This window comes from Miscanthus floridulus, chromosome 5 (genome assembly GCF_019320115.1).
Source record: "Miscanthus floridulus cultivar M001 chromosome 5, ASM1932011v1, whole genome shotgun sequence".
Classification (NCBI taxonomy): domain Eukaryota; kingdom Viridiplantae; phylum Streptophyta; class Magnoliopsida; order Poales; family Poaceae; genus Miscanthus; species Miscanthus floridulus.
Window position 1 is genome coordinate 117,641,209 of NC_089584.1, and position 70,230 is coordinate 117,711,438.

Below are 70,230 nucleotides of genomic sequence, written 5' to 3' on the forward strand. Positions count from 1 at the left end.
AGGTAAAAAAATAACTAATTACACAGTTTGGTTGTACTTTGCGAGACGAACATTTTAAGCCTAATTAGTCAACCATTGGACAATTATTACCAAATATAAACGAAATACTACAGTACCACTACAGTGCACAATGCTTTTTGGATGTGTAAAGTTTGGGCAACTAAACGCGCCCCTAGCAAACCGTGCTGGAAATGGCACTGTGCCAGGCGGGCACAGGTCGACGGCATGGCTTAGTGAGGATCACCTCCAAATTCCAAGTTTTTTCACCCTCTTTCCATCACATCAATTTTTAGACACATGCATGGAGCATTAAATGTAGGTAAAAAAAATAACTAATTGTACAGTTTGGTTGTAAATCACGAGACGAATCTTTTGAGGCTAGTTAGTCCATAATCGGACAAAGTTTGTCAAATACAAACGAAACGTGCTACAGTGTTCAGATTGTAAAAATTTGCAATCTAAACGCGGCCTGAGTTTTAATTGCACCACCACATGGTGCCCAACTGCCCATCCGCTGAAGATCACCTCACTTCGACTTCAATCACCGCGCTCGGCAGCGGTCACATCACATGACAGGATTAGTTTATCAACAGTACCAGTAACATGCATGGACCATGGACCCGAGAAGTTTTCCGCTGGCCTCCTAGCTAGCGATCACTTGTTTAACAATGCTACCGTCGCCGTTCGGCCTTGACGACGCGGCCGGGCGAGCCTAATCATTAGGGCCCGTTCGTTTCGGGCCCGTTCGTTTCGAGTGGAACGGAGTGCCGGAACCGATCCCGGCCAAAAGGCAGCTAAATTTTATACCCGTCAGCTATCACCCTCACCGGGAAGCGTTCCGACCGGAAATCGACGTAAACGAACGGGCAGCACCGTACCGGCAAGCAAGTCAACACTGTAATTGAAAGCGGCAAGTGAAGTGCATGCACCGCAACAAAAGATTGGGTTTAATTTACCGCAAGCTTTACGTTGCTGATTGGGTTTGTTTGACTAAGGGCCTGTTTAGCAAAAAATTTTGCGCAGTACCCATCACATCGAATCTTGCGGCACATGCATGTAGTACTAAATGTAGACGAAAAAAAAAACTAATTGCATAGTTGGATGAGAAATCGCGAGACGAAACTTTTGAACCTAATTAGTCCATAATTAGACACTCATTATCAAATATAAACGAAATGCTACAGTGAGCCAAAATCCAAAATTTTTTAGATCTAAACGGGGCCTAACGCGGCCACGCCATCACCGAGGACGAATCTGCTCTGGCCATGGGCGGTTTTCTCTGAATGAGTAGTGGCATGTGTCGCGTTTGTATAGTGACTACACATATCGTGATGGCAAGGTTTAAGGATTTAGCGTAGTTTTTCTCTAGGCTTCTTCACAGGGCCTGTTTGGCACAGAGACGTTGTGAACCGTTTTTTATCAAACACTTATTTCTTTCGTCTCCTCTCACAAAAAAAATATAAGTTTGGATAAAGCTAAAAATAATAGTTTATTCTGACTCTTTCTCTCATGAGCTGTTGGTGAAGTTATTTTGCTAAAATCATTTTCCAAAACAGCTCAGCTTCACTTAAGAAGATTCGGCGTCAACCTATCAATAAACGCAATCGGAAAAATGTCCTGAAGAAGTAAAATCTGTTTGCTTTTCACTAGTTTATTTAATAAGCAAATTTTGTAATATCAAGCACTGCCAGAATACGATTTCACATTTTTGCTGTTGCTGTGCTCCCATAACCCAGACCCCTAAACAGAGTAACGGTGATTAATAATTTTTTGGTAAAAGTTATGACAACTTTGGCTGACCTTATTTATGGCGGTAAAGCAGTCACGCTGCAAATTAGCAGTGGCGTGCACAATTATGTTTCTTTCTCTTTTCTCTTTTGTCTCTTTCGGCTTCTTTTGCAAAAGTTTTGCCTTTGTTTTGGAATATAACGGATTTCAAGTCTGTTTTAAGTTTAATTAGTAAAGTAGTCCGCGTAAATAGGTAGCTAGTTTTTTTTTCTCATGGTAATATTTGGGCCTTTTACTCAAAAAATAATGGAGCTGTTCGGCTGATGGTTTATGCGGCTGATAAGTCGACTGATACTGTTTTGTTGTGAGAGAAAAACACTTTTGCAAATAGTTTTTATTTACCTATTGTGTAGCTATTGTCTCCCCATGAGCCCCCTGTATGAAATCAGCTTAACTATCATCAACCAGTTCCTTAGTTTGAGTTTGAAGATCTTGTTGTTTTTTTTTTTTTGTGCACTCCTATTTGGTGACCGTGAGATTCCGATCCTGTCAAGGCCAAATCAAGGTTGTCTTCAGTATGAGCTCTGTTTCTGGATAAAATCACTTTCCAAGTTTCTCAAATATCTCATTCCTTGGCCCTCTTGTAAATTCAAATTTTCATGGTCCTATATGCCTTCTCTTGTGGATTCAAATGCCTTTTTTATCCTTAAACATCACCAAATTCATCACAAATGTCACTCATGTGTTGTGCATCCATTACTGCCTTAAGTAGCCACTGGCCGTACCATGCCAACACCCATTGTTACTTCAAGCCTTTTGAAACAAAGTATGGAACCATCTTTGACACTGGCGAGCTGTTGATCTCATGCCTATACTCATGCCACTATATCACACTACTATCGTCATCTGTGAGCACGTTAGTTTCTGCATCTGACCATCTTCTCTCGAAGAAAAAGTCGATGGGTGTCTGGTCATTGCTCGTGAGCTTTTCACACATGCACATCATAAGATATCGAAAGATGCTAGGATTCTATTATTTTGTTGTTATAATCTTGTACACCAAAAACTATTCACCGGTGCGGGCTCCTAATTCATTTTGAGAGGAGAGAGAAAAATATCTTCTCACCAAAGTGTATGAAGGAGCCAGAGCCAGAGCCAGAGCCAGAGCCACCTGGAATTCTACCAAGCAGGAGCCTACTTTTCTCAATTTTCTAATTCTGATTTTAGTGCTTGTTAAATCTAGACCGTGTTTAGCATGACCTCTTTGATTAGATCTAACTGTTATTATTATTATTAATCTCTTAAAATTTCTAAATCCTCATAGCAAATATGAAACTGTTAACACTTTGTATAGATACAATAGATTTTAATCATATTAATAGATAAGTGTTAACTGTTGCAACATGAATGAATAGGTCTATTTTTGCGAACCGAGTATAGTTTAGCTGGTTAGGTTTTATGTGATAGAATATGTCCACATGGGTCTAAGTCCTCTACTTGATGCAGTTGCTCACATTTTTCTGGAATTATTCTAGGATTTGGCGGTGTTGTTTTTAGAGTGGTACATACGGATCTAGGAAAAATCTAGGGGGGGGGGGGGGGGGGACACAATAGAGTCCTAGAGCTATAAAGTATGGATATGAATACACATATGGGTAACTTACTAATGTGTACGAGGATATGGTAATTTTTTTTCTAGAAGAATATGATGTATACATTTTAGTTTTATAATTAACAAATATTGATGCATATTAAACTATAAAGGCAGTATTATAATAGCAACAAAAATGAACATTTAAATTACTTTGTAATTGCAGTTTTGCTCATTTCCAAATTTCTAATTAGCTAGGTGTAGCAGCCAAGCCAAGTCTATCCATTCACCATTTCTTCAAGTCCACCAGAAAATAAAAGTATAAATCTATATGTGTGTGTCTTAAACTCTTAATATAGTGTAAAACTTGAGCACAAGTGGAGGATCCAGGCACATATCATCATCTTTCAGTTTTGGGAGATTAAACCATTCACATTTTGTTATTTGCAAAACTTACAACAGAAGTACACAGCTACAGAAGTAGAGATCGGTAACACTAATAGAATTGGAAGCTTCCATCTACCAGGGTCCAGGGGGGGCTTTGTGGTCTCGGCAGCGGTAGGGGGGCTCGATCCCCCCCCCCCCCCCCTCCCTTGCCCCACCGCTAGATCCGTCCCTGGATAAGCGAGACATTTGTGGTGACTTCGTCAATCTTCGGATCTGTCGGCTCATTCTCAGTCTTTCGGAGGTGCTCATATGTATAGGAGGTGTTTGCGTTCGTAAGGACGAGTATATGTAAAGGTGTCTATTCTATACTGTGATTCACAAAATATATGTATTTTAAAAATATATTTATAAAATATTGTATCTAATGATGCATATTTAATATCATAAATATATATTATCTTTTACAAATTTAAATAATTTGACTTGAAACAAACTCAAAATTCAGATGAGGCTTGTAAAACAAGAGGAATGAGGAGAGGTATCATGGTCCAACAAAAGCTATAGCTTCATTTCCCATGTCCCTAAGCTTAGTACATGTTTGAATGCATTTGGTTTATTGTTAGTCAGTTAATTTTTAGCCTTATAAACCGTCTAGAAAAGGTCTACTTTTTAACTAACTAGTTGTTAGCTAACTAGCTAATCAATCTTAACTAATTTAGATTAAGTTTTAACTCTTAGAGCAACTTCAAGAGTACCCAAAAGAGTCTTCCAATCTAAGATTTTTAGCAAGATTAGAAAAAATCCATCTCCAACTGTTTCTAATATAATCTCCTAATCTTTTGGCATTTGGAAAAACAGACCCCTCTGCGCGTAAAAGTTACGTGCAATTCTTCAGCTACGTACCTGCCTCGCGCCAGTTTTCCCGATGTTTTCTCCTTCGCGCCATAGGCCCTGTTCGCTTGTCTTATGAGCCGTACTATTTCAACGAACGAACAGTGTTTTTCTCTCGCAATAAATGAGCAAACAATATTTTCAGCCATGGCTTTTCAGCAAAGCGAACAGGGCCATAGACGACTAGGCCTGCGATCAAGGCCGAGACGACGCCGGCGAGGGAGCCACGTTCGTTGGCAGCCGCGAGTATCAGGTAGAGCGTGGTGCGCTGCCTGGCCAGCAGGTCGAGTCTCGATGCACGTCATGGAGTCTTCTCCCAGCCCGTCAACGCTGTCGCGCAGGTGGCCCACGGCACCAAGAAGTCTGGCTGGGAGTCCTTATGCTAGGTCCGACGCGGCGGCGGCGCCCCTGTGCATGTGGATCGGTCGCTCCGCGCTGCCTTGCTGCGAGCCTAAGAAGAAGAAGGGAGTGGGAAACGAAAAGGAGAAAAGACAGGGTTCCAGGTGAGAAAAACGCAAGAGCGAAAATTCAGGTTGGAGGAGGATTTAAACGGGTATAGAAACAAATTCAGGGTTTCTAATGCAAAACATGATAAATCTTTTAGAGTGAAATATTGAAAACTCTAGGAGATGACCTTCTTTATTTCTTCCAATACTTTTTTAGAGTAAAACTTCATGTCTGTGGGAGAAAAAATATTGAGTACTCTTACCTAATAACTAGCGCTAGCTGGTACAATTATCGTAATCGGACTGACAGGCGTATAGACAGACGCGGAGTTTGTTTCTCCCTAGACTGAAGGACGCGGGACGATTATTGTATCTATACTATACGGCGAAGTCGTTCAGTAGACTGGTTAGAAGTACCAAAACAGAACGGCACCATACGTAGAACTGAAGAACGGGACCATACTATACGGCGCGACCCCCTCGGGCGCCACGGCCCACGGGTGCGCGAGCGCGGCGAATCTGGCCGCGCACCCGTGCTCCATATGCCCCCACGGCAACCGCGGCCCCCGCCACACCACGCGATGCCAGGCCAGGCACGGCTGGCACCCGGATCAGGGGTGGATCACGGGTCGCGCGGGAGCTTAGGGAAGAAAAAAAAAACCGCAGGAAATCGCGCGGAGAGCCGGAGACCTGCGGCCATGCGGGCGCACGCAAAGGTCTCGGCCCCCCGGCACGGTGCTGCACTGCTGGGCTCGACTCGAGGCCCCCTTCCGTTCCACTCCGCGGCTCGCCGGCTCCGTTTGGTTTGCTGCTGCCAACTGGTCTATACTCTGTCCACCACCAAGTGGGCGGCGAAGCCTTCACGGTGACTCGACTCCACTCCGTTTTGCTAGTAGTTCCGCGAGACGCAGCAGCGAGACAAATTGCAGGCTCCTTGTGGTCTCAACTCGGTCATCTGAGCTGGACTGCTAACTGTGCAACGAATGGTCAGAGTGGCTGGCGCTGTAGCCGGAGCCGGGAGCCCATGTGGTGCACGTGGACCCGGCGCAGCTGTTGCCTCACTGCATGCAGGTGCAGCAGGCGGACTGACGGAGAAGAGACGATCCAAGCCTCCCACCTGCCGCCCTGCCTGCCGGAGAAGAGAACATCTCGGAAATATAGGACTGACAGACAGACGCAAGGTTTGTCAGAGCAAGTACAATAAGGCTTAGTCAGCAGGCTGCACCATGTTACACGTCATCAAAATCCTACGTGGAGCAGTGAGAAGATAAGAGAGAGAATGGAAGCGGGTGGTTCATGAAGCGCCCGGCTGAATCACGTGTTACGAGATAGAAACGCATGCTCTCAGCCCGGTGCCGGCGATAACTCGGCGCTTGCTTGACCCACGTCCCAACATCCTGATCCCGTGCGCCGATACTGCCCCCCAGCTCCCACGCCTGAAGGGCCACACGGGATACTAGACCGCACTAGATCGTGTATATACATGCACACATTAAATGCTCACTCTGTGTTGAACCAACCTAATAGCCGGTTAATGGTTCGCCTATTATATCAGTTAGCTACACTATTAGCTTTATATGACGTGGCAATGTCATACAGCCGACTGCCGGCTAAGTTATTAACAGTGGAGTAGTACCACGGTGGTGTTTAGTTCCTAAAATTTTGCAAAATTTTTCAAGATTCTTCGTCACATCGAATCTTTGGACGCATGCATGAAATATTAAATATAAATAAAAAATAAAACTAATTACACAGTTTAGACGAAATTCACGAGACGAATCTTTTAAGCCTAATTAGACTATGATTGGACACTAATTGTCAAATAACAACGAAAGTGCTACGGTACCATTTCCCAAAAAATTTCGCCAACTAAAGAAGGCTACGTGATGTCGAGATGTGATGAGCTTGTGTTGCAAGCGTTACTGGTAAACCGAATTTTGACCAGAAACAGTGGCCTTCTCCCCAGATTTTGCATGCACGCGCGGAAAATTACAAGGAGCCCGTATTTATGAGCGCTGTTCGGGACGCCGTAAACGATCGTGGATTATTTACTGCTGGCTGGTTTGGTGTGAGAGAAAAACACTGTTCCTGGCTGAAAATTTATGATCGTTTACGAGCAAGCGAACAGGCTGGCAGCCAACGGAATTGACATCACAGGGCAGATCGGCGAACCGGTCAGAATCAGCAAATGAGACGGCCGGCTAGACACACACGCTGCACATAATCTCAAGATTAAGCTTCATCATTAATTAATTATCTAATTCATCCATCCATCATTTCATTCCGGAGGCTCCCGCGAGCGATCAGGAATCGAGCGATCATCAGATCGCTCGCGTGTCGCCGCTCCGAAATGAAGAAAAAAAACTATCTTCTTCGTTCGTTTCAAGAAGGGAGCAAAAATTACAGCAGCAGCAGCGTCGATCAAGAAGAACAGCAAAGCAAGCACCTTACAAAACCAGAACGGAAGGGCAGTACGGCGGCGGTTGTAGTAGTACTGGCGGTGGTGGCTACGGTACGGTAGAGGCGCGCGCCCGCGACGAGATGAGAGGCGGGCCGGATCTTCACTCGGACGGCGCCGCCATCCGGGGCGAGGTGACGGGGAAGAGCGGGAGCAGGCGCGGGGGCTCGGCGCCGCCCCTCGGGGACGGGTGGAGGAAGAAGCCCCTCTCGGCGATGGCGGCGCGCTCGGCCTCCTCGGAGGACGACGACGTCGACGCCGGCGAGCGATTGAAGGGGTCGCCGGTGAGCGGCGTCACCGGGCTGCTGAGCCTCAGGGACGGGAAGTCCAGGACGCTCGGCGACAGGATCTCCGGCGTGGCCCTCGTCCGCGGCGACGGCGGCGGGCCCATCGCCAGCGGCGCGATCATCTTCAGGTTCTTCAGGCTGCTCCGCCGCTCGTACAGCTTGAAAGACGGCTTCTTGGGCCGGCACGGCCCGCCGCTAGCCGCTTGGCCTCCGCCGGTCCCGGCGCTGCCGCTGTTGGCAGCAGCTGCCCCTGTCGTCGTCGCGTCGTTCTTGGTGGGCTGCTCGGCGCCGGTGAGCATCTGGACGACCTGCTTGAACGAGGTGGTGTCGGCCTGGACGAAGGTGGTGGGGAACGGAGTGGTGTCGATGGTGCGCGAGATGGGCCTGGGGGACTGCGGGAGGTTGTAGGGCTGCGCACGGTGGTGGGGGTGAGATGGGGAGGTGGACGACGACGACGACGAAGAGGTGGAAGAGGAAGGGGAGTTGGGGTCCTGCTGATGAGGCATGGGGAGGAGTTGCTTGGTGGAAACCTCCATTGGAGTGTGTGGGTTTTGGCGTTGGTGGAGAAGAGAAGAGGGCCGGGGAGGAGAGGGGAAGAGGAGGAAGAGGATTTGAGTGGAGGAAGAGGGCGGGGACGTTAAGAAGAGAGAGAACGCAGAGGGAGGGGAGTTAGAGGCGCATTGCTTGTGGTGTGAGTGAGACTTGGTCTTGTTTAGATCACCTCTAAATTTCAAGTTTTTTCACTCTCTCTTCATCACATTAATTTTTGGACATATGCATGGAGCATTAAATGATAGGTAAAAAAATAACTAATTGCACAGTTTGGTTGTAAATCACGAGACGAATCTTTTGAGCCTAGTTAGTCCATGATCGGATAAAGTTGTCAAATAGAAACGAAACGTACTACAATATCCAAATTGTAAAAATTTGCAATCTAAACAAGGCCTTGCATGCATGCTCTTTGTTTCAAAAAAAAAAACTTTGGATGCATGCTCTCTCCGTCTTCCCTCTCTGTCGCCAAAGTCTGTTTCATTTAAATTAAAAAAAAGTCTGCTTCATTTCACGCGGGTTTCTTCTTTTCTTTTTCTCTACTTTTCTTTGTCATTTTCCTCTTATTTTCTTCAATTGTCTTGGGTAGTGTGGTGGTGGCCAGGTGGGGGAGTAGAAGAGGTAATCTTGGACAATACTAAGGACAGTCCCAATGAAAAAAACTAGTAGTTTCTATAACATAGGATATCGTACCAAAAAAGTATTGCTTTTCAACCCATGGTTTTTATGAGTAATAACTATTTTCTCTTTCTCTCTCCCAACTCTATCTTCTTCCTCCAATGGGAGTGTGACACGAGCTCCCTAGAAACCGGTGGTTTTTCCCCAATGGCGATTTCATGGTTTCTTGGTGCATTGGGTCAAGAGTAGACCTGATTTCTTCATGAAGAAACCATTTCTATGATTTTTGCTCTCTTTCTTCATTAATTACGTTGACATGTCAGCATTTTGCCTACGTGGCAAGTCATTTAATGAGGATAGAAACCATCATCAATGCACCATTGGAACTACCCTGAACCTCAAGGTTCCTCCTGCTTACAGCACCAGCCCTCAAAACTAAATTTTAGAGATTGAGGCAACAAACGAGGTCCAGTAGAGTCCTTACTAGAATCCTCAAATTTGAGGGTCCTTCAAATTCTTCGTCCTGCCCTCATTCCTAGGGGCTATGGAGGGAGCCCCTACTCAACGTTTTCTAGTGTTGGTATCGCACGTCATTTTGTATCCGCTCCTTCTCGACGCCCATCCTTGGCTCCTACCGATAGCACCCCGCGCGACCTCCTCCCTAGCGCCCCTCCTGGTGAGACCTCCTCCGGTCCTCCCCCAGCGCCCCTTCCCCAACAACACCTAGATCTGGGCTCTCCCCCGGTGGCGCAACCTCCTCCGGTCCTCCCCAATGCCTCTCCCTAGACCAACATCTTCATGGCGTGGCCTCCTCGCCTTCTAGCTTGCTGGCTGACATCACGGCTTCTCCTGGCTGCGTGTGACCTCCTCCTCGCGGCGGGTGGTCGCGGCTTCTCCCGAAGCCCCGCGCAGCCTCCTGGCAGCAGCGACCTCGTCCTCGTCGTGGATGCCTACTACGAGCCGATCCTGTCGGTCCCTTCTGACCTGTGGCGGCCCCTCCCGCCCGCGACTGGGGGCTGGACCCACCGCCCCAGTCTCCTCGTCCCTGGCAGACGCATGGGCGAGTTAGTCAATGGAGAAGATGGTAAGAAAGATGATGACAAGCGGGTCTCGCATGTCATTCTCTACTAGAATAGTTTTGAGGATCCTGTTTTGAGGGCCACTGCTGGAGCGCAGTAAAAAACATAGCCCTCAAAAGTAGGGGCTTTATTTTGAGAGCTTCTGCTGGAGTTGCTCTATCCATCTTCATGCAGTCACTCTTCAGGCTTCGCTCGTGGTATTAATATTATCAGGGTAAAAACATCTCGTAGGAATAACTTTTATTAGGATGGCTGGTTTTGTGAACGGGGTAAATTCTAATATTTGATGTTAAAAGGTCCTCAACTTCTATATTTTATTTGGTCCACCTTTTAGTGGTCAGATTATGTTAGTGGTTTCATGAGTTTTCTTTGATGAAATTTGGTTATAGTGGTTAGTGGTTTCATGAGTTTCATTTGATAAAATTTGGTTTCATGAATTTTTTTCATTGAGAAAATTTAACATCTTGAATAGTGGATGTAGTTAGTGAATAAAACTTCTTAAAAGTAAACAAGGATTCTTAGATATCTCTTAAGGTTAGTTTACTGTCCTCGCTCTCCTTAATCTCACTTCGAGCTGTGTTGCCCACACCGGCATGGTGGCGATTTAAATGACCATTTATGCCATCATAGCAATTTATAGTGCATTCTAGTGTCTAGTGCCTAATTTCTTTTTAGTAAAATATAAGAACTAGAGTTTTGAATAAAAGGTATAGTATACAGAAGAGCTCCAACTTAACATGCTGATAGAAAAAACTATAGTAACCGATAAAATCAAAATTTAGAAGTTAAAATCTAGATTCATCATGTCACGGCCTGTTAAGGGTACCATAACTTAAGCTTGGTTTTCAACTAAGTACATACAGAAGACGCATGGAACTGCCATGTAAATAAAGAGAGAAAAACTATGAATATAAATGGAAAAACATATAATGTGATCCTAAATTCATCACAACCAATGAAACGAGTATATAGGACATATATCGATGTTACAGGTACTGACAGGAACTTCATACTTTTGCTTCTTCTTATTATCAGATTCTAGCGTGTGTTGCACATGTTAATAGATTAGTTATGCTTAATTGTGTACATATTGGGTGCACATGTGTTCAGACTTTTTTGTGGCCAAGATATTGCACGGTATAGCGTAACGAAGAGTAAAGTGAGAAGCATGTAAATTTACCGGCAAGATGCCGTGGAAAAAGGGAGAGCGAACTCGGAAGACAGAGGAAGGCAACTTCTCCGTCGATACTTGAAACGGAGAAAGACCCCAACCCAACGCTTGCTAGGGAAGATGCCCTGGGTTTTTCGAGCGAGGCACGGGGAGCACTTGAGCATTGTGGTGCTTGCTCATGGCTCATTTTGGTCACGTCTCGCGCGTTAGGTTAGGAACGGTCCAAAGATTCTCGTGCCGATGGAAAAGGCTGCATCCATTGACTTGGACAAGCAAAAGCTCCCCTACTGGGTGTTTGTTCCACGGATTAAATTTTAGTCCATGTCATATCGGACGTTCGGATGCTATTTAAGAGAACTAAATATGAGTTAATTATAAAACTAATTACACAGATGGAGACTAATTTACGAGACGAATTTATTAAGCCTAATTAATCCATCATTAGCACATATTTACTGTAGCACCACATTGTCAAATCATAGACTAATTAGGCTTAAAAAATTCGTCTCGCAAATTAGTCACAATCTGTGTAATTAGTTATTTTTTCGTCTATATTTAATACTCCATACATGTGTCCAAACATCCAATAAGATAGGGACTAAAATTTTCCTGTAGAAACCAAACAACTGACTCTACCTCCACCTGCCGCTGCTGCTTCACTTCTGCAGCTGGGCCACCCCCCAATGATTCCTCCTGTCGTGTCCCTGACTGAGACTGCCGCCTCCTACCTTTCTTGGGGCTTTGCATTGGCAGAATTCCTTGCTCCTGCCTTGTGCAGCTCCGGCTATCTGTTCGGCGAGAATTATTGCTGCTACAGCTGATTTATTGTGAGAGAAAAATACTATTTTATAGTTAAAAAGTATGACTGATTTTGGTTTATAAGCACAGGTGAACAGAGCCTCAGCTCATCAAACTGTAAGTACTAGGTTAGGAGTAGTAGGACATGCTTGGTTTGTTGGAGACGAGTAGACGACGATGTCACAGACGGGAAGGGTGTAAAGATGCAGTTTTATTACCTGTTTTGCCCATAGTCTTTGATGAATTTTCCCATCTCCGATACATTCGAAAAACTACAACGTTTTTCGCGTCATCGCGAACAGATTCGGGGATGATTGTGGAAACCGAATCGTGTCCACGGACCAAAACAAATTTGGGCGCACGATGAGAAAGGAGGAGACTGAAAAAGCCGGCATCCAGTTCCCGTTTCAACGGCTACGAGAACGGCATCGGGCGCTTTAGATTTGACTATTCTCTCCGGCCACCGGCTTCATTCGGCGAAGCAGGCAGGCGCACACGCCAATTGCGTGCCACCTAAGAGGACAGGAATCGTTGGAAATGATGATGCTGTTGGCCACATTTCGCTACTTGTAGTAGTACAACAAAAGCCCAGAAAAAAGTACGATGTAAATGCTCTGTTCGCTTAGCTGGTAAGTCACGACTGAAAGTATTATTTATTAATTTGTTATAAGAGAAAAATGTTGTTCGTTGACTAAAAAAATAGTTTATAAGCCAAGCGAACAGAGCGAAACTTGTTTATACTATCTGGATTGGCCCGGCCGGCATGGCGAACGAACCAACGATCATGATGCATGACGCGATATACAGTAGGAGATTACATCTGATTAACGTCTCAACAGAAGGAAGTAGTTTTGAACAAGTTCTTCCAAGGGCCATCAAATCACATAATTGAGAGTTGACAGTTCAAATAATCGCAGCACCAATGCTAACGAGTTTTCTCGTCAAACTTGCCAATCATTGTTCATTATCGAGCGTATTTGGAACACATAAGCTCTAGTACACGGAACAGTGCGAGGCTTCAGGAATGGAAAGACTCCTCTGCATTCCAAGCTAGCGCACCTAAACGCACATGCAACTGCTCCTACTGCACCCACCACGGAATGTATATGTGGCCTGTGAACACCGCTGTGTTCGAGCCCACCCACGTCCCTGCCACAAGGCCACGGAGGCACAGCCCCTCGGTGCGTGCACTGCGTGGTTCCCTGCTCACGAGCTCGGCGACCCGGCGCGCTCGCGAGTGTTCAGTGTTCAGCCACACTCCCCCGGCCGGTGGCGGAACAGGGTGGTTCGGTCGGACTTGGACAGGTCACAGGTGCCGGCCGTGTGCGCGGGGCCGAGGCGATTCGATCAAATTATCATGTGTCCCAGTGTCCCACGGCAACGGGACGTGCCAGCGAACGCCTCGGGCAAGCACTCCCATCACACACCGCCCTGCTTGCTCGCGGTACTGGCCTTGGAGTGCACTTCAGAGTTCAGACTCGGTCGGACCCAGTGGCTCCCCGCCTATTCCAGCGATGCGGTGGCTCGTCGTTTTCTGATCTGGGAACGCATCATGCCAGGCAGCAGTGCGCTCCTACGGAGATACCGTGACCGGCGCTGCATCTCATCTGCCAATTGCAGATTGGTTCCAAGTGATCGTTTTGCCAGTGTGGTTGGTTGCATGTAAATGCGCAAGCACATTTCCTTCTATATGCATTTCTGGCGTGCCCATAGATCACGCACCATCACGGCATGGGGAACTTTGGCGTTCATTCATGGTGAGCGACTAGTCGTCTTTGGTCTCTGGTGGTAGGAGGAGGGAAATTGCCGTTGTTAGCTCTGGCGTTTCTGCGTCTGGAGCGGGGCCACTAGACCTTCTTTCTTTGACCAACAAATTAAGTGTGCAGCCACACTTCCCGGCCAAATCCACATCTACCAGTGACCATGACAAAGCCATCGCTCCAGACCACACCTGCTGTCACTCTCAGCTAGCCCCCACGCTACACAACTTTCCATTTTGGAGAGATCTACCAAGTGCCGTTATGACTCGATGGGGTCGAACAGCCACCACCAAGATGCACACATACATACAGTCTGTAGCGGAGTGGAGTAACATGGGCCTGTGCTCTTCGATCGATCAGTGTCCCCAAACAAGACCACCCAACATGGATGGTACGGTACGCCTCCCACAGTCGACTGCTGAGTGCTGACTCACTCCCCAGTACGTCCCCTGGCGTTCCGGTTCGGTTCCAGTTCCATCCTCGCACTTGTCATGGACCACAGCACCACCGCACAAGCGGAGGACCAGATCGATCGCGAGATGCCCATCTGGATCTGGTGCGGCGCCCGCCGGCGAAATGGTGGGTTGGGGCGATCCAGCACCAGTTCTTCTGTCCTTTGGTTATATATGCTCTCTGTCCCCCACGGTTGGGAGTCAGGGCTCACCATCAGCACCAAGTAGCATTGTGCCAGTGGAGGACTGGAGGGACACTCGTGGCATTTTGGGGGAACACATAGCAGTAGCGTGATAGCAACATAGCAGTAGCATGATAGCAACTTGAATCCCATGCCCTGCGAACATGGCGGAACAGGACTGGCCACCATGCTTTGACGACCCTCAGCAAATATAGCCAGGGAGGGAGAGAGAGACCACTTGCTCGAGATGCCCTACAGGACATTCCTTCTGAAAGGTACATAACCTTCTTCTAGACTGGTGTTCTGCTGCGGCAGTGCGGAGATTTCCATGGTTTGGTTTGAAGAGAAATGACAAAGCAAATGGCCAAAAGCATCAAGGGACGGACAACTAGAGGCTGGTACTATGTACAACGCGATATGACACGTGAACACACTCTAGAGGCCTGCCAAAACTTTCAGAGCAGCAAGTGGGTGGGGTCAGGTGGTCCCTGTTTGCTTGAATTTATCAGCCGGCTTATCAGCTAGAATCTACAGTATTTTTCTCCCACAACAAAACAACTTCAGCCGGCTTATCAACCGACTTTAATAGCAACGAGGCAAGTCGCTATAATGAGTGAACTGTACATACAGGCGGGGTAAAGGCGTAAAGTGGGAAGCATGACAGAGAAATGGGAACGAAAGCTGAGCCCTTGTTTAGTTCCATCCCAACTTCCAAAAAGTTGCTACAGTACCTGTCACATCGAATGTTTGCGGCCTGTGCATGGAGCATTAAATGTAGACGAAAAGAAAAACTAATTGCACAGTTTGGTGGGAAATTGCGAGACGAACGTTTTGAGCCTAATTAATCCATGTTTGAACACTATTTGCCAAATAAAAACGAACGTGCTACAGTAGCCCCAAAATCTAAATTCATGGAACTAAACAAGGGCTGAATAAGTTGCGTGACACCAGATGTTTTTTTCATGCAGATGACAGGATGGCAGCTGAAAAATATGGTCAGATGGATACATGGAGCCGTCACCTGCAACCAACAACGGACTATTTTCTCACTTTTATTAGGTGTGATGTGAATCAAAACACACTTTGCCTTGCCTGTTTACCTCAGATACCAGCACCTGTTGAATCGGTTTTCAATGGTGCGCTCACACAACCAACTTCCAAGTAATAAAGAAACAGGACAAACGCACAACATATGCTCAGGCTGAATGTATACACCACTGTTGAAAAAGGCACAATGTTTATACTAATAGTGCTGCATCTTTAGATATTTGTATATAAAGTTTCGCAGGGCCTGTGCCCAAACTGATGAGATCAGAACTCTAAGTCAATAGTTTTGTATTCGATTTGTCGACCATAATCAATAATATCAAGTATTGATTCTGAACAAATGTAAGTGATACAGAACTTGTCAACAAGAAACTTGACACAGAGTGGTACAGACAACAAGAAAATAGGTTATGCCAAGAAAGATACATGAGAATGGGGATAAAGAAGAATGGGCCATCGCAACAAGCCTGAGGAGACACTCCGGAAAGATCATCATTACAGAGCCCGGGATATGTTCTTAAACTCGTTCAAACAGGACAGCAAAATCTTCTTACGTTTGAGAAGAGATTGGCGCTCATTCTGGATAGCATCAACTGCCCCAGGGGCGACAAACATGTCCATGAACTTGTCATCACTCACAGCGAATAGCTCAAAGCCAAGTGCCAGAAATAACCTTTCACGGCTGCATTTCACCAGTGGAAGAAACACGTCAGAAATAACTTCAAACATATTGGGGCAGGCATGTGTATGTAATGATGGCTACAACCTGCTAGCAAACTGATACTGGACAAACTACAGACCTACTAGATGTGCTAGCAGCTATACCGAAAATTGATTCAGGCAGTCCAAATCTAGTCTTGCAAATCAAACTATTTAGTGCCAAGAATAGTTAAAATGCAACTTTCATGGACATCAGTAGACTGAAAATTTCTATTTTGTGATAGTGTTTGATTCATATGCGATCAATTGGTTCCGTAGTGTTACTGGTTACTCATGGTGAATATGATCATGCGGTCAGCCAGTTGACAAAATCTGTTGTGAGTTCAGTGACAGGTGATCTGGAAATTAGTGTCAGTAGATGTGGTCAAGTAGCTGAAAACATCAACTTCAATATGTATGTTATAAAGTAAACTCACTAACTGAACAAAGCAGAAAGAGTAACAAGTATGGCATAAATATCAGTTTGAACATACCATGGTGTTAAGAATCCAGAGTTCAATGCAGAGGGAACATTTCTTTCAATCAGGACTTCTCGCATTTTGGCAAAATATTGAGCAGATATTGCGCATATGGTGGAGTATGATGACCCTGACTTCGAGCCCATGTCATCAGCACTAATCATACTGTTATGGTGATTTCTGTTTGTATATGCTGCCATCCTTGCTTGTCTTTTCCTTGGGCCGCCATCATTTGGGATCCCATTATCTTTCTTCTTACCACCATGTATATCAGATGGCAGATCAGGAGAAGGTGTCTCAGGTACTGTTAGCTGGCTTTCTCTGAGAACCTCCTTTGACTCATTCCCTTTATTAGGCGGTGTCATATGCTGCTGATCTCTTGGAGGCAAGTTCTCCTGAGCTTCCTCTAATGCTGATCCACTGTCTGCTAGATCAAAGGATGTAACTCCAGTAAAGTGATTAAACCTACTCATGGAGTTTGCTACAGATCCAACACCACTCAGAAAGTCGTTGTCATAGCAAATATGGGAGTAGGGGCTCGTAACTGAATCAAGGTGATGACGCACTATCTGCTTGCATTGCTTGGACAATTCTTTGACAAACTTATAATATGAGCACCGGAGAGCAGCAAGAAAGCCAACATAACTATCCATATCTTCAACATTTTGATGATCTGTTACCCCCAAAAAAACATTTAGCAAATGGTGAAAGTACAAAGTAATAATACCACTTAGTGCTGACAATGTAAAACCTGACAGGACATGGTGGCTTATATCTTAAAAAATGGTGAAAGTACAAAGTAATAGTGCTGACAATGTAAAAACTGACAGGGCATGCTGGCTTATATCTTCAACATTTTGATTTTCTGTTACAACCCCCACCCCCCCCCCCCCCCCCCCCCCCCCCCCCCCCCAAAAAAAAAGGGAAAAAACATTTTAGCAAATGGTGGAAGTACAAAGTAATGTAAAAACTGACAGGACATGGTGGCTTAAAGCTTGGAAACAGTAACACTGCAATTGATCCATCTTAAATTAAAATGCAGGGAAATAAGTAGCTCGCCAGTAAATACCCATGCTGTTATAGAAAATTGATCAATAGTCATAGCAAAAGTGTGAATAATCTGAAGTTGGGGAATGCAGATGACTAAATATGTGGTAGAGAAAAATGCAATCCATACCTACCTTTTGACGAACACGTTGAACAAAATATAAGCTACATACTAACTAAACAGTGATAATTTACTTCACTATGAACCAAATGATACCCAGGCAAATGTAGAAAGCAAGATGAACCAGCATGAATAGCAAGGTCGAGCTCTTACATTGTGAGTCCTTACTGCGGTTGCGCTCCATAGCAAGATCAAACAGACTTTGTAGGACAAATGCAAGCCGGTCACATGCAGTATCAATAAGAGGAGCAAGCCATGATCGTGCAGCTGCACGAGCTATCTCAGCTGCTGCCTCAATCAACCTACTGCTTCCACCTCTTCCAGCATGGGCAAGTAGTATGTTCGCAACCTAGTGACACAAGTATATAAGTAATTCTCCCAATAAATTGTGTGTGTGTATGGTTCCAGGCTAAAGAGTACCTTCTCCCTTGACACTTGTGGGCATTCCATTGAATATGTTGCACAGCGAAATTCATGCATTACTCTCTCAAAAGCTGCACCACCATACAGCTTAAGGCTGGAGTTGGCAGGTTTTACAGGCATATTAATGCCAGGCCAGCTGCCAATACCACTATGCATTTGTTCCTCCTCAGTAGTTTTCCCCCATATTTCTGGAGCTGGATCAGCAGCTCCATCAAGTAATGCATGCTTTGATACCAAAATGAAATTCAATTAGTTGAAGTCCATCAAGTGTTAGCAACATAAACGAGAATGTTCATAAGTTGCATTGTGTTTGTAATACCAAGTGTGTGCAAATAGAAGCTGCATGAAGCATTGCCGATCTCCGGAGATGAGAGACATCAGACGTTGCTTGTAGTTTGGAATCTAGTCTCGTTAGGTCCATTGAGACTTCAGTGCACCTCTGCTCTAACAATGCCAGGGTAGCTGGAGCTGCTTCTTTGTACCTCTTCTGAAGTTCAGATTCGAGGTACCTCCTGAGGCAGCTGAACCCAATGTATGATCCATATTTCTCTTCATTGAAACCCCCTTTCACATTATCTTGCAAGTGACGTAGCACATCAATATCAACCTGACAGATCTGCCTGCGGAACTCCTCATTGGAAATTGTTCCACGGTCCTTTGGAAGAGCCACGAAGAACGGGTGGATATTATCCCCAAGGTAGCCACTTGCACTCAAGAAGGTATCGACCTCCCACCTCTCCGTGAATTCCTTCAAATGACCAAGAACAATGACATTTTCGTAAGACACAATGACACAACTTGTTCGCACTGAAGAGTGAAGACAAGCCAAGCTCAAGTACCAATTGCGCATTGTTCTACGGCATACCTTGAGGCGGTTGTCAAACTTGGAGATGACTATCATGGTGCGCCTGAAAGTGGGATCAATCTCTTTAAGCGTGTCGAGCCAGATCGATGAGCACCATTCAACGCTGCTTTGCTGGAGGAACAGAACGAGGCGGTGGGGAGGGGTCGCGAGTGACTTCACCATCGACCGTATCTCATCCGGTGTGCTCTCTGGCTCGCCTCGCTTAGCCTGCAGCAAGCAAACAATAACATCAGTCGGACAGCTGACCAACACCATCACTTTTTCCAGACGAGGTCGGACCAACACCATCACTGACGTCTGAGAACTAAGAAGCCCCAAGTTCACCTCTGTACCTTAAGCACGAAACCTGGGGTGTCGATGATTGTGAGGTTGGGGCAGTGGGCGTACTCAGCCCTCATGACGATGGGCTTGGATGAGACAGCGGCCTGGATCTTCCGGAGGTGTGATTCAGTCCGCTGCTTGATGAGGTCGGCGATGGCCGTAGCCATCACCATCGGGCTCCCGTACTCCTCGGAATCCTCCTCCTGCAACGCGCCGCACAACAAACCACGTCAAACAACCGCTCGTCGAGTTCACATTCATTACTAGACTCGATCTGGGAGAAGCAACGGGAGAAAACCTAGGAGAGGAATCGGCGCACACGCACCTGGAATCGGCATCTGGGCTCGAGGGCGGTTGGGTCGTGGACCATCTGGAGGACGAGAGGACGGCGGGTGCCCATCTCAACCTCGCGGACGTTGAAGCGGAAGCCAAGTAGCGCCTCCAGGAGGGAGCTCTTCCCATCCGACTGGCCTCCTATCGCCACTATCTCCGGGATGGGGAGCTTCTCGCCGAACGCCACCGCCGCCGCCTGCAGCCGGTTGTAAGCCTCGAACCGTGCCTTCGAGTCCGCCGCGGCCGCCGCCGACGCCGCATCTGCTGCCGGCCGTCGGGTGGATGGGGATGGTGACGGCGCCGGCGCCGATTTCAGGTTCGGCGTCCGGCTGGCCGCCGGGGACGAGAGGGAGCTGGCCGCCATGGGTGCGACCGGCAGCACTTGGGGAAGAATTTGAAATGCGGCGAGGGATCGATCAGATGGGATGGGAGCCGTTCGGGTTCGGGATAGCCGTTATATTAAGGGTATGGATCAGTTTTTTTTTTTTGAGAAACTATTAATGGATCAGATGGGCTGGGCTGTTCTGTCACGGAGTTGTACAGCCCAATTAGCCCCATCGGTAAAAATGCGGCTTCAGAACCGTTGTATAGAATCATAGAATTGACGATGATGTGTTAAATCAACGTCCACGTTAAAAACGGCACTTTTCCTATATGTGCCTGATTTTTTTTTTGGTTCAGACAACATTCAATTTTGTCATTGTTTAGCTATAGATCTCTTATGAGCTATCCTTTTAATTGTACTAGTTGCTCGCGTAAGATTTTTGTGAGTTATCCTTTTAGTTGCTTTTGTAAGATTTTTGTCTCAAGACTTGTAAAAATTTAGACATCTGAAATATAACAACTCCCTTTAAGGGATCATCAAACTTTATCGTACACAAAGCACAACGCAAGGTAGGTGTTCCTGGGTCAGTATTGTCTGACCCTTGTAGCAATGTCAACAAATTGCATGCCGTGCAACCCAGATACCATGGCCTCTCATGCAGAAGAAAGGCAACTGCACAAATTCACAGCACGTTGAAGAGGTCCACATAAGAAATTCTTGACAAGCCAAGCAAGTATCTAAAAGAAACACATACACAGCTGCTGCAACAACAAGGGGTTTTGCTTCTCGACAACTAAGGTCGTCACTCATTCAGCCATCAAGACTGGATATGTATAGTCTGAAAGTAATCTGTTGTCAAAATTCGATGCGCAGGATCAAAAGTTCACATCACGGCATCACCTGAACTTCTGCCGCCGTCTCAGCTCCCGCTGTATAGCCTTTTTTCTAGCCTCGTCTGAAAATTCTACACTCTCCACAGACCGAGCTTGGGGGCTTATGACACTCCCTGAAGCACCACCGCGCTGGTTTTCTCCAGGTCCATATCCTGGTGGAAAGGCTTCCAAGTTCATACTCCTTGAGCCACCAGTTCCCTGGATTCCTACAGGGCTATATCCTGGCAGGCCGACTTGGCTCGAGATGGTTGAAGGACCTGTAAACATTCTCGGCTTGTTGGTCGAAATCCACGAAGTGATATTGCCCTGATTTTCCCCAGGCCTGTATCCTGGCGGACCGACTTCTCTTGAGATGTCTGTAGGACTCATAAACACTCCCTGCTCATAACTCGTATTCCAAGAAGCACCATTGCCCTGATTTCCCTGTCCATACCCTGGCGGGCCTACTTCTCTCGAGATGGTTGTAGGACTCGTAAATGATGGACTCGTAAACGCTCTCTGTTTGCTGCTCATATACCATGGAGTCTCGTTGCCCTGGTTCTCTCCAGACCCAAATCCTGGAGGACAGGCTTCTCTTGAGATGGTTTTGGGGCTCATAAACACTCCCTGCTGGTAATTCGTAGTCCACGAAGCGCTGTTGCCCTTGTTTTTTCCAGTAAGCTCATATCCTGGTGGGGCAACTTCTCTGGAGATGGTTGTAGGACTTGTAAACATTCTCAACTCGCAGCTCGTACTGTCATTCTCCTGGTTTTCTCCAGGCCCATATCCTGGTGGACCGTCTTCTCTTGAGGTGGTCACAGGACTCATAAATACTCCCGACTCGCAGCTTGTATTCCATGAAGTGCTACAGCGCTGGTTTTCTCCAGGCCCATATCCTGATGGACCAAGTTCTCTTGAGATGGTTGTAGGACTCATAAACAATATTTGCTCACTGCTTGTATTCCAGGAAATGCCACTGCCTCGGTTTTCTTCAGGCCCATATCCTGGAGGTCCGACTTCTCTTGAGCTGGCCGCAGGACTCATAAACAGTCTTCGCTCACAGCTTGTATTCCATGGAGCCCCACTGCCCTGGTTATCTCCAGGCGCATATCCTGGTGGACTAACTTCTCTTGCGATAGCGGTAGGAGCCATTATCACACTCTGCTCACAGCTAGTATTCCTTGAACTGACCTGAAGAAAGTTTTCTCCAGGACCATATCCTGGAGGACCAGCTTCCCTTGAGATGGCAGCTGGAGTCATAGTTACTTCCTCTTCACACCTGGTACATTGGCTCGGTGGGATATCTTCTTCAATGCCTTCGTTAAGATTAATTTGGACCATCAATTTTTCAGAAATCATGTCATTTATATCTGCAGTTGGTTTATCTATCAACCCAACACTGGGTTCAATTACTTGTGTGCCATCAAAGGTTGCGCTATTATTATTCTCAGTAGTCTTTTCTCCCGGATGTTTTTGGTTCTTGGCAACAGCATCTCTTGAATAATGACGAGTAGCAGAGAACCACTTACTGATCTGTTAGAAGAAACTATATTAAGACAAAAGGGAACAATAACAGCCCAATAAGAATGTAGAATAAAATTCTTTAGGGTGGCAGTAATACCTGATTAAATGTCAGTCCTAGCTCTTGCGCCAGACTCTCTTTTGTTGCACGACAAGGATATGGATCTTTTTCAAAATGTTCCTTCAGCTTCTGCAAGAAAATGCAGTGTCAACAATGTAATCTATATCAGACTACAATTAATTGGACTGGTTTGTTAGCACAAAGTGATTCCAATAAAAATTGGATAATAATTATAACTATACTAAAAGGAGAGATGTATTATATACCTGACTAACTATAGGGCCAAAATGATATTTTGAGGCTTTGCCACTGCTGACATTGGAGCAAAGAGCTTCAGTTCGCTGCTCACTTGCAGAACCATGAAGCTGCTCTCTAGTTTGCTGCTCACTTGCAGAACCATGAAGCTGCTCGCTCTGAGTATGTTCATTATTCTGCTCCCTAGCTGCTCTTCTGGAACACCGTTTTGTAGAGCGTGGTGATTCAGTAACTGATGCTTTTTCATTGCTTTGTAATCTTGTTTTTCGTGGTGTGCTAAGTGGGGACCACTCTTCATCACTCGAGTCAGATGCTTCTTGTCCGTAAGACTCCTTTACAATTGCACATGAAACAAATGGAAGGGTGATGAGTAAAGCTAAGGCATGGATTCAAAAGTTCATTTTCTATTTCTAAATGAATAGACTCACTATCAAAACCTACCATCTCAATTTCTGTTCCAGAAAGCGGGATTTCTTCAATATTACATTGGTTAAGATTGCTCTGCACCACCGGTTCCTCAGGAACATTGTCATTTCTATCCCTAATCAATTTTTCCATCACCCCTTGGTTAAGATTGTTCTGCGCCATCAGTGTCTCAGGAACAATGTCATTTCTATCCCTAGTCAACTTTTCCATCACCCCAGCATTGGGTTGTCTTGCTTGCATGCTATCTACAGTTGTGCTATCATTATTCTCACTAGTATGGCCATCAGGATGCATTTCTTTTTTGGCAGAAGCAACCCTTAAATAGTGACGAGTACTAGAGAACCATCTGGAGACCTGATAACAGAAACTCTATTAAGGAAGAAGAAGTATAACTAAACTCCAACAAGCGCATGGCACAGCAGAAAATTCTTGGGAGGGAGAGCAAATGCAGAATTTAGTACCTGATTAAATGTCAAGCCTAGTTCTTCTGATAGATTCTCTTTCGTTTCACGGCTAGGATATGGATCTTTCTCAAAATGTACCTTCAATTTCTGCAAGAGATAGTGTCAATGGCATAACTGATCTCAAGTCATGATTAATTGGTTCAACTTGTTAACACTAAACTCCAGATAGCTAACACGACATGTTTAAAAATTTTCTATACCTGGGTAACTACAGGACCAAACTTCCGTCCTGTGCTATAGCCGCCATTGGAGCGAAGAATTTCAGTTTTCTGCTCACTTTCAGAACCATGAAGCCGCTCCCTCTGTGGTGTATGCTCATTATTCTGCTGCCCTGCTGGTGCTCTTCTAGAGCACCGTTTTACAGGATGAAGTCGCTCGCCAAGTGAATCTGTTTCACTGCCTTCTAATAGTTCTTTTCCAGACCACTCTTCGTCATCACTTGAATTAGATGATTCTTTCCCATGTGCCTCCTTTGTATTACCAATGCAATAAATGAAAGAGATTAGAGAAAGGGATAAGGATAGAGCATACTTTTGTGTGCAATGTGGTTTTAGTATAAGTCATAAGCTGATTGCTTCACTAAAGATGGAATTCCAATGACAAATAAATTATGAATGTTACTACCCCTATCACTATTTCCATTTACTCTTTTTTGTGCTTTTTTACCTTGTTATTTATTTGTTGGTTTTCATCTCTAGACGACTACAACTTGCTTGCGAATAAAAAGGCTTTGATTGTCTTCAGTTAAGTGCCATTTTCTATGCATGAATGCTTGACAGCATGGCCTACTTTTAATTTTATTTTCTCGAACATGCAGTGTATCATTATATTAAGAAAAATGGCCTAGTTTTAATTGCTTGAAGCATTTTTCCCTTAATGATATGGAAATATTTCCACCATGTGTATAACATAAGATAGGGGCTGCATCTTTCTGCTTGAAGGTCTGCAGGCATATAGAAAAATGAAGTTTTGCAATCATTAATACAAATAGCATGATGAGCCAGACATAATCTGATTTTTCTCTTTTGTCAGAAGCATTGGCTTTCGCTCTTGCTGCTACTAGAAAAGAAACACAGGAGAGAAATAGATGGAAAAGGGGAAAAGAGATTTGTGTTGTATATATGGCAAAGAGACCAAGGTTGCTTGCTCCCAACCTTTCTATTTTGACTACATTCAATTATGAAACAAAGATAAGCATTTGATGTTTACTGGATGAAAAAGGGTTGCATTCTTACCTTTCCTATCTCTTATATTGTTAAACTAGGACTTAAATTATTCATATTAGTGCTTAACAAGAAGTAGGAAACATCGGATACAGAAAACATGTATTCATGGTACGGGGAAAATGAGAGAGAGATGGCATACATACATCATATAGTTTTTTGTAATCCAACCGTTCAACCTGCCGCCTGCTTGAAACTGGTAGCACCATGTCTTGATCTAGTTTCATGTCCATAAATGCGTGATTGTGGTTTTGTTCATTAGAGCAGTTATCGGCGGCCCTGAGTTTCATTCTATCAGTACGTTTTATCACATTTGATAATGGAGATTCCGAGACTTCATCCTGGCCGCAAGATTTAGCAATCTCCACACAAAAATCATCAGAGTCAGATGTGAAATCTGACACTTCTGAGTTCAATCCATCTTTTTGGTCTTCACTAGAATCTGGACCTGCTGGATCGAAGTCACCATCCCCTGAGTCCTCCGAAGGCAAGCCAAGGTCATCCGCTGTACTTGCATCATTGGAAGCACGGTCGTTAGTATCCCAGTTCATCCTAGAATCTTATGATAGATCCTACCAAGCTGAAAAGAGCCCATCCCATCCCACTATGGCTCTTGAATTTCATAGTACCCCGATCCTATATGAAAGTTCCATACGATCCTATAAGTTCGGTAGGATCTTAGATCTTACATAGGATCATGATCCTAATTCCTAAGATCCTACATAATAATTGATCTAAATGAATTTTTACATTACATGATTAGTTGCTTGTGATAGCATATTATTTAAAGTCAAGGTGGATTGAAAATAAATGTCAACGAATTCACATAAATTTACAACAAGTCAAGTAAACTAATTAATACTATAGGCTTCAATCTTTGATAACATAGGTCCTGTTTGGCGCCATAGTTTTTACGGCGGCGTGGCGAGGCGCAGCGACCCACCACCTTCACACCTTTACAGCGTCTATGGCGCGCGGCGTGGCGACGCCATACACACATCGGCGTGGCGAATACATACATTATAGTCTAGGATATTAGGAAATTATATTGACAAATGGTAATGCAAATGTAGCTTAAAAGGTATAGTCTACAATATTAGCAAATCAAAATAGCAATGTAAATGTAGCAAGGAATTTTAATTACAAGTACATGGGGATCAATAGAGGATAATGGAGATCGATGTGGCTTCACGAAATCGCAGGTAAATATGTTATTGTAGATATATAAATATATAGATTATGTGCTAATTTGTCAAAATATGTAAGAAAGAAAAAAGAAATGAAAAGGAAAAGAGATGGTATGGGCTTTTATTTAGTGGCCCATCTAAAAAAGCCCACGCACCGCCGCATAGTCTTTACCCTAGCACTAAGGCACACAGCCTGATAGCCGCCGCCGTTTCTTATCTTCCTCGCAGCGCCGCCGCTCCATCTTCTGCTCCCTCCCCCACTCGCGCTCGGCATGAAGGCGACGGAGGCGGCGCTCAGGCTCGGGCTCTCAGCGACGGCGGGGCAGTCCCAGGCTCGGCGGCGGCGTCAGCGGCTCCTCCTCCCGCCTCTCGCCAGTCACCTGGCGCCCTCGCCTCCGTCCTCCGCACACCGGCTGGCGACCCTGCGTACGCACCTCCCTCTCCCCTCCCACCTCCGCTGGATCGTCGACGGCGCACGGCCCCTACAGGTACCCTCACGGCCTCACCCTCACCCTCACCGTCTATTGCGCCCGCCACAGCGCACAAAGGCGCCACAGGACGCCAAATCGGCGCCACGGGAACGCCACGGCGCTATGGCGGACGCCATACACGCCGGAGCCGTGGCGAGAGCCGGAAAAACGCCACGGCGATATGGCGTCGGTATAGCGACGCCTTAACAACTATGTTTGGCGCACAAGCTTTCAGCTTTTACTTTTTTTTAAGCCACAACAGGTGCCAAACACGCGCTTAAAAAGTAGAGCTTATGAAGAATGAACTTTTTTTCTCGAGCGTGCAGGAGAGCTGCATATGTATTAAGAAGAAAAAGGGGGGGGGGGGGGGGGTGTAACAACCCTTGCAAAACCACACACACCCATCAACCAAGCTCTCAAACTAGCATTCGTGCCTAATACAACTTGTCAGTCTGAATAATGAACTGGATGCCAGCTTTTCTGGGCAGCGGCGGGAGACCAGCTTTTTCCTCCCGCACGCAACTCTTCTGCCAGTCTGCCTACGATTTTCCACATCCACGTCGTTCCCTCCATCCAAGCCACCCCTATGTCCACCTCACCGATTTTGGAGGCGTGGACCATGGAGGTTCTGGCGCCCCCAGCTTTTTCTCCTTTGGCTCAAGGGCCACAAGCAAAGATGAGGGATGGGCTTATCACGAGGCCTGAGCAGAGATTCCCTCAGCTAAGATCCACTGGACCAAGCTACCTCTGCCTGAGCTCTCCTCCGACGAGGCTGATTACGACCTCCTTATTTGGCATGACAACAAGGAAGATATTTCTCCCTCTCCATGACATGTGGGCCCCATAGGAGGAAAAGCCAGCAAGCTGCCACAACGGGACATCTTCTCCTTTGCATTTAGCAGCTTTCTAACAAGTAGTTGTTGTAGTAAACTATCAAAAGCTAGCTAATAGAAAAGTTTAAGCTGTGCCAATCAGGCCCATATCACAAATCTTTCATTAAAAATATATATATCGTAAAGTCCAATAGGATCCCATACTACAATCCAATTCTACGATGTAATCTGATATTGCCAGGCAAAAAACGATCCTAATCCTAACAACCTTGAATAGAGGGAACAGACCTGTTTTTAAAAGGTTTGGAATGCTCAAACAAGGTGATGAAATCTAAGACATCAGAATCTGACCTTTGCTGTCATCCTCTGCAGAAAACCTGACTTCATTCACCATATGCCCTTCAGCCAATGCAAGGTTGTCACTGTCCTTTATATGATCCGGCAGCAGATCAGAAGCATCAACTTGTTTAGAACCATTGGCAATTGAAGCTGCCTCAGGAAAAACTTTCTGCAGAGATTAAAGGCAGCATCATGTTGGAATTTAATTTAGCCTCATTTATCTCCGTTCTACAGGTACTTCGTAGGTTTTTACCTCCCATGAGTCATGAATAGAGAGCTTGCTTCCTTGAAGTTCATTTAGTGCATCTATAGAGTCTGCTTTGCACACACATGCAGGGCAAAGCCATCCTTCATCCCCCGGAGGTACTACAAATAAAAACAATTATAAATGAGCAACATATGCAATGATGATTTGAGAACATAGGGAAACCAAAAGATGTAGTGGATATTACTATCTTCAGTTAGCAAAGGAGGGTTCAAACAGTTCTGGTGGAATCCTCTGTCACAGGCTCCATCACAAAGAATGATGTCGTTTTGTAAAGTAACATCCTTTGAACCACATACGGCACAAAATATCTGAAAGATGAAACAAATTATCTCTGCACTAATTTGACAACCAGGCTTAAATAAGAATGTGAGATACCAAGAATAACATGAGACTGCCTACATCTTCGCTTGAAATTTCTCCTGCGGAATCAAACAAAGATTCTTCAAGCTTCCCCTTGGATAAAAGAGAGTCCATATTTCGAAAAGCTTCCCGGATTCTTAACTTGCATTGGAGGATTTCTTCCTTGGCTCGTTCAAGCTCCTTCTCAGGTCTTATTTTTTCCAAACTGCACATTTATACCATCAACACGGTACATGACAAGAGGACACACTTGAAGTCTATTAATAGAATTACAAAAATGCATAGTGGAATGTGAATTGCAAGACATTCCCAAAATATTATAGGCAGATATGGAACATTGAATGCAGCCAGTATGTAACCAAGATCCAAGATCTGTTCTACTCCCTCCATTTCAAATTATAAGACATTTTGTTTTTTCTAGATACATAGCTTTTGATATGCACTTAGATATACACCATGTCTAGATACATAACAAAAACAACGTATCTAGAAAAGCCAAAACGTATAATAATTTGGAACGGAGGGAGTATTTGCCATACCACCCTAATAATAAAAACAGTAAATATGGAATAACAGTTACACATAAAAAAGAAAGCCGAGTTAGACACTTAGTATATGAGGATATTGTACACATTGTATCCTACCTAGTACCAACTAATTCTATCCTTTTTGGAATTAAGTGACCTAATAAATACTCCAAATCAAACGCTAATTCTAGAAAAGGGGAAAATGCACAAAATGGAACTGAACAGCAATATGAAACATGTTTGGATGACAAACCTTTGTCCTTTCCAACCTTCACTTGCATAAGCCTGAATAAAGGTTTGTTGATAGTTCATTCGGTTCAAAATATATCTAACTCTTTGACAAATTTTTAAGTAGTCCTTCTTGGGACTGCGATCCTTTGAAGGCTTGCAAATTTTTCTTTTTGTCACAGTTGGTTCAGCAGAAGTACTATCATTTACAGGCTCGCTACTTGCCTCATTCTTCTTTCCTGAGGCAGAGCGAAGAACCCTAACACCAACCTTTGGACTATCGGTCTTTGAAATTGCCCCACCTTTTCTTTTCCTCGCAGATGGTTGAGCAGCAGCACTATCATTTAAAGGCTCACTAGATGCCTCATTCTTCCTTTCTGAGGTAGAGCGAAGCACCCTGGCACTCCTCACAGGGCTTCCTGCCTCGAAGGAATTGCCACTTTTTCTTCTTTTCACAGCTGGTTGACCAGCAGTACTATTATTTAGAGAATCAATAGATGCCTCAATCTTATTATTTGAGGCAGAGCAAAGCACCCTGACACTGCTGTTGGGACTTCTCTCCTTTGAATGACTGACACCTTTCCTTTTATTTGCAGCTGGTTCAACAGCATCACTATCATTTAAAGGCTCAGTACATGTCTCATTCTTATATTTTGATGTAGATCGAAGCACCCTGACACTATTGCTGGGACTTCCCACCTTTGACGGACTGTTGCATTTCCTTTTACTTGAAGCTAGTTCAACAACAGTGCTATCATTTAAAGGCTTGGTACATGTCTCATCCTTAGCTTTTGAACCAGACCGAAGCACCCTCACACCACAGCTCGGACTCCCCAGCTTTGAGGGATTGACGTTTTTTCTTTTATTTGCAGCTGGCTCACCAGCGATCCTGTCACTTAGAGGCTCACTGCACGCCTCATCTTTATTTTTTATTGCAGAGCGAAGCACCCTCACACTGTTGTTGGGACTTCCCACCTGTGAGGGACTGGTATGTTTTCTTTTATTTGCAGCTGGCTTGTCAGGGATCCTGTCATTTAGAGGCCCACTACATGCCTCGTCCTTATTTTTTGATGAAGAGCGAAGCAACCTGACACTGCTATTAAGACTATCCAATTGACTGCCACTTCTTTTTTTCACAGCGGCTTGGGTAGCAGCAGCAGCATTCAGAGGCTCACTGTCCTTATTATCATTGGCTGAGGCAGAGCGAAGAACTCTACCACTACTATGCGCAGACCTCAAGGGATACCTGTTACTTGGTGACACTTCTGAGCCTTTCCTTCCCATTTTACTGTTTGTCTGCTGTACACTTGTTCCCAATGTCGTCGTTGTCCCGAACAAGACCAAGTAAATGATAAACACAAATGAACATCCTCCACAGTAACTGCTAGGCCATCGGAATATCAGAGAAACTTTCGTTAACAAGGTAAGTTGTCCAGTCAAAATAGATGTGTCAGCACCTACAGTGATGGGAAAAAAATGTGAATATGCTTATTAATAGTGCCAACAAATTTTAAAATGTTCTTGCGTTAATGCACATGTCCTCAGTACTTGCTTTGAAAAAGGCCTATTTTCTTCATGGCTCACAAAAGAATAGAACTAAAACTTAAGGGGAAAATGAATGTAATAATGCAAGGGAGCACAGGATTCAACAAGTGGAGAACACAACCCAAGCAACCGATATACATAAGTCAGTTCAAAACTAAATATATGCAGCACAGCAACTGCACATATTCATCTCAATGTCAAAAATAAGTCAGATAGACAATATATCATATGTCATATTCTTTATGTCGCCAACATGAGATGCTAATCTAAGAACAAGACAGATCCATTTCTTGATCAAAATTAGCACGCAATATGTCACCGTTTTACTAGGACGATCTTTATACCGCAAAGGTGATGCATGGCACAGCATGCATTGGCACGATGATTTTGACACGATATTCTATAACATGTAAACCAACACCCTCCATTCCAAGTTTCACACAGCTAACCAAGACTAACCAGGTTAGAGTTCCACTACTCCACTAAGACATCAAAGTTAGTAGGGCTTGCAAATTGGGCTTGCAGGTCGGGGTTTGCGAGCACAGGACATGGGTGCACACATGTACACCTGATAATTTATGCAAGAAATCAAAGTTAGTAGGCATAATACATGTAAACACCTGTTATTTAGATCAAATCTGAACACAGCTAACCAAATAGCTTAGGTTAGCGTTTGGGTGCTCGGTTTCACATAGTAGGAGGCATCGGCGGATCTGGATCCCCCGGATGGGGTGCTACAGCCCAGGTCCAGCCCAAGAAACATTGGGCATTAACAATTCATGGTGTTTAGAGATGGGTGCTTAAGGAGAGAGAGTATGGTTAATCATTAAGCATCAGCATAGAAGTTAATTCCTACAGTGCAAACAGGTGGTTAGATAAGCTCAGCCACCTTTTTAACTTGCATTAAGCATTGGTGCTAAGAGCATCTCCAAGAGATTAGTCAAATCGTTTTCTAAAGGTAAATTTGGCTATTATTAAAGGAAAAACGTCTCCAACAGCCTCTATAAATGACTCTCCAAATTTAGTAGCTCTCCAGCCCACCTCATTCCCTCTCTACTTTTGGATAGCCTACCTCACTAGGTTTTACATACTGTTGGAGTACTCTAGTATTTTTTTTTTGTCAAATCTATTTTAGAGAGTAGCTAAATCAGTAAATTTCAGGGTTTTTTTTGGCTAAGCACGCCCATTGTGCATGCTCAACAACCCAAGCCAAAAAGGGCCAAGCCCAACCGGACACCCCTAACACACACCAGGTCATTCAGCGCATCCCAGCATCGCTCGCTCCTCGCTTCCTTGCGCTACTCGTTTGTCTTCCACAGGAACTCCGGTGCTCCCCAATCCTGCCAAAATCCCCAGCAATCGCCGATATTCATCGAGACCCCCAACCCCCCAGACGGCGAGATCCTGCGCTCGACAGCCAGCTCCGCGAAGGCGCAAGGAAGCCTGCGGCTTGAGCGGCGGCATGGTGGTGCCCCCAGCGGCTCAGGGAGGATGCAAATCCAGCAACAGCATCCAAGGTCAGCACCCCCTTTGCCCCTTATCTAGATCCGCCACTGGTAGGAAGGGAAGAGAAGGGGTGGGCACACCTGGCGGGTGCTCGTCGCCGGCGAAGGGCCAGAGGAGGACCTGGGGCCCTGGCCTACGGGTTCGTCGTCGGTCGCCCAGTCGTCGCCAAGACACAGGGAGAGCTCACGCCTCACGGGGTGACCGGAGTAATAACGGAGAACAAAAGGCTGAACCGTGAAAGCTGAGCGGTGAGCTCGCGGGTCTGAACTCTGGACTCGGGAGCACGCCTGGCGACCTGGGTACTGATTTGCATCTGTAGCAGGCCACGTGTCCAATCAAGGCGTCCAAAACAGATCGCCACTCTGTCGGAACGGCAGAGGGGATAAGGGCGTGTTTGCTGCCGTTTGATACAGTTCCGCCGTTTTATTTCGCTGAGTTTTTTTAGCGTACAAGTTGCAGTATCTGTGTTCACACTCATACCACCACACATATACACACTCCTAGAAGCTACAACTAATACACCTCAAATGTACTTCTGGAGATCACTGAAGCCACACGAGCATCATAGACGACGGCCATGTCGTGATCCCATTGTAGCGTCACGCGAGTGTCCAGGACCTGCATGAAACAAATATAGGGAAATACCCTCGGTGCCATACCTGGCCGATCCACAACTGGGATTCGAACACGGGTGGGTGGCCTCCACGACGGGAGCGCTCACCACTGCGCTATAGGAACAGTTTTTGCACCGGCTTCATAAAGTCATTTTTAGCTTTTTTTTACCAAACTAATTATGATGAAACCGCTCCTTTCTTCATATAATGCCAGTCTTAATGGGGTTTTATCGGAGTTTCATGGACATTAAATATGCTGATGTGACACTATATTGATGAAGAGAGATAATAAAAATTTCATAAGAGTAGAGAGAGTTTCATCACTGTTTCCAAAATATAGATGCGTTGGAAACTAGGATGTGAAACCTCTATTGAGACTGACATAAGTTGTTTTTTCAGCTTCCCTTACATGCATAGTTTTTCAGATAAAGTTAGGTGAAAAGTAGTTTTTCTAGCTTTCTCTTTGCTATCTTCCCGGTAAACTTGTTTTACCAAATGTTTTTTTAATAGTTTTAGCATCAATGGTGAAGCTATTACCTTTTACCTATATATATATATATATATATATATATATATATATATATATATATATATATATATATATATATATATATATATATATATATATATATATATATATATATAAGCGGGGCCTGCTCCTCCAAAGGAACCACCGTCCACGTCGTCCCAAAATTTTGTGGCCGTCCGATTTCCCATCCTGTGGCCTAAAATCGTTGAACCTGCTTTCGTGCGAAGCTGCTCCTCCTGCTTCTCCTTACCTTAGCTGGCTTTTACTTAGCTTCTCTTTACCTGCTCTGGCTTCCCATCCAAATCCACTCAATCAAATATATACTCCAGCTTCAACTTCTCCTTCTCAACCCATCTGGAAAAATCTCGTCTCTTCCCGTCGCTCTCCTCTCTCTCCCCGTCGCCCTCTCTCTCCCCAGCGCTCTCTCCCTCTCCCTCTCGATCCGGACACGGCGACCACCGGTGCGGACGCGGCGGCTGCGGTCCTCCTCCTCCTCTCCCCTCGCATCGTGGCGTGCCAGGTGGCCCAGCGCCGCAGGCTCACGGGACAAGGCACTGGGGGTGCGAGGCGCTCCCGGGCTGCACCGCGGTGCCGCGCGTGCGCCCCTGTGGTGGTCGTCTCCGGCCACGGCGCGGCGCGACCGGCCCAGCCGGTGGCCACTGCCTTGGCTGTCCCTGAGCTGCCTCCTTCCTCTGCTCTAGCCTTTTCATGTGCTACACGAACCCCTAGCTGCATGTGCTACAGGTCGCCGACGATAGTAGCGGCGGCAACCAGGTCCTAATGCCTGCTCTTCAGATCCGTGCTTTCGTTTACTGAATTCTGTCATTCCCTTTTCTGCTACAAAGATTTGCTAATGCCTGTTATTTTCTTCTATTTTGTCGCAGCTAGATTTACTGATCACCTTTTTTATAAATACCTTGCATCACCTGGTGCACACGCTATGCTTCTTCTCAGGTTAGTACCCGTTTTTGCATGACTGTTAGGTGCTCCTTTTGTTTTGAACTGTTATAGTGCAGCTGCCTTTATATTATTTGGTTATTATATGGTCTATAAGATCATAGCCGATGGATCTATGATAACTGCAGTTGACCTCAAAAAATTTTTTTGCCAACAACTGTACGATCTTATACGATAACTGCACTAAATAATTATTTTCTACTTCTTTTAGCAGCTAACAACTGAACTTGCAGACTTAGGGGCGGAGACAATTATTTTCCCGAATGAAAAGAGATCTAAGACACATAATGCTCACTATCTTACTCTTACTTTCATTGTTTTATACATGTACAGTCAACTAGCCAAGGTTGCCAAGGTTTAATCTGGTCACTTGCTTCCATGTGCATTGCACAACCTCTGCTGCACCTGAAAACTTTTTCTCCTTCATTTTTCCCTCTACCCATTGTCACAAACATGTATTTCCTCCAGGTATACATTTTTGAAGAAATTAATTAATCGGTTTGAAAAGGGACCAACAACATTGGCGTTCAGTGCCCGTAGATCCATCAGATTAGAGAGGCAAGTGCTTATTGGTCAGGATGGAGGTAAGACCGAATTTGTCTTCGCTAATTCTATGGAAAATTTGATTGTATATCATCTCCTTGTGTTTTTTGTTTGCATATTCAGCAGTTGTCTGTAGGTCAAGCAAGGCTCTCCCTTGATTGTTGTACAGCATAGCTGTAGACAATGGCTAAAGATGTGTAGATTTGCAAAGTGTGTAAATTACGATTAAGAGAAATCATCATTTGTGATAGTTTATTAGAGTCAGCCTATCAATAATAATGGTAATTTATTTACTATGAAATACCATGGTCGCTGACAACTCCAGGATACTAATTCTACATTTCTTTGTTTTTTTACATCTCAGTATGCATCCAAAGTTCCATTTTACATTCATACACCAGAAAATATATCCACTGCTTTTTTAATATAGAAAATATGTCCTACTAAATCTGATTTGTTACATGTACCTTTCAGTGGTCGTAAAAATTGTATCCCGTCTTACATGGCACACCAGGATATAAATAGAGATTAGTTTTGTTGCAATACATGGTCTATACTATATCACTTTAGCAGTTTAGCCACTGATGCATAATTGTTTATATAGGACTCTGGTTCTAACTAAAAACACTGCAAGCCTTATGAAAATTACCTCCATTTTAGCCTCCATTTTGTTTATGCTTGTCTCCTTTTTCCTTAGAATGATTCAAATCCTTGGTTTCCTATTGACACACTCCAGGTGCCCACCATCTAAGATGCTTACTGTACAGAGCTCAGGTTTTTACAGCATGCCTGGTAGATCTCAAGGCCAAATTCCATAATGCAGTGCTTCATGGTGCTAGAGAGATGTCTATCTAGAGGCAGCTGGCGGTAGATCGTTCTAAACTTGATTTGATTATATTGATCTATAATATTCTTTGAAAATTATTTTTTCCCTATACTAAGTGCTATGTTTTTCCAAGATTCGCCGGTGCTTAGGATATCGTGTGTTAATTTGAAAGGTAAGATAGTTTAGGATCTACCAATTAGCATTTGGTAATATACTCTGGTTGACACTTTTAACAGAAAAATATGTACTTTAGTTTAGGATCTGCCAATTAACATTGGTACCTTCCCCTTCTGATTGTTTTTGGCGTTTGGTGTTTGGAAAGGTTCAAAATTCAAAGAAATGCAGTGTTTTCTGCAAGTTGTTTACTCAAATTTCGTTTTGATTACTTGAAGTTGGTGAAGAGTATCCCTAGAGAAGAGATATATGGATTTTGATGAACTTTTTCCCTATTTGTTTCAGTATTTGTAGAAAGAAAGCTTACAAATACAACAATGTAGCACATAAAAATGGACCCAGGGCCAATAAATAGTTCCAAACATCCAATTTTAGTGTTCTTCCAAATTAGCTCTGCCTGTTATTTTCTACTATTTTGTCGCAGCTAGATTTACTGATCACCTTTTTTAGAAATACCTTGCATCACCTGGTGCACACGCTATGCTTCTTCTCAGGTTAGTACCCGTTTTTACATGCCTGTTAGGTCCTCTTTTTGTTTTGAACTGTTATAGTGCAGCTGCCTTTATATTATTTGGTTATTATATGGTCTATAAGATCATAGCTGATGGATCTATGATAACTGCAGTTGACCTCAAAAAAAATTTTTTGCCAACAACTGTACGATCTTATACGATAAATACACTAAATAATTATTTCCTACTTCTTTTATCAGCTAATAACTGAACTTGCAGACTTAGGGGAGGAGACAATTATTTTCCCGAATGAAAAGAGATCTAAGACACATAATGCTCACTATCTTACTCTTACTTTCATTGTTTTATACCTGTACAGTCAACTAGCCAAGGTTGCCAAGGTTTAATCTGGTCGCTTGCTTCCATGTGCATTGCACAACCTCTGCTGCACCTGAAAACTTTTTCTCCTTCATTTTTTCCTCTACCCATTGTCACAAACATGTATTTCCTCCAGGTATACATTTTTGAAGAAATTAATTAATCGGTTTGAAAAGGGACCAGCAACATTGGCGTTCAGTGCCTGTAGATCCATCAGATTAGAGAGGCAAGTGCTTATTGGTCAGGTTGGAGGTAAGACCGAATTTGTCTTCGCTAATTCTACGAAAAATTTGATTGTATATCATCTCCTTGTGTTTTTTGTTTGCATATTCAGCAGTTGTCTGTAGGTCAAGCAAGGCTCTCCCTTGATTGTTGTACAGCATAGCTGTAGACGATGGCTAAAGATGTGTAGATTTGCAAAGTGTGTAAATTACGATTAAGAGAAATCATCATTTGTGATAGTTTATTAGAGTCAGCCTATCAATAATAATGGTAATTTATTTACTATGAAATACCATGGTCGCTGACAACTCCAGGATACTAATTCTACATTTCTTTGTTTTTTTACATCTCAGTATGCATCCAAAGTTCCATTTTACGTTCATACACCAGAAAATATATCCACTGCTTTTTTAATATAGAAAATATGTCCTACTAAATCTGATTTGTTACATGTACCTTTCAGTGGTCGTAAAAATTGTATCCCGTCTTACATGGCACAACAGGACATAAATAGAGATTAGTTTTGTTACAATACATGGTCTATACTATATCACTTTAGCAGTTTAGCCACTGATGCATAATTGTTTATATAGGACTCTGGTTCTAACTAAAAACACTGCAAGCCTTATGAAAATTACCTCCATTTTAGCCTCCATTTTGTTTATGCTTGTCTCCTTTTTCCTTAGAATGATTCAAATCCTTGGTTTCCTATTGACACCAAAGTTCCGCTAGGCGCTCGCCTAGGCGCGCCTAGGCGCGATTAAGCGCTAATCGACGGCCCTCCGCGTAGACTAGGGTGTAGTCGTAGTCCTAGGCGGGAGCAGCGACTAGGCGGCGCAAATCGGCGCCTCGGCGGCGATTCCGCGGCGCGCAGGCGCGCAAGGCGGCGCGTAGGCGGACGACCCGCTCAACGGCGAAATTTTTGTCCGCCGCGGAAGCGCGCGCGCTTATGGCGTCTGGCGCGAGAAAGGATGCGTGCGGGAAGGAGAAGAGGGAAAAGGTCCGCTCCCGCTCGATTCTTGCCTTCCAGGTCGCAGATAGCCGCTCGGCCACTCTCGCTCGTCCTCTCCTCCTACGACGGCGCGTCGGAGGGAAGCTCCACCCGCCAGCCCCGCCGGTCGCCCTGCTCCCCGCGACCCTGCCTGGAGGCTTGTCCCAGCCGGCCTCCTCTACCCCGCCTGGAAGCTGCTGCCCTGCCTCCTCTGCCCCGCCTGGAACCTGCAGCACCAAGGTCAGGCCCCTCCCCTGCTCCTCTCCTCCATGTCCTCTGTTTTGAATGCATCCCCTGCTTCTCTCCTCTGATTTGAATGCCTGTGATTCTGTGAATGTGAATGGATGAGTTGATCTGATTTTGCCTGCTGTGAATGCCCATTGTCTAAATGTAGGATGTCTACAATAGAGGGTGCACTAGGTGAGGGAGAAAATAGTGAGTCAGCGAATCTCCTGAAGAGGAATTCGGATGATGTTGGATGGGAGTATGGTGTTCTTGTTGATCCTAACAACAAGGACAAGGTGAAGTGCAAGCTTTGTAAGAAGGAGATGAGGGGAGGGATTTATAGGTTGAAGCAGCATTTGGCTCATGAGGGATAGAATGTGAAGAAATGCACGGCTACAACAGTGCAGGCCATGGAGGCTAAATAGAAGTGCAAGAAAGCACTAGATGAGGCAAAAAGAAAGAGGGAGGAGAAGACTGTTCGTGAGCTAGAACTTAGAGAGGAAGTTAATGTATCTAGGGTTGGAGAGTCAGATGAAGTCACTTGTGTTGGAAGTTTAGAGCCTCACAAATTAGGACCCATGGACAAATGGACACGTGCTATTGATCCTAAAGCTACCAAGACTGATTCTTTGAAGCAACGACAGCTGAACAAGGAACTTTGGAAAGAAATAACACATGAGGTGCATAAGTATATTGCAAGATGGGCCTATACACATGGTAAATTGCTAGTATACTATTCTGTACTTACATTACATGATCACTAATTCATTAGATGTTATTCCTGATCACTAATTAGGCTTTTTTAACATTGGCAGCAATACCTTTCAATGCATGTGACAATGATGAGTTTAAGCAAATGTGTGAAGCAATTGGTCAGTTTGGTCCAGGACTTGTACCTCCATGTCAAGATTCACTTCGAGAGAGATTGTTGGAAGAAGAATATGAAAGAACCAAGAGTCTGCTGCAGGAACGTGAAGCCAAGAAGATAAAAAATTGGTGCTCTATTATGACCGATGCTTGGTCAAATAGGAAGAGGAGAAGCATAATGAATCTGTGCACCAATTGTGCTGATGGAACCTCCTTCATCAGCTCTAAGGAGATGTCACATGTCTCACATACCATTGAGGTCATCTTTGATCTTGTGGACAAAGCAATTGAAGAGATTGGTCCAGACAATATGGTGCAAGTAGTGACTGACAATGCCTTTAACAACATGGGAGCAAAGAGGCTATTGGAAGAGAAGAGACCACACATATTTTGGACCTCTTGTGCAGCTCACACAATCAACCTTATGCTCCAAGGAATTGGCAACTTGACTCGGTTCAAGAAAGTGGTTGACCAAGCAAAGGCATTTACCATATTTGTCTATGGCCACACAAGGACATTGGAGTGCTTGAGATACTTCACAGAGGGGAAAGAGGTAGTGAGGCCAGGAGTGACTAGGTTTGCTTCAAACTTTCTCAATTTGAGTAGCATGCAAGAGAAGAAGGACCAGTTAAGGAAGATGGTGGTTCATAGTAGGTGGGACTCATTGAAGGATGTGAAATCAAAGAAAGGAAAAGAGGCAACAACAACTATATTGAGTCCAAGCTTTTGGAAGGATGTGAAGCTAACATTGACTGTTTTTGAGCCATTGGTCAAAGTCCTCCGTTTGGTTGATGGGGATGTGAGGCCATCCATGGGTTTCCTTTATGGAGAACTACTAAAGGCAAAGAGACAGATCAAAGAGGCCTTTGGAAATGTTGAGGCTCGGTTCAAGGATGTAATAGCTGTTATTGACAAAAAGATGAATGGAAGACTTAATTCTCCATTGCATTTGACAGCCTATTTGCTGAATCCTCACTATAGCTATAGTGACCCATCAATCTTTGATCAGCCCAAAATATCAGAAGGGTTTATATCTTGTGTTGAGAAAATTTTTTATCATGATGAGGACATGCAGCATATGGCTGCCAACATTGAACTAAAGAAGTTTCAGAATAGAGAAGGACCCTTTAGCAAGAAGCTTGCTAGGAATTTTGAAAACTTTGATTACAACCCAGGTAGAGGTACTTCCTATGGCTCATGGCTGTTTGTTGTTTGCTGTTTTCTAAACTAATAGAGGTGTTTTTTATTTCAGCATCATGGTGGAGACTGTATGGATATGAAACACCAGCTTTACAGAAGATGGCTACAAGGATCCTATTTTTGACATCAAGCTCTTCTGGTTGTGAAAGAAATTAGAGTGGGTTTGAAGGGGTTAGTACCTAACTACCTATCTATTATGAACATTTCTGTTTCAGGCTTTCAGCAGCATTACAATTTAATTGTAGAACTGAGAATGCTCTTTTTAAATTGTAGATACACACTAAGAAGAGGAATAGGCTTACTACAACCCGCCTCAACAAGCTGGTGTATATCCAATTCAACTCCAAGCTGCTTAGTAAGAGAGAAAAGATCAAGTCAAACAAAATCACTGAGATACTTCAGTCTAGTGATACAACTGAAGCTCAAGGTTTTCTCCAAGAGGGTGGGGATGATTGTGCATTAGCTGACTTTAGAGATGGGGAGGAAGATGAGATGGAAGGTACCGAGATACCTTGGTCTGTCATTGGAGAGGCAGTGGGAGCAGATGAACAGCTTGAGCTGCGTAGAAGTGCAAGAGTGAGGGAGCTCTATGAAGGAGAAGAATTTGAGTCTGAAGAAGAAGAGTATGACGATGAGGATGTGAACTACAGTGACGAAGAAATATGAACTGCGGCTTGTATTGTACTGTCCTTTAGTTATAAATTGTGTTGTGCAGCTTGTATTGAACTACAGTGAGTGAGGGAACTATGTGCTTGTGCTGTCCTTTATTTATAAATTGTGTTGTGCACTTGTATTACTGTCCTATCCACTTGTATTATAATTACCAGCTGCTAATATGGTGTGCTCATGGATGGGAGGCTGCTGAAATCATCCAGATAAGTCACAACTTAGTGTTTTCTATTTTTTTTGGATGACAAGCTAGCTGTCTATTGACTAATTTACTAACTACTAGCTGTCAAAATATGTTGCAGGAGGCAGGAGCTAGGAACATGCAAGAAAGCAAGAGTAAGCCAGCTAGGAATCAGATATGTCTACTGCCCTCTTTTTCTACTTACTTATTACTGTGACTCATATAGTCATATATAGTAGTTATATACATATATATATAGTTATATACATAGTATATATATAATTTATGGCTATATTGCCAAAACGCCTAGGAGCGCCTAGGACCGAGTACTCCTGACTAGGCGCTAGGCAATGGGTCAGCGCCTAGATTCCGCCTAGCACCTAGCTGAACTTTGATTGACACATTCCAGGTGCCCACCATCTAAGATGCTTACTGTACAGAGCTCAGGTTTTTACAGCATGCCTGGTAGATCTCAAGGCCAAATTCCATAATGCAGTGCTTCATGGTGCTAGAGAGATGTCTATTTGGAGGCAGCTGGCGGTAGATCATTCTAAACTTGATTTGATTATATTGATCTATAATATTCTTTGAAAATTATTTTTTTCCCTATACTGAGTGCTATGTTTTTCCAAGATTCGCCGGTGCTTAGTATATCGTGTGTTAATTTGAAAGGTAAGATAGTTTAGGATCTACCAATTAGCATTTGGTAATATACTCTGGTTGACACTTTTAACAGAAAAATATGTACTTTAGTTTAGGATCTGCCAATTAACATTGGTACCTTCCCCTTCTGATTGTTTTTGGCGTTTGGTGTTTGAAAAGGTTCAAAATTCAAAGAAATGCAGTGTTTTCTGCAAGTTGTTTACTCAAATTTTGTTTTGATTACTTGAAGTTGGTGAAGAGTATCCCTAGAGAAGAGATATATGGATTTTGATGAACTTTTTCCCTATTTGTTTCAGTATTTGTAGAAAGAAAGCTTACAAATACAACAATGTAGCACATAAAAATGGACCCAGGGCCAATAAATAGTTCCAAACATCCAATTTTAGTGTTCTTCCAAATTAGCTCTGCCTGTTATTTTCTACTATTTTGTCGCAGCTAGATTTACTGATCACCTTTTTTAGAAATACCTTGCATCACCTGGTGCACACGCTATGCTTCTTCTCAGGTTAGTACCCGTTTTTACATGCCTGTTAGGTCCTCTTTTTGTTTTGAACTGTTATAGTGCAGCTGCCTTTATATTATTTGGTTATTATATGGTCTATAAGATCATAGCTGATGGATCTATGATAACTGCAGTTGACCTCAAAAAATTTTTTTGGCCAACAACTGTACGATCTTATACGATAAATGCACTAAATAATTATTTCCTACTTCTTTTATCAGCTAATAACTGAACTTGCAGACTTAGGGGAGGAGACAATTATTTTCCCGAATGAAAAGAGATCTAAGACACATAATGCTCACTATCTTACTCTTACTTTCATTGTTTTATACCTGTACAGTCAACTAGCCAAGGTTGCCAAGGTTTAATCTGGTCGCTTGCTTCCATGTGCATTGCACAACCTCTGCTGCACCTGAAAACTTTTTCTCCTTCATTTTTTCCTCTACCCATTGTCACAAACATGTATTTCCTCCAGGTATACATTTTTGAAGAAATTAATTAATCGGTTTGAAAAGGGACCAACAACATTGGCGTTCAGTGCCCGTAGATCCATCAGATTAGAGAGGCAAGTGCTTATTGGTCAGGATGGAGGTAAGACCGAATTTGTCTTCGCTAATTCTATGGAAAATTTGATTGTATATCATCTCCTTGTGTTTTTTGTTTGCATATTCAGCAGTTGTCTGTAGGTCAAGCAAGGCTCTCCCTTGATTGTTGTACAGCATAGCTGTAGACAATGGCTAAAGATGTGTAGATTTGCAAAGTGTGTAAATTACGATTAAGAGAAATCATCATTTGTGATAGTTTATTAGAGTCAGCCTATCAATAATAATGGTAATTTATTTACTATGAAATACCATGGTCGCTGACAACTCCAGGATACTAATTCTACATTTCTTTGTTTTTTTACATCTCAGTATGCATCCAAAGTTCCATTTTACATTCATACACCAGAAAATATATCCACTGCTTTTTTAATATAGAAAATATGTCCTACTAAATCTGATTTGTTACATGTACCTTTCAGTGGTCGTAAAAATTGTATCCCGTCTTACATGGCACACCAGGATATAAATAGAGATTAGTTTTGTTGCAATACATGGTCTATACTATATCACTTTAGCAATTTAGCCACTGATGCATAATTGTTTATATAGGACTCTGGTTCTACCTAAAAACACTGCAAGCCTTATGAAAATTACCTCCATTTTAGCCTCCATTTTGTTTATGCTTGTCTCCTTTTTTCTTAGAATGATTCAAATCCTGGGTTTCCTATTGACACACTCCAGGTGCCCACCATCTAAGATGCTTACTGTATAGAGCTCAGGTTTTTACAGTATGCCTGGTAGATCTCAAGGCCAAATTCCATAATGCAGTGCTTCATGGTGCTAGAGAGATGTCTATCTGGAGGCAGCTGGTGGTAGATCATTCTAAACTTGATTTGATTATATTGATCTATAATATTCTTTGAAAATTATTTTTTTCCCTATACTGAGTGCTATGTTTTTTTAAGATTCGCCAGTGCTTAGGATATCGTGTGTTAATTTGAAAGGTAAGATAGTTTAGGATCTACCTATTAGCATTTGGTAATATACTCTGGTTGACACTTTTAACAGAAAAATATGTACTTTAGTTTAGGATCTGCCAATTAACATTGGTACCTTCCCCTTCTGATTGTTTTTGGCGTTTGGTGTTTGAAAAGGTTCAAAATTCAAAGAAATGCAGTGTTTTCTGCAAGTTGTTTACTCAAATTTCGTTTTGATTACTTGAAGTTGGTGAAGAGTATCCCTAGAGAAGAGATATATGGATTTTGATGAACTTTTTCCCTATTTGTTTCAGTATTTGTAGAAAGAAAGCTTACAAATACAACAATGTAGCACATAAAAATGGACCCAGGGCCAATAAATAGTTCCAAACATCCAATTTTAGTGTTCTTCCAAATTAGCTCTGCATGTTATTTTCTTCTATTTTGTCGCAGTTAGATTTACTGATCACCTTTTTTAGAAATACCTTGCATCACCTGGTGCACACGCTATGCTTCTTCTCAGGTTAGTACCCGTTTTTACATGCTTGTTAGGTCCTCTTTTTGTTATGAACTGTTATAGTGCAGCTGCCTTTATATTATTTGGTTATTATATGGTCTATAAGATCATAGCTGATGGATCTATGATAACTTTAGTTGACCTCAAAAATTTTTTTTGCCAACAACTGTACGATCTTATACGATAAATGCACTAAATAATTATTTCCTACTTCTTTTATCAGCTAACAACTGAACTTGTAGACTTAGGGGCGGAGACAATTATTTTCCCGAATGAAAAGAGATCTAAGACACATAATGCTCACTATCTTACTCTTACTTTCATTGTTTTATACATGTACAGTCAACTAGCCAAGGTTGCCAAGGTTTAATCTGGTCACTTGCTTCCATGTGCATTGCACAACCTCTGCTGCACCTGAAAACTTTTTCTCCTTCATTTTTCCCTCTACCCATTGTCACAAACATGTATTTCCTCCAGGTATACATTTTTGAAGAAATTAATTAATCGGTTTGAAAAGGGACCAACAACATTGGCGTTCAGTGCCCGTAGATCCATCAGATTAGAGAGGCAAGTGCTTATTGGTCAGGATGGAGGTAAGACCGAATTTGTCTTCGCTAATTCTATGGAAAATTTGATTGTATATCATCTCCTTGTGTTTTTTGTTTGCATATTCAGCAGTTGTCTGTAGGTCAAGCAAGGCTCTCCCTTGATTGTTGTACAGCATAGCTGTAGACAATGGCTAAAGATGTGTAGATTTGCAAAGTGTGTAAATTACGATTAAGAGAAATCATCATTTGTGATAGTTTATTAGAGTCAGCCTATCAATAATAATGGTAATTTATTTACTATGAAATACCATGGTCGCTGACAACTCCAGGATACTAATTCTACATTTCTTTGTTTTTTACATCTCAGTATGCATCCAAAGTTCCATTTTACATTCATACACCAGAAAATATATCCACTGCTTTTTTAATATAGAAAATATGTCCTACTAAATCTGATTTGTTACATGTACCTTTCAGTGGTCGTAAAAATTGTATCCCGTCTTACATGGCACACCAGGACATAAATAGAGATTAGTTTTGTTGCAATACATGGTCTATACTATATCACTTTAGCAGTTTAGCCACTGATGCATAATTGTTTATATAGGACTCTGGTTCTAACTAAAAACACTGCAAGCCTTATGAAAATTACCTCCATTTTAGCCTCCATTTTGTTTATGCTTGTCTCCTTTTTCCTTAGAATGATTCAAATCCTTGGTTTCCTATTGACACACTCCAGGTGCCCACCATCTAAGATGCTTACTGTACAGAGCTCAGGTTTTTACAGCATGCCTGGTAGATCTCAAGGCCAAATTCCATAATGCAGTGCTTCATGGTGCTAGAGAGATGTCTATCTAGAGGCAGCTGGCGGTAGATCGTTCTAAACTTGATTTGATTATATTGATCTATAATATTCTTTGAAAATTATTTTTTCCCTATACTAAGTGCTATGTTTTTCCAAGATTCGCCGGTGCTTAGGATATCGTGTGTTAATTTGAAAGGTAAGATAGTTTAGGATCTACCAATTAGCATTTGGTAATATACTCTGGTTGACACTTTTAACAGAAAAATATGTACTTTAGTTTAGGATCTGCCAATTAACATTGGTACCTTCCCCTTCTGATTGTTTTTGGCGTTTGGTGTTTGGAAAGGTTCAAAATTCAAAGAAATGCAGTGTTTTCTGCAAGTTGTTTACTCAAATTTCGTTTTGATTACTTGAAGTTGGTGAAGAGTATCCCTAGAGAAGAGATATATGGATTTTGATGAACTTTTTCCCTATTTGTTTCAGTATTTGTAGAAAGAAAGCTTACAAATACAACAATGTAGCACATAAAAATGGACCCAGGGCCAATAAATGGTTCCAAACATCCAATTTTAGTGTTCTTCCAAATTAGCTCTGGACAAAAATTACCGCATACATCCAACATGATCTATATTGTCAAACCTCAATTCCATACATCCAAAGCACCAATTCAGAATACTCAATGATATAATGCCTTGAAAAGAACAAATAGCTGACATTTTTGTGCACTTTTATATTTTCCCTCTATTTATTTTCCTTCACTCTCATTATGTTATTTACCATAACCATGTCTATTGTTTGCTAAAAATAGTTACATTTTTAACATATCTGATGGGCACGCAGCATATTTTTGCAATGAGCTATTCTAGCTTCTCCTGGTACAGTCTCATTATCTCCGGTCTTCTTCTCTAGGGGAGTCAGAATTTGATGCAGAGAATAAAACTCGATCAGTTCATATGAATAGGAATTATTCATGGTGTATTTTTGTCAATAGTTAATTTTCATTATTGGTGGCATCTGATTGTTAAGAGACATTTGCAAGTTCTCTGTTATTTTTCTTATTCTTAAATGTTGGTATTAGTGAGAATGTAATTTCAGCAATTAATCCATACGAAGACTTCTACCAACTAAAAGTTACTGTACTCTAATATGATTATTATCCTTTGCATATTTGTTTATATTATGTACAGAAACTCAGAAGAAGCTATATGTAATGCTTGGAAAGGATCTCTGTTCAGACAATTTTTCCAGCTGATAGGTAATTTCCTTTATGGTCATCACATAAGATTGTTGCGTATAAGTTGCATTGCATCAGCAGGTTATGATAAAAAATATTATCACCTGTTGGAGTCTAACATGATTATTACCCCAATGCTTAGACCTGCGCTCTATCACAAACTAACAGATTTATGCAATCTGTGAGTGCACAATATATCACTTGAGAACGTGCTTTCATTTTCCCTGTCAAAGACTACGAAAACTCTAATTCTATTCAAATGCTAAAGAAGTGAATCATCATTGCCTGGATCGCTTGGATCACTTGGCCTCAAGGTGTAAGCCTGCGAAGGTAGAATACATGCTTCACATCTATTTTTTTTAATTAGTTCCCTTTATTTTAGATCGTGGCTCAAATATGAAATTGGTTATTTAGAGACTTCCATGCAAGCTATCAGACTAAAAAAATATGCTACGTATTCTCCTTTGAATTCTTTCAGTCAACCACCAACCAGGTTTCACAAAATGATTTAGCCTGCTGATCATGCTCTATTTTTAGTGTCTCCAATCTATGGTTAATTTGTACTCATACTGCTTATATTTTTTCCTGAATATTTTTTGCTTCCTTCCTGCACAGGTCGATATTTCTTCATTTTGTTGCGTACTTGCATTATTAACTGTATTTGTGTCTCCACTCCATGTTGGATTCCTTCATATGCATGTCGTCTGTTGCTACCTTGTAGGTCATTTAGGCTTCCTCTCATTTATGTCGACCTTTTCTATTTTCCCATCTATTTACGCCTGCTGCTTGCTGAGATCAATGCTGTGAAATTTTTACTCCCCTCAGATGTCTTCAGCTAATGTCACATTCTTTGCTTTTGTCCCTTGCTTTTTTGGACCAGGTACGTACTGCTATAGACATCCATGCTTTTTCGGACCAGATAGATCCTGCTATATTCATGTCATCGATATTTATCTTATTCATATGCGTTCAGCTAATGTTACTTCTTTGCTCATGTTTTGAATTGGAAACAGCAGCCCATACGTATGCCCCACCAAATTTGCACTGAGCTTAGGCATAGTGTGGTAGTTTCCAAGGTACAGTGCCTTCATGCCCCTCATATGTTACATGAAATGTGGATGTCGTAACATAGCCCAACTCTAAAAAATCGATTTTAGTTGTCACCAGATGTGGGTCAATCACTATATTGTTCTCCATGTCATTGATGTTCATTTAGAGACCAAAGAAAATAATGACATACCATGTTCTAGGTTTTTTTTCCACTCTTGCTATCATTACCGTTCTTAACCTTGCATGTTTGACAGTGCCAAAAGGTGCATTGGAAGACTTTAGGCAAATGTCATGGGTTAGTGGGTTTATATTGGGAAATGTGTGCTATCCGTGTCGAATATCAATTAGAATAAAACAGTCGTAGAATCTGTAACTGTTTTCCACTGATACAAACTGTGATTCATTTGTTATGTGTCATTTGTTTCTAGGTCTGGAAGATGAGCTGGCAGAATACGTGGACAACAGATAGCGTTCCAAGTTGCTTCCAGTAATAATTGCCCACATACTGTTCCAAGCTATGTCCAGTAATAATTATGGCCAGGTATGACGCTTTTTTTCTTCCTTTCTCCCCTTTTTTGTGACTTCTTAATATGTACGCATCTTTCTCTTCAAACTATTATGAGGGAATTATGAATGCAGTTATTTTTGAATAAACACAAAAGCCAAGGGCATGCTGCAAAGAAAGAATCCTATATCGTTGGATAAAATGTACCCAAGCCAACCAAGTTCAACATCTTTATCTGCGGACAAGAATCGTGCCATTGAACCAGCGGTGTCTGATCATGAAAAGTGTGAGAAGAGTGAAAGTTCCCTTTCCAGTAGATTCTCTAAGAGGTTGGCGTCCATTTTCCTTTCTGTGTTGCCACTGACAATCTAGGTTTTTACTGAAGGAGTCACTACAGGCTTCTCCCATTGCTAGGTGTTCAGATCTGGCTGGGGTCAAGTGTAGTTCATGAATCATATGTAAATCCCTCCTGGACAAGGCAACCATCATTCCTGAACATTATGAGTAACAGGTACCCCTCAATTTGCCTTCCTCCGTTTATTTCTATCCAAATTCCAATTTCGCTCAACCTTCTCTTGCAAGCATACATGCACACAATTGATCGGAAGGTTATTTTTGAGATGTCTTGATTTGAGTGCACTCGATTTTAATAGCAGATCATTAGGTACATGGGTTCCAATAGCCTTAACTAGGTTCTGAGAAAGATAATCTGGCATGACAGAGGATGTGTTCCATGTGCATACTTCCCGAAAGGAGTCCATCAAAGGATCGGATCGTATGATTCATTGTTTCCCAACTGATACCAGGAGGATCAAATGAAAGTGCAGATTAACCAATTTTTTTTTCTCCATATCAAATACCTGCATGTTAGCATCAGGGCTTACATTGAGTTTTATCAGTTGTTAAAATTTCAGATAGGTTCACAAACTATTTACTCTATGTACAGACTACAGCTGTTCTTAATCTATATTTGGCTGTGTAATGTTACCGACTACATACCTGTCTACTTGACTGTTAACTCGGTTGTACATCGAATGTTTCAATATATATTTTCGACTGTGAACTTACCTATTCCTACGAACGCGCGCAATGGCGCGCGCCTTTCACTAGTACAAAACAAGCCTTAGTGGGCAACTGATTTAAGGCAAGCAAGCGTGCCATCAGATCTGCTCTTATTTTATCTTTAAATTAATGCGAATAAGTAGGCAGACTTGAGAGTGGGTGCACCTACATATGACATTTGGTTCGAGAAATCGTCCTATTCTAGATCAGATGATGCATCATAGGTCTATTCTTTAAATTTGATAAAATGACTATATTTCTCGTAGTGATATTAATTATTAGCTTATGAACAATAAGCGATAATAAATCAACCAATTTCATTTCGCAACAAACAAAGTGATGAGTGAAAAATTGATGGACTAACTCATTTCTCAAACCAAACATCCTGTACCTTTCTCTACTACTCTCTCTCTCCTTCCCCGATGAAGGCATGTTTCTCTCCGTTACTGAATGAAGGCGTGTTTCTCTCCGTTATTGAATAAAGGCACGTTTGCTTGAGCTATAGATTTTGGATTTTTAGCTCAAAAGCTAGCTTCTGACTTCTGGTTGTTGCCTTTTGCTATTGGCTTTTTAATAGATTTTTAGCTTCTTATAGCACACTAAAAGTCAAAAAACTCCTCCCGATATGTTTTCATCTTTTAATTCATTTTTCAGAAGCCAACTTTTCAAAAATCCACTCAACGGCTAGGATATTTATTTTTAGCTTATGGCTAGTAAAAGCTAACAAATAGGTCCTAAACAATCCATAGAGTCGTATTAAAACGTTTTTTATATCGGATTTATAGGAAAAAAAGTATAAATGTTTATGTCACTAAATGAGTGTACTATAAAAATATATTTTATAGTGTATCTACTGAAACTAATTTATAAAAAAGCATGTAACATTGGACCGCACTACCTACAAATCCTAACTACGCCACTGTGAGACATGGGACTATAGGACACTATGGCAATTTCGCACATGGCCCGATGGTAGTAAATTTCCTTGTTATTTAGCCCTCCCCTTGGCATAGACAACAATGTGAGAGTTTTGTCAACGGAGAAAAACCTTCCCCTCCATATGTCCTCCTCTGCATGACCCGTAGCCAAGCTGAACCGTCTGCATGTGTCATGGCAAATCATTGCTAGAGTTCCCCCGACTATTAGAAACCAAAATACTGCTAGTCATGACCACCAACTCAAGCCATATCACCTCAGTTGAGCTGTTGCCCTTAACTTCATCCTAGTGCACCGCCCGATCCCTTGGTTGAGCCCCTATCCTATTGTGCTATGGCACCAATAACCCGTCTTGTGAAGATGTTCCAAGTCAATGTAGAGGGATGGTGATGAAGAGTTTAAACCTCAAGCTCCACCCTGGTGATGGAAATGTATAAACTACTCTCTCTATTCCTAATTATAATTTGTTTTGGCTTTTTTAGGTACATAGTTTTTACTATATATCTAGATATAATGTATATCTAAGTGTGTAGTAAAAGCTATGCATTAAAAAAAAGTTAGAACGGCTTATAATTCAGAAGAGAGGCTATAGCATGGATGTCGTCGGATGTATAAACTATCAATGTTGAGATTGCTTTGCCAAATAAGGCAATGTAATTTAAGTGAAACGTAATCACCTTAGAAATATGTACATCCTTATGCCGTATGGATTCCCTGCTCTCCTGTGCGTGATTTTCGTTTTACCGAACAAAACTAAACCGAGCTTATATTATACTTGCGCCGCGTGCCACTGCTGCTTCGACGCGTGCCTGCTCCGCAAGTGCCCTCCGTGTGCCTGCGTGGATTGCCTTCCTGCGCAGCAATTGGGCTCCACTTAAGTTCTCCTATTCGACTTGGCCCATGGTGCATTCATTACGGCTCCACCCTCGGTGTCGTCGTTCCTAGACGGTTGGGCCTTTAGCCTCGCACGCGCCGCCGCCGCTGCGGTGCCTGCGTCCGCCGTCTTCGGCGCCTGTTCCTTCCGCTCTGTTCCTGGGGGTTCACTTCCACGCCGCGCATCCATGGTGCTTTCCTCTCCGTTAATCCTCTGCTAGCTTACTGCTCTGCTCTTTTCCTCTTGCGTTTTCCCATGTTTGGATTTTCCTCTGCCCCGATTCCTCTGCATTGGATGTTGTGATCCATTTCTTTTGCATGCTCTTCTCTTCCTGGGATATGCATTTCTAGATATATTATTCCCTGGTCCCATTTGATCTTTCGTTTGGCTTGCTGTTCCCTACTGCCTTAGCTCAACACATTTTTCACTGGGCTTAGACTCATTTTTATTGCCTGTTGATTCTGCAGGTTCTAGTGATGCTTTTTCAGTGGGTCTCCTGTTGGATCTGCTGCCCCCGATTCAACCACAAGACCTGCTTTTCAGGTCTCCTCATTTAAGGGTTGGTGATGGTGTCTTTGTGGTTGCCAGGATCAACAAAAAAACCTGAAATTTTATCAAATGCCCCATCTTCTCTCATTTGTTTTCGAGCACTTAGCTGCTCCACTACATGGATCATCACTCTTTAGTTCTGTACGACCGTGCCATACAGAGCCCAAAGTCACCATCGTTGTCTTTCGAACCTCTAAGCAGGTTAGTTCTGAGCTAGCTTAGCACCGAGATTAAGTCTAAGAGAACTTTGCAGAGCAGGTTTTCGGGTGTTAAAAATTTAACACACACATGAAATGATAAACAAAACTTATGTGACTCATTTTTGTGGTTAGAAGAAATCCAATCAATATCGTAGGTTAATTTACTTATTGTGTAAAATGTTAATAGAAATCCTAACAGGGAGAACGAAGTAAGGGGTTTAATCGGTTGGCGTGAAAAACAATTTTTATACGCAAAAACAAAATATAGCTTGTATTTAGTATTTAAATGAAAATTGAAGTACAAGTTTAGTAGATAAAAATACAAATTTTATTTTGGTGAATAAATGTTGTTCAATAGTATTTTTGATAGCTCAAAAATCAAATCTAAAATTAAAATTAGATCTTTCCGTTGAATCGGGAGGAAGTTGAACTTGTGATTTAAGTGCTATTTTTGGCGAACTATATTGAGCAAACTAATTAAATAGTGTTTAAATATTTTGTTCCTACAACATAGTATAAAGTACGGACTTTCGCATGGAGTATTTCTGGGTTGCAGTTAACAAGGTTTAAGCCTTTTAAAAATTATGGCAAAAATGTTCATGGTTGATGAGTTCAAACCAGACTCTTGCCCTTTCTAAGTCTAAAAGGGGAGTAGACAATATCATTTTGGCGTTTAAGTTCTAACTAAAATGCTTAAACACTAGCTTCATGTTTTCGTATTGTTGGTTGCCTCTAAGTGAGTACTTTAGCATAGTGTAGTTCACGGATGAGTTAGAGTTGGCGTGGCATCGCAAAAATTGCCCTAACTTCACTAGAACGCGCTATCGGTTTTGTTTCGGGCTTCGATCGTGAACTGACGTTCAGCGCGATGAGCTCATGTTGGCATCCTTCTATCCCCCTCTTTGGTTGCTCTCTGGCCATGGCGATGGCTTTGCTAGGTCACTGGTAATGTTGACTTTAGGATAGGGGAATTAATTGGGCCTCAATTATGATCGTTAGTAGCTTTCGCTTCGCTTTAAAATGCGTGCATGTCACCAATAGCAGTTGCTCGGTCTGAGTTCACGGTCACCGCGGGCACAACGCTGTTGGCGCCGGGCTCACGTCGTGATCGGGCAGCGGTCGCATGCCAGCTCGTGCGCTAGGTCGATGCCGTGCTGTGCCCTGGCCTTGCGTTGGCCGACCCGGCTGGCTACGGTCTGGTCCCACTACCGTGGTGTGCGCGCGCCAACATCCAACCGTCGAGCCACGCGCGGGGTCAAGACAGAGCTGCGGCTGTCGTCACCTTGCCGTCGTGGCGCTCGCCTCGCCCTTCATTTTACCTACCGCGTCGAGTCTCTGAGCATGTGTCGCTGCCCACCGTGTCTAGGTCGACGACCCCGGTCACAGCGGCGATGGGATGCCTCACTTGCCCTCGCTAGCCGACGCTGGGGAGCCCTGCTCGGGTCTGGCCACGCCATTCCGAGCGCTTCGTGACAAGCCTTGGGGTCTCGTCGTCCATACGCACAGGCTCGTACTGCTGCCATCATCGAGCGGAGCCACCCATCTTAACTTGCTCGGGTTCGCTCGTGTGCCCTCTCCATGACCGTGCGGTGTGCTAAGCCACCGCTCCTCCTTTCTTCCTAGCACAGCGGCTTCGCCGTTTAATTTCTCGCCCTAGCGGGTAGCTTAGGAAGTAGGCTAGCCGTCTCTTCCCCCTCAAGCTTGGTCATGCCCTACCGACCGACAATTTGGCCTTTTGCTCGTCGCCGGTCATGAGCGCCGTCGAATCGGTAGGTTGAGAGGTAAGGCATGTAGGAGTGGTAGCAGTTCGATTGCTCATAACCCTGAGCTTGCCTTGACTCCCTTCATCTGGTACTCTCGCTATTTTGGCCAGGATACTCGTCGACCATGTGGTGACGCATCGGTGTCCATCATGAAGCGCCACCGTCCCGCTCGGTCGTACGTGGCCAGCACCACACGGGGTCTCTCCCACTTCATGGATGTGTTGGCTGTACTCGTGGTATGTCACTGGTGCTCGGGCACCACTTTTCCTCCCCCTCTGTCCTCCTCTCTCGTCGGAATGATCGCGTCGCCGCTACGGATAGTCGCTCGCCACTGCAGCTCGCACTAGTGTGCCTCCGAGCCCCTAATCGCCACCCATCTTGGCACGTTTAGCCGTAGATGGTGATCGACCCGCTAAATTGGTCCGCGCAGGCCCCTGGTGGCTGGCGTGGACGCCCAGTGTCGCCGCTCGCCGCGCCGCCGTGCACGGGGTGGCCGGGGTGAGCGTGGGGAAATTTGAAAAAATCCAGGGGGTTAAGTGAATTCGCTAGAGAAAGGAAGAAATAGTATTCGGACTTAGTCATGGTTCGGGAAAAGTCCGATGGCTCTTTTGCTAAAGTGCCAGCGCGTGGGCTCCCCACCGTGGGCCGTCTCGTTCGTGGGTCGCACCCCGCGCTGGGCCACTGGGTTGCCGGGCCGAATTGGTTGCCGCCGGTCCTTTTCCTTTTCTAAGCATTTTCTAATTTAGTTTCTAAGGCAAACTTGTAAATTCAAAATAAATTTGTGTAGTTGACCAAAGATTGTGAAACTAATTTTATTAGGTTCCTAAAATCATGCTCTATCTGCCAGTATATCTTGTTCACATAATGTCATAGTATTTTTAGGAGCTATTTAATTAATTCAATATGCTTAATATGTGAAAGCATCTAGGCCCCTAGTTGGGTTTCGGTGATTAATGACAATACATGATTACTATGACTAACGTGTGTTTTGTAGAGGCAATTAAGTTAGGTCATGGTAATGGAGATCGATTGGGCTATCGTGGTGGTCATGGCCCTACGATGGGAATCATTTCAGTTTTCAAAGGATGGACGACAAGGTTAAGGATGGACTAGTTCTAAGTGTCGTTTGGTGTTGAAGAGACACTTAGAGTAGTTTAGGACTTTGTTTTTCCTTTGGCCATACTATTAAGGGGGGTATGGACGGGTAGCTTGACCTAGGTAAGTCTAGTGGGTTAGGTGTGGTGCACACTTGCTAAACCTAGCACTAGATAGCTCCTGAAAAGCCCTTAGATCCATTGGAGAAAACTTTATTCACGTACGTTCGAAAGTGGGAAGTGAATGGAGGGTCAAATACTGACCAGACACTGGCTTCGGTGTGACCGGACGCTGGCGCACAGTCCGGTCAGTTCATTTGATCAAGGTGAAGTCTTCTGGAAGTGATCGGACGCTGAGAGGTCAAGTGATCGGACGCTGAGGGCCAGCGTCCGGTCGACTTCAGTAAGGTTCCAGAGAGAGAAAATCACGACTGGACGCGTCCGGTCACACTTTAAACACTAGAGTTCGGGGTGAACTGACCGGCGCGTCCGGTCAACATGACCGGAGCGTCCGGTCATCCCGCAGAGGCACATAACGGTTTGTTTTTCAGCCCATGTTATAAATACTTCCTCTATTCATGTGTGGGGGTACTTTTGCTCATTTCAATAGCTAAGAAACACCTTTGAGAGTGCCAAGAAGAGCAAGGTCCTAGTGAGGTGATTGAGATTTATGAATCCTAAAGAGAGCCCTCATTAGTGAGATCAAGAGTAGTAAAGTGTGCACCCACCCTTCTCATTAGGCTTGTTGTGGTCAAATGAGAGTCCGTGCTTGTTACTCTTGGTGATTGCCATCACCTAGATGGCTTGGTGGTGATTAGGAGCTTGGTGATCATCCGACGGAGCTTGTGGATGACCCAACTCAAGTTGTGAGCGATCATGGGTGATTCACCACGATGGAGTGTCGAAGAATCAACCCATAGAGAGCACTTGATCCTTGTGCGGATCAAGGGGGAGCTACACCCTTGCACGGGTGCTCCAACGAGGACTAGTGGGGAGTGGCGACTCTCTGATATCTCGGCAAAACATCACCGCGTTCCTCCTTCTCTCTTTACTTTGAGCGTTTACTTTGAGTATTTACTTTGAGCAATTCAATACTTGTCTTTACATTCATAGAATTGTCATGCTAAAGTAGGATTGGAACTTAGGTTGCAAGACTTTTTATGCGGTAGAACATTAGAAACACTTTCTAGGCACAAGGGGTTAATTGGGCTAACAATAGGATTTAATTATTGCAAAGAAATTTAGAATTAGCCCAATTCACCCCCCCTCTTGGGCATCTTGATCCTTTCAATTGGTATCGGAGCCTCGTGCTCACGTATTTAGGCTTAACCACCTAGAGAAAGATGTCTCACGGGGATGGACATCCTTCGGGGATGATTTTTCATATTGGAAAATTCGCATGGAGGCATACTTAGAAGCTCTAGATGTTGGAATACTTAGAGCCACCTCACAAGGCTTTCCAAAACCTCAGGATGCTACTAACCTACAAGGCGATGAGGTGAATTACGAGAAATGGAATGCAAAGGCTCAAAACACCATCTTTAGAGGCCTTTGCAAAGATGTGTTCAATCAGGTGAGGAACCACAGAGATGCCCATGCACTATGGTCGAACATTTGTGCGCTCCATAAGGGAACAAAGAGTGAGCGTGAGGAACGCTATCATCTTGTCATGAAAAAGCTTAACTCTTTTGAGATGGTTCCTAAAGAATATGCTAATAAGATGTACTCATGTTTGAATGTTCTTGTAGAGGAAGTCAATAGGCTTGGACTCACTCAAATGCAACCATCCAACGTTGTAAGAAAGATTTTGAGTGTGCTCCCCATTGACAAATATGGGCATATTATGACCGTACTTCATCAAGGTGATCTTTCCACCGCTACACCGACACAAATCTTAGGAAAGATCAATGCTTATGAGATGTATATGCACATCACGCCATAAGATGGCTCATCCTCTACAAAGAAGAAAGAAAAAGATTTAGCTTTCAAAGCTAGTCAAGAGAAGGGCAAAGCAAGGCTTGAGTATGAGAGCTCAAGTGATGATGAAATTGATGATGAAAGCCTTGCTCTCATGGTGAAAAGAACCGCCAAGATGTTAAAGAAGCTCAACAAGAATGGCATCAAGTTCGATGGTAAGAAGAAGAAGTTCTTCACAAGCTCTAGAAGGAAGCCAATCTCGAAGATGGATTGCTACAATTATGGAGAACTTGGTCATCTAGCACACCAATGCACAAAGCCCAAGAAAGATAAGTACAAGAACAAGTACAAGGGCAAGAAAGATGACTTAAGCAATGAAGAAGAAGATGAGAAGAAAAGGAACAAGCCATACAAGAAGAGAGATGGCAAGAAGAAGAACTTCCACAAAAAGAAGAAGAGTGGAAAGGCATACATCATCGGTGATTGGCTCACGGATATTGATTCATCAAGTTGCTCATACGATGATGATAGTGACAATGAGAAGGTGGCCGCCATTGTCATTAACTCTTCATCATCTTCACCGCCACCACCGCCATCATCCCCTACACACCTATGCCTTATGGCCAAGGGTGATCGCAAGGTATCAAATGATGATAGTAGTGGTGATGAACATGCTAGCAATGATGATAGCGATAGTGATGATGATGAATATGAGTCACCTTCCTATGATGATCTTGTTAAATTGCTAAATCAATACACTAAGATCATTAGAAAGAGTAGAGCTAAGAATGAAAAACTAGAGGCTAAGAATGATTCACTTTTAGCAAAATGTGATATAGCCAAAAAAACTAGTGTTGAGCTTAGAGAAGAAAATGATGCTATATCATCCAAACTCAAGGAGCTCAAATCTTCTAAGAAAGAGCTTAAAGATGAACATGATAAACTTGAGGGGATGCACAAAGAGCTCATCACTAGCCACAACAAGCTAAAAGAAGAATACACTACTCTTAAGATTAATCATGATAATCTTGTCATTGCTCAAGAATTTCTATCCCATGAGCCACATGATGCTACTAACAATGTTGTTAAGATTGATATAGCTACATCATGTGATGATTTGATCATTGAGAGCATTGAGCAAAGTTCTAGTAGCAAGGACAGGCAAGTGGTTGAGGTCGATGATTATGATGAGTTTGTCAAGCTCAAGAATGACAATGAAAATCTCAAGAAAGATCTTGAAGAAATCAAAAGTCAAAACACTATTATGCTAAAAACTCTTAATCATGATGGTGACTTGATGCTTAAAAATGAGAAGCTAAAAGAAGAGAACAAGAAGCTCAAGGAAGAGAAAAACAATGATGCTCTCAAGGAAGAGAACAAGAAGCTCAAATTGGAGAAAGAGCATCTCAAGATTAGATTGAGCAAGTTCACAAGAGGCAAGCATCTACAAAGTGAGCTACTTATGAACACCGTCATGAAGATGGATAGAAGTGGCATTAGATATTTGGCAAACCAAGAAAAGAAGGCTCAAGCTCAACAACAACACAAGTCAAAGCCAAAGCCAAAGAGATGCTTCGAGTGTGGACAAGAAGGTCACTTTGCCCATGAGTGCCAAACTCCACCACCACAACCCTTGTCCAAGCATGCTAGACCTTTTGCCTTCAATGCTCACTACATGCTTAGAAAGGATTCTAGTGGAAAGATGAAAGTCATGTTCTTAGGACCTCCAAACAAGACTAGGCCTAAGAAAATTTGGGTTACAAAGTCACTTGTTGAGAAGGTGAAGGGCCTCAACAAGTTTGGGTTCCTAAAGCTTGATCTCTTGTGTGTAGGTGAACTATAAGACCGGTGGAAGTCATTGGGTTATTGATAGTGGTTGCACACAACATATGACCGGTGATCCTCGTATGTTCACCTCACTAGATGAAGAAATAGATGGATAAGAAAGAATCACATTTGGAGATAATTCAAAGGGCAAGGTTAAAGGATTGGACAAAGTGGCAATATCAAATGATCATTCTATCTCAAATGTGCTACATGTTGCTTCATTGAGCTTCAACTTGCTATCCGTTGGATAATTGTGTGATCTTGGCTTCCAATGCTTGTTCATCGAGAAGGAAGTTGTTGTATCTAAGAAGGATGATGATCAAGTGATATTCAAAGGATTTAGATACAACAACCTATATCTAGTGGATTTCACCTCCAAAGATGCAAATTTGAAGACTTACCTATTCACCAAAATAATACTTGGGTGGCTATGGCATAGAAGACTTGCTCATGTTGGGATGAGCTTACTCAAGAAGCTAATGAAGAATGATTTGGTGAGAGGGTTGAAGGATGTGAATTTTGAGAAGGACAAGCTTTGTAGTGCATGTCAAGCCGGCAAGCAAGTTGCAAATACTCATCCAACTAAAGCTTTCATGTCAACCACAAGAGTGCTAGAACTCCTTCACATGGATTTATTTGGACCAACAACATACAAGAGTTTAGGAGGAAACCTTTATTGTCTTGTGATTGTTGATGACTATTCAAGATATACATGGGTATTCTTCCTTCATGACAAATCCGAAGTTGCATCTTGCTTCAAGAAGTTTACCAAGAGAGCACAAAATGAATTTAAAGTGAAGCTCAAGAAGATTAGAAGTGACAATGGGAAGGAATTTGACAACACAAACATAGAAACCTATTGTGATGAAGTTGGGATCAAGCACAATGCTATGTACACTCTCCGCAACATATACTCCTCAATAAAATGGTATAGTTGAGAGAAAGAACCGGACATTGATCACTCTTACAAGAACAATACTAGATGAGTACAACACCCCCGAAGCTCTATGGGCGGAAGCTATCAACACTGCATGCTATGTATCCAACTGCCTATTCCTTCAAAAGTTCCTTAGCAAGACACCTTATGAGTTGCTCAATGGGAAGAAGCCGGACGTCTCCTTCTTTAGGGTATTTGGTTGCAAATGCTATATCTACAAGAAGCGGCAACACCTAGGAAAGTTTTAAAGATGTTGTGATATTGGTTTTCTTGTTGGTTACTCATCAAAGTCCAAAGTATATAGAGTATTTAATCATGCCACCGGCTTGGTTGAAGAAACATATGATGTGGAATTTGATGAATCTAATGGCTTCTAAGGTGCACATGAGAATATTGATGATGTAGGTGATGAACCATTGAGGGAGGCTATAAAGAACATTCCGATTGGAGACATCAAGCCTAAAGATGATGAAGATGATGTACAAGTGATTGACCCACCTTCTTCATCAAGTGTGCCACAAGATGGTGATAAAAGATAGGAAAGTAGAAAATGAAGATACTCATGTCTCCCATGATCAAATGGTGGTACAAGCACAAGATGTTGATGCTCCACAACCTCCTCCTCAAGTGGTCAATAGAAGAAATACACCTCTACTACAAGATCATCCACAAGATCTCATCATAGGAAGTCCATCAAAGGGTGTAATGACTCGCTCACAAAAACTTGCTTCATTTATTGCTCATCACTCTTTTGTCTCTTGCTATGAGCCTACCAAGGTAGAAGAAGCTCTTCAAGATCCGGATTGGATAAATGCCATGCATGAAGAGTTGAACAACTTCACCCGCAATGAAGTTTGAACTCTTGAAGAGCGGCCAAAAGGTGCAAGAGTCATTGGAACAAAGTGGGTGTTTCACAACAAGCAAGATGATCAAGGCGTAGTTGTGAGGAATAAGGCAAGACTAGTTGCAAAGGGGTTCTCTCAAGTTGAAGGATTGGATTGGATTTTGGAGAGACCTTTGCACCGGTTGCAAGACTAGAAGCTATTCATATCCTCCTTGCATATGCATCACATCATAAAATGAAATTATATCAAATGGATGTGAAAAGTGCATTTTTAAATGGCTTTATTAATGAACTAGTCTATGTTGATCAACCTTCCAGGTTTGAAGACCCTAGATATCCTAATCATGTTTATAGGTTGTCCAAGGCATTATATGAGCTTAAGCAAACTCTAAGAGCTTGGTATGAGCGCCTTCAGGACTTCCTTATTGAGAAGGGCTTCACCATCGGGAAGGTCGACACCACACTATTCACCAAGAAGCTTGATGGGAATATCTTCATTTGTTAAGTGTATGTTGATGATATCATCTTTGGATCATCAAATGAAGATTCTTGCAAAGAGTTTAGTGAATTGATGTCAAATGAGTTCGAGATGTCAATGATTAGAGAGCTTACATTCTTTCTTGGTTTTCAAGTCAAGGCAAATGAGAGAAGAGATTTTCATCTCTCAAGAGAAATATACAAATGATCTTCTCAAGAGATTCAAGATGGATGAATGTAAGCCAATCAAGACACCAATGCCAACTAATGGACATCTCAACATAGATGAAGGAGGTAACTCGGTTGATCAAACTATCTACCGCTCTATGATTGGTAGCTTATTATATTTAACTGCATCTAGGCCTGACATCATGTTTAGTGTGTGTATGTGTGCTAGATTTCAAGCTAATCCTAAGAAAACTCATTTGATTGTCGTTAAAAGAATCATTAGGTATCTTAAGCACACACCAAGCATTAGCCTTTGGTATCCCAAATGAGCTATATTTGAATTAGTTGGCTATTCTGATTCGGATTATGCCGGTTGCAAAGTTGATAGAAAAAGCACATCCGGAGGGTACCATTTGCTTGGTAGATCACTTGTGTCTTGGTCCTCCAAGAAACAAAATAGTGTGGCCTTGTCCACCGCCGAAGCGAAATACATTGCCGCGGGTGCTTGTTGTGCACAAATACTTTACATGAAGCAAATTTTGCTAGACTATGGTGTAGTTCTAGAAAAAGTACATCTTTTGTGCGACAACGAAAGTGCCGTAAAACTTGCAAATAATCCGGTTCAACACTCTCGCACCAAGCACATAGATATCTGTCATCACTTTCTTAGAGATCATGTTGCTAAAAATGATATATCATTAGAAGGTGTAAGGACCGAGAATCAATTGGCGGATATCTTCACTAAACCGCTAGATGAGGCAACTTTTTGTCGATTGCGGAATGAGCTCAATGTTCTTGATTTTAGTAACTTCACTAAAAAATGAGCTTGTGTTGTCCCTTGCATTGCATTGTAATATACAACATGTTTAATTTTTTGTAATGCATATAGGGCTTGTCTAACATGGTTAAGATAACCGCCGTAAAGCGTGTGAAGAAGCTTAACCTTGGATCAAACTTGACAAGCAACTAGATTTATTTTTAAGTATTGCATTGCATATGCATGAATGTTGCTTTGTCGTTTATCTTCAATTGCCCTCTTATTGCCTATTTTCTTAAAAAGAATTATAGCCTAAGTCAAAATATTTTCGAAAAACTTGAGGGTTTGAGAGAGGTCACTCACATCAATCCCAAATGGTGTTTATTTGGATCTTATTGGAGTTGGGACTTGATTGGAAACATGCAGCACGAAAGACTTTGAAGATTTGCTGAAAAAAGGGTGACCGAACGCTGCACCGGACTTTGATGTCCAGCGTCCAGTCAGTTCACAGGAGGTGAACTGCTGCTGAGAAAGAGTGACCGGATGCTGAAACAGTGTTCTCTTAGCGTTCGGTCAGATGGTGATCATGCGTCCGGTCGATCGAAGACGATAAAGGCAGCTTGCACCGGACTCTGGCTGCGTTCGATCGGTGTCCACCGGACGCATTCGGTCATGATTTCAGGGGTTTTGGACCTCTCTGGAATCGACCGGACGCTGGGTGGCAGCGTTCGGTCGCTGCCACCAGAGCATCCGGTCAGTAGAAAACATGCGGGATTCAAACTCTTATCTCATTTCCTTTTCTATCACGATCGGGGGACCCCTTATAACCGTGTAGCACACCGTGTGACCTAACTCGACCGCATCCGCGCCAACATCGCTGCCTTTCCGAGCTACAGCGCCGCGACCTTGCCCTAGAACCATCGCCTCTCTACTGCGCCGCCACTGTCGTCGCCGCCCGCGCCGCCGCTCGTGCCTACGCCCCACCTGCGCCACCACTCCACTCCCGTGCAGCCATCCAGTGCCTCCCTATGCCACCGCTCCACTCCCGTGCAGTCGTCCAGAGCCTCCTCGCACCGCCGCGCTGCATTGCCCGCGCCACCATGCTTCCTGCCTATGCCTGAGCTCCACTGCGCTGCTCCCGAGCGCTGCCGTGCCCGCGCGCCTCTCTGCGCCACCGCGCCCTGCCTGCACCACCCTACTTCCGTGTAGCTCAAGCACTGCCTCCCTTCACCAGCACTGTTGTACCCTAGCATTGCCGTGTCCCTGCTCTATTTTAGTGCCGCGAACCCTAGCCGCCACACCACTACCAACCCTAACCCTTGGATTTCTGGTGGTTCCCCGATTCGCTTCTCTTCTCATCGATTCGCCGGTTCGTTAGGTAGCAAGCCCTCGTTTCCAATTCCATACCTAATTGCTTGCTTTCTTTGGGTTTTGTATCTCTAGATGAATAATTAAGATTATTTGTATACCCTCTATTCTATCATGCAACGAGTCGGTGCCGTTGTTGTCCTATCTGTAGTTGTCAGTCAACTCGGGGCCAAGCTCACGAATACGGATCGAGGCCAAGCCTCGAAAGTGACAGTTGGTAGTAGATCTTCGTCAGTGGTAGTTGTTCTTTTTAGATCCATCAGATGGTTTGTGTCAAGAATGTTGGAGGTGGTCCTGGTGATGAGGATCCAAGACACCCGCCTCGCTTGCCTGCAGATCCAAAAGGCAAGGCGACGAAGAAACTTGCAACAAAGAAGTGGAAGTATCCAGATGCAGATACAGCTAGAGCAGCCGCAGTTGCAGCAGCAGCAGAGCGTGCAGAGGCAGGAGGTGCTAGGAGTAGAGTCCAGATCGCAGATCAGCTCTCTCCTTCTACTAGAGCTGCACTAGAGCAGGTTGAGTGTCGTCATGGTGGTCTAGCTGGGACTGTCATGGTTGCGAGACGGCGAGTTGTCTTGGATGAGAGTCAGTCTTAGGGGGGGTCACAGCAGGAGCCACAACCAGCAGCGCAGACTCAGGAGGGAGAGCAGGCTGTGGAGACAGAGTAGGCATCTCAGCCATAGCTTTACCGCTCTGGACGTACCCGTGTGCCAGTCACTCCGAGGTCAGAGACTCGGCGGAGGGGTTCACATCCACCGCCTAGACCATAGGGTCCGCCCCCAGTGACCCACTTGGATTTGAGGGCCACCACGGCCAAGCAGGTTCAACAGCTTAGATTTATGGATTTTGAGCAGTGGTTTCTACTGAGGGGGGATGAGCGTGCTTCAGAGGGTTTCTACACACCTCTGTAGGAAGATTTCTATAATGCATATCTTAACAGTGGGGCTGTATTCAGATCTCAGAGGGTGTGTAACATTGAGACCATTGTAGCAGCAGCTGAAGAGCACATTCGCCCCTACCTATCTTACCTGCCAGGGCTGACAGATTTACTTGGATGGACAGGCTTATATGTTCCATATTGGGTCTGTTAGTTCTATGCTTCTCCCTGGATTGACCTACAACACAGATTTATACACTTTGCATTCAGTGGCAGAGATTATAGGCAGACGAGCACTAGGGTCAGAGAGATACTTAGGCTTTAGGAGCAGCCCGTCCGACTACATGAAGTTTGCTATGGATAGACAACACCCCTCAGACGCCCTCATGGTGGTATGGTGCCCCCTATAGATCTAGTCCGCCACTGCTTCACAGAGCTATTCGGCGAGGGGTCTAGCAGGACGCCCAGTGATCTCACTCCCACTGCTAGAGTGCTTGATGCCATTATGAGGACACTACTTCTGAGGATAGGGTATCACGAGGGCTTAACTCGCATACAATTTTGGTTACTGAACTCTCTGATGCAGCAGATAGTGTTTGATATTTGGGATCTCCTTCTATCAGAGATGGAGGATACTATTGTAGAGGGGTTTAGGGGTCACAGACAGCTGCTGTATGCTCACTGGATTACATTCATGATCCACAGGGCAGTTACTATGAGGCCACCAGAGATGCTGGTAGAGTACAGTGGTGCCACTATAGAGTTCCCTGCATACAACATGACTCAGATGATCAGATATAGTGCAGTGAGGACACCTAGCCAGCCGAGCCGATGTCCAGAGGTGCCAGAGACTATAGCTCAGCAGGATGAGACTATCAGGGGCATAGCAGCTATAGAGGATGAGCAACTTGATGCTCAGTAGGAGGGGATGGTCGAGAGCGACCCCAGTGACAGCTCAGATGAGGACTACCGGGACATTCCTCAAATGCCTACACGTCGGCATGACCATGAGGCCGGTAGCTCCAGTTCAGCTCCACCTGCACCGCAAACAGACCCCGCTCTACTTGCCATACTTGAACGGATGAGGCAGGATCAGGTTCACTAGGCTCAGGAGACCGCCGCCACTTTTGCACAGTTTCAGACTCGGCAGGATGAGTTTCAGCAGCAGCAGGCCATACAGCAGCAGCAGGCCATGCATCAACAACAGCTCCTCATGCAGCAGCAGCTTCTTGGATTTATATAGCATGTAGTGACAGCTATTGGGGTTCCACCGCCACAGTTTTCACCCCAGCTTGGTCAGCCTGCCACCACTTCTATGACTCTAGCTTTATAGCCTAGTGGGCTTCAGAGTCAGGGACAGCCACCAACATAGTTTGCTTCACCTATAGAGCAGGTGTCCCAGTGGTTTGCTTCGCCAGTGTTAGCCCCGTAGTTCACACCTCTTTAGACGGGCTTCACACCGACTCAGACTTCCTCGCTACTAGTGTCAGATACTTTAGTCTGCAGGAGTCTTAGAGCGACTTTCAGCGAGTTGACAGAGCAGCCTACTCCGCCATATTTGCAAGTCCCAGGCCTTCTATAGTTGCACCTATTACCGGGACTACAAAGACGCTCCCTTCCTCAGTGGCATCATCAGAGCTGGCTGCTCTAGTCATACCTGCATAGTCTATAGCAGCTCCAGTTGTTGATCTGACCCAGACTGTTTCAGCGTCGCTTCCAGCTACAGAGGGTCAGACTGCTTAGAGCTCTAGTTCAGATGATGATGGCACTCAGTTCCAGCTTGCTCCTCGTACCTCAGTGCCCGACTCGTCGCTGCAGCCCCACCGACCGACCCTTAGGTTTTGGTGTTTGATGCCAAAGGGGGAGAGGGATCGAGTATGTTAGTCTTAGGGGGAGCGACATATCTAGGGGGACCTTAGTTTGTCTATTAGATTATCTATTACATTTGGAGTTTTATGTGTGATACACTATTATGCATTCGTGTGTTTACTTTTATGCATCAAACTATATTTGTGTGATAGTGATATCTATGTGACCGTGATATATGACATTTGTGCTCTCTACTTTGAATTATTTATATGTCATATCACTTGTGCTATACTCATTTGCTTTGCTTTCGTGTTTTACTCCGATACAAATGAGCTTTATTACTTGTACTCATGCTTATTTCATATCTTTTGAGTACATCATGTTGGCTTGGGTCATATAAGCGTGCCTAACTCTTTTATTCTTATTGTCAAAAGCTTATACAAACCAAGCATGTTAAAAACCTCGACTCTTTCACATACTCGAGGTAGTATTGTCATCAATCACCAAAAAGGGGGAGATTGAAAGCATCTAGGCCCCTAGTTGGGTTTTGGTAATTAATGACAATACGTGATTACTATGACTAACGTGTGTTTTGCAGAGGCAATTAAGTTAGGTCATGGTAATAGAGATTGATTGGGCTATCATGGTGGCCATGCCCTTACGATGGGAATCGTTTTGGTTTTCAAAGGATGGACAACAAGGTTAAGGATGGACTAGTTCTAAGTGTTGTTTGGTGTTGAAGAGACACTTAGAGTAGTTTAGAACTTTGTTTTTCCTTTGGCCGTACTATTAAGGGGGGTATGAACGGGTAGCTTGACCTAGGTAAGTCTAGTGGGTTAGGTGTGGTGCACACTTGCTAAACATAGCACTAGGTAGCTCCTAAAAAGCCCTTAGATCCATTGGAGCAAACTTCATTCACGTACGTTCGAAAGTTGGAAGTGAATGGAGGGTCAAATACTGACCGGACGCTGGCTTCGGTGTGACCGGACGCTAGCGTACAGTCCGGTTAGTTTATTTGATCAAGGTGAAGTTATCTAGAAGTAACCGGACGCTGAGAGGTCAAGTGACCGGATGCTGAGGGCCAGCGTCTGGTCGACTCCAGTAAGGTTCCAAAGAGAGAAAATCATGATCGGACGCGTCTGGCCAGTGTTGACTGGACGCTGGCCAGCGTCCGGTCACACTTTAAACACTGGAGTTCGGGGTGAACTGACCGGCGCGTCCGGTCAACATGACCGGAGCGTCCGGTCACCCCGCAGAGGCACATAACGGTTCGTTTTTCAGCCCATGTTATAAATACTTCATCCATTCGTGTGTGGGAGTACTTTTGCTCATTTCAATAGCTGAGAAACACCTTTGAGAGTGTCAAGAAGAGGAAGGTCCTAGTGAGGTGATTGAGATTTGTGAATCCCAAAGAGAGCCCTCATTAGTGAGATCAAGAGTAGCAAAGTGTGCATCCACCCTTCTCATTAGGCTTGTTGTGGTCAAGTGAGAGTCCGTGCTTGTTACTCTTGGTGATCGCCATCACCTAGATGGCTTGGTGGTGATTGAGAGCTTGGTGATCATTCGGCGGAGCTTGTGGATGACTCAACTCAAGTTGTGAGTGATTCACCACGACGGAGTGTTGAAGAATCAACCCGTAGAGAGCACTTGATCCTTGCGTGGATCAAGGGGGAGCTACACCCTTACGCGGGTGCTCCAACGAGGACTAGTGGGGAGTGGCGACTCTCCGATACCTCGGTAAAACATCGCCGCGTTCCTCCTTTTCTCTTTACTTTGAGCATTTACTTTGAGTAATTCAATACTTGTTTTTACATTCATAGAATTGCCATGCTAGAGTAGGATTGAAACTTAGGTTGCAAGACTTTTTGTGCGGTAGAACATTAGAAACACTTTCTAGGCACAAGGGGTTAATTGTGCTAACAATAGGATTTAATTATTGCAAAGAAATTTAGAATTAGCCCAATTCACCCCCCCTTGGGCATCTTGATCCTTTCAATATGGTTAAGACGTAAACTTGGAGGAATTATTGTGATAAATTGGTGATAGTGTTGGCTCTGGAACTTTCACAGAAAAATTCTAACATTATTAGGTGCTCATTGTAATTTTTGTAGCTCCATAATAATTAGTTTGCTAAGGTAGCTAAATGAGTCCTAGCTCATATATATATATAATCAATAAAATGCCAAAATACCTTGGGATTGTAGAACTAAAACATTTTTCGGAAAACAACGCCTTACTCGACCACGTGGATACGTAGCCTAGGGCATTAGCGTTAGAGCTGGCTCATTAGCTTGTGAGGCGTAATCGTATTTTTAAGAGTATCGATTGACGTTGATTAATTATGCCTCTGCGTTGCATCCGCGTATATAATAGGAACAACGACGGATTCTGGAGTCATCTAGAGTAGCAGAAAGGGTGGTGCCTTGATGATCGTGTCACCATAATGGAATGCTAATCTTTGGTTAAATCTTATCTAGACAAGCCCTGGTGCATAACCCCTATTATGTTGTACTTTATTTTATGCTTGCGCATTAAGTTTTAAGGAGTTGAATGAAACCCACTTGCATACATATATCCTTATCCTATGAGTCTTACTAGTATGATAGGATCGTGTAGCTGCTATGCTATAGGACCCTGATAGAAGTCGAGTGATTACCTATCACTCGCGAGAGATAGGAAAGATATTATTGTTGTTATTATCATATTATTATCATATGGAATATCTATAGATGATAATTGGAGACCGAGCGGGATTGTACATTGTATTTGGACTTGGTTAGGCATCTGAGCGAGGCTCCGGTTGCATTTGTCCCGCCTGAGTCGATTGAGGACCGTTCGTTGTTGTGGATGGTAGTCAGGTCATAAACTTATTATCCTGAGCACATACTTGCTTATGGAAGCGGTAAGACTTGTTACTCTCTTGTCATGGGTTCTGGCTCTTTCCGGACCGGCTTTTAGGGGTGGGTGCTAGGTGGATATCTAAGCACCATACTGAGACCGGGTCTCAGGTGTTGGGGGCTTGGAGTCCAAGTTTGGACGAGGACCTGACCCCATGACAGGAGTAGAACGGGTTGGTCTTATTTGTGCCTAGGGCACAAGCGGTATGTGTGTTTTGGGGGTACCTAGCTAGGATACATTGATTTGTGAATCGTCGTTTCTGTGAGACGGTAACGACTTGGCTATGGTCTAACACCGTAGTAAGAACTAGAATATGAAAGATGGTAAAATAGTTCTGAATGCTTACCACATGCTTAGCATAGGCACTTACCTAGAATGATTAGCTAATTAACTAAAAATAACTGCTAAAAACTTGAAACATAAGGATGTACTATTAGTAATGCTCCCTGCAAATGTAATAAACCAACGAGCCAAATAAGCCTTGCATATTCTTGAAGTCTTTTACTTTCCTCCTGTCGGATAAGTCTTGCTGAGTACAATCGAGTACTCAGGGTTTTATTCCCTCTGTTGCAGGTGACAGGTGGATGCTAGAGCTGACTCTTGTGTTTGGAAATCTCCTGGTGGACTCAGAGAGAATTCCTTTCACGCTATGATCGTAGTGTTTATTTATAACCCTCACTAAAGGTTTTATAAGAAAAGATGTAAAATATGCTAGCATATCTTGTATATAAGTGGCCACTATGTTAATGCTTCACCATTTCATTAAATTAGTCTTTGTTTCCGCTGTAACTCTGATCATATGTTTATTTTCCGCTGCAAGATAAAACTTGTGAACCTGAAATGTATAAAGTCGTTCACATGTAAGCTGTTTTAATTCCGCTGTTGCATTCAACTTGTTTAAGTACTCGGATGTTGTAATAAAGTGATGGAAGAAATGACTAAGAATGTTGTAAGCTTTATCCTCTCATTTATGATCTGACGAAAAATGTGGATTTTTGATCTCTTCCTTTGGGTGGGTTCGACGGAACGGCATGATTTAATGCACTCCTTTGGGTACTTAGTATCTAATAGATGACAAGTACTCTGCCACAAGTTCATTGTTAGATTACTCTCTGTTTTCCAAACATTTCTGAACATCACTGCGTACCAACATATACATGTTTGCATTGTGCTACAACTGCTGAAATAATGAATTAGGCCCATCCATTCCTACGGGCAATTGAACATGTTATGTTTATCCACTATACTTCTACTGAATCCAAAGTATTCCGTCTTTTATTTTCCTGGATTCATGTGTATGTTCAGTTTTTCCCCAACAATGCAAAAGGCAGCTTACGTGTTCAGTTTTGCATGGTTATGATACCTTTGCATTGTTCTAGATTTTGGCCAGTTCATGTATATCAATTTTCCTACATGTTGGAATTGATTCCAATGTATCTCTGCATCGGTCAGATTCCCGATTTCAGTCACTAATTGATTCACTCCTGCTGACATTAGATTTCTACTAATTTATATTGGTTTGCTTGGTTTACTGCAGCATACGGTGAACACAGTTAG

At 43.5% G+C, this 70,230-nt stretch overlaps 5 protein-coding genes across 9 annotated transcripts; 2 read left to right on the plus strand and 3 right to left on the minus strand.

The window, feature by feature from the left end:
- Window positions 1–7,467: 7,467 nt before the first annotated feature.
- On the minus strand, window positions 7,468–8,399 carry LOC136453229 (VQ motif-containing protein 4-like). The gene has a single exon (XM_066453818.1). The coding sequence runs from the start codon at window positions 8,322–8,324 to the stop codon at window positions 7,605–7,607; it is 720 nt and encodes a 239-aa protein (XP_066309915.1). The 5' UTR covers window positions 8,325–8,399; the 3' UTR covers window positions 7,468–7,604.
- A 7,326-nt stretch (window positions 8,400–15,725) lies between these two features.
- On the minus strand, window positions 15,726–20,130 carry LOC136453230 (dynamin-related protein 5A-like). 2 transcript variants are annotated; one of them, XM_066453819.1, is made up of 8 exons: window positions 19,725–20,130; window positions 19,411–19,602; window positions 19,079–19,285; window positions 18,533–18,961; window positions 18,211–18,438; window positions 17,944–18,139; window positions 16,638–17,295; window positions 15,726–16,126 (listed from the first exon to the last, which is right to left on the minus strand). In XM_066453819.1, exons 1-8 carry the CDS (start codon window positions 20,094–20,096, stop codon window positions 15,940–15,942), a joined length of 2,469 nt encoding a protein of 822 aa, XP_066309916.1. In that variant the 5' UTR covers window positions 20,097–20,130; the 3' UTR covers window positions 15,726–15,939. The 2 variants fall into 2 exon arrangements, with proteins under 2 accessions (XP_066309916.1, XP_066309917.1); XM_066453820.1 differs by lacking the exon at window positions 15,726–16,126 and adding an exon at window positions 16,424–16,502.
- Window positions 20,131–20,570: 440 nt separating this feature from the next.
- On the minus strand, window positions 20,571–32,399 carry LOC136450574 (homeobox protein HAZ1-like). 2 transcript variants are annotated; one of them, XM_066451072.1, is made up of 13 exons: window positions 32,223–32,389; window positions 29,117–30,548; window positions 28,376–28,541; window positions 28,161–28,284; window positions 27,962–28,074; window positions 27,721–27,877; window positions 25,026–25,384; window positions 23,857–24,126; window positions 23,654–23,743; window positions 23,208–23,546; window positions 22,778–23,098; window positions 22,551–22,640; window positions 20,571–22,462 (listed from the first exon to the last, which is right to left on the minus strand). In XM_066451072.1, exons 2-13 carry the CDS (start codon window positions 30,373–30,375, stop codon window positions 20,954–20,956), a joined length of 4,797 nt encoding a protein of 1,598 aa, XP_066307169.1. In that variant the 5' UTR covers window positions 30,376–30,548; window positions 32,223–32,389; the 3' UTR covers window positions 20,571–20,953. The 2 variants fall into 2 exon arrangements, with proteins under 2 accessions (XP_066307169.1, XP_066307170.1); XM_066451073.1 differs by lacking the exon at window positions 20,571–22,462 and having other exon boundaries at window positions 22,551–22,681; window positions 32,223–32,399.
- A 1,137-nt stretch (window positions 32,400–33,536) lies between these two features.
- LOC136450575 (uncharacterized) lies at window positions 33,537–47,361 on the plus strand. 2 transcript variants are annotated; one of them, XM_066451074.1, is made up of 6 exons: window positions 33,537–34,059; window positions 36,210–36,279; window positions 36,752–36,867; window positions 41,380–41,475; window positions 45,462–45,592; window positions 46,715–47,361. In XM_066451074.1, the coding sequence occupies exons 2-5, from the start codon at window positions 36,266–36,268 to the stop codon at window positions 45,578–45,580; spliced, it is 345 nt and encodes a 114-aa protein (XP_066307171.1). In that variant the 5' UTR covers window positions 33,537–34,059; window positions 36,210–36,265; the 3' UTR covers window positions 45,581–45,592; window positions 46,715–47,361. The 2 variants fall into 2 exon arrangements, 1 of the variants encoding a protein (XP_066307171.1); XR_010758382.1 differs by lacking the exons at window positions 33,537–34,059; window positions 36,210–36,279; window positions 36,752–36,867; window positions 41,380–41,475; window positions 45,462–45,592 and adding an exon at window positions 43,472–43,552.
- LOC136453232 (uncharacterized) lies at window positions 39,100–40,940 on the plus strand. Of its 2 annotated transcripts, XM_066453822.1 has the most exons (3): window positions 39,100–40,095; window positions 40,173–40,291; window positions 40,394–40,940. In XM_066453822.1, exons 1-2 carry the CDS (start codon window positions 39,153–39,155, stop codon window positions 40,274–40,276), a joined length of 1,047 nt encoding a protein of 348 aa, XP_066309919.1. In that variant the 5' UTR covers window positions 39,100–39,152; the 3' UTR covers window positions 40,277–40,291; window positions 40,394–40,940. The 2 variants fall into 2 exon arrangements, with proteins under 2 accessions (XP_066309919.1, XP_066309918.1); XM_066453821.1 differs by having other exon boundaries at window positions 40,173–40,940.
- Window positions 47,362–70,230: the final 22,869 nt, after the last annotated feature.

What these genes read in the sequence shown, in the direction of transcription:
- LOC136450575 (XM_066451074.1), top strand. An exon ending in GCTTATTGGTCAGGTTGGAG is followed by an intron (nt 36,868 to 41,379) that starts GTAAGACCGAAT and finishes GACACATTCCAG; the next exon opens with GTGCCCACCATCTAAGATGC. An exon ending in CCATAATGCAGTGCTTCATG is followed by an intron (nt 41,476 to 45,461) that starts GTGCTAGAGAGA and finishes GACACACTCCAG; the next exon opens with GTGCCCACCATCTAAGATGC.
- LOC136453232 (XM_066453821.1), top strand. Translation starts at nt 39,153, where the DNA reads ATGTCACATGTCTCACATACCATTGAGGTCATCTTTGATCTTGTGGAC. An exon ending in AAACTTTGATTACAACCCAG is followed by an intron (nt 40,096 to 40,172) that starts GTAGAGGTACTT and finishes TTTTTATTTCAG; the next exon opens with CATCATGGTGGAGACTGTAT.
- LOC136453229 (XM_066453818.1), bottom strand. Translation starts at nt 8,324, where the DNA reads ATGGAGGTTTCCACCAAGCAACTCCTCCCCATGCCTCATCAGCAGGAC.
- LOC136450574 (XM_066451072.1), bottom strand. Translation starts at nt 30,375, where the DNA reads ATGGGAAGGAAAGGCTCAGAAGTGTCACCAAGTAACAGGTATCCCTTG. An exon ending in GAGAAATTTCAAGCGAAGAT is followed by an intron (nt 28,285 to 28,375) that starts GTAGGCAGTCTC and finishes TTCATCTTTCAG; the next exon opens with ATATTTTGTGCCGTATGTGG. An exon ending in CTATTCATGACTCATGGGAG is followed by an intron (nt 27,878 to 27,961) that starts GTAAAAACCTAC and finishes TAATCTCTGCAG; the next exon opens with AAAGTTTTTCCTGAGGCAGC.
- LOC136453230 (XM_066453819.1), bottom strand. Translation starts at nt 20,096, where the DNA reads ATGGCGGCCAGCTCCCTCTCGTCCCCGGCGGCCAGCCGGACGCCGAAC. An exon ending in AGTTTGACAACCGCCTCAAG is followed by an intron (nt 18,962 to 19,078) that starts GTATGCCGTAGA and finishes GGTCATTTGAAG; the next exon opens with GAATTCACGGAGAGGTGGGA. An exon ending in CCGCAGTAAGGACTCACAAT is followed by an intron (nt 17,296 to 17,943) that starts GTAAGAGCTCGA and finishes TGGGGGTAACAG; the next exon opens with ATCATCAAAATGTTGAAGAT.